This window comes from Apaloderma vittatum, unplaced genomic scaffold, assembly GCF_000703405.1.
Source record: "Apaloderma vittatum isolate BGI_N311 unplaced genomic scaffold, ASM70340v1 scaffold17503, whole genome shotgun sequence".
Classification (NCBI taxonomy): domain Eukaryota; kingdom Metazoa; phylum Chordata; class Aves; order Trogoniformes; family Trogonidae; genus Apaloderma; species Apaloderma vittatum.
Window position 1 is genome coordinate 1 of NW_009709999.1, and position 65,901 is coordinate 65,901.

The following is a 65,901-nucleotide window of genomic DNA, read 5'->3' on the forward strand; positions in this document are numbered from 1 at the left end:
GGAGCAGAGACAGACCTACTGCGTCTTCTGACTTTCGCGGGGCGGAGCGTTCATCTTTTGTTTGTTTTTTCCAGTCTGTATTTTGCTTCTTGTCCGCCGCAGACGCTGGTGAGGGAGATGGTAGTGGAGGAAGCGGGCTCAGGCCCCTCAAAACGCGTAGGTGACAGGTGCCCCCAGCTGCAGGAGCCACTGGGACACGTGAAGAAATCCAAGCAGCAGGTCTCGGATGGATTCACTGTTAAAGCCATGATGAAAAACGCAGTGGTATGTTTGCTGCTACTAGAGAGATGTTGTTAATTAATTTACTTTGACGTACCCAGGCAGCATAGCGAGGTCGAGCTGGGGAAAAAGCATGTAGGGAAGGTGTGTGAGTTGCTAAAACTTTATCTGGAGTTTCCTGGTTGCTGAAATTGCCTTCAAGTTTCACAGAAGTATTATCATAAGGTAACCATCTGTGCCTGCGGAAATTGTGATGCATTGCCTCGAAGCTACTTGCTTTGGTGCTACAATTTTTCTGTATTATTTTGTATTGGCAAGTAGATTCTGTTAAACTATTAGCCTATAGAATTGTGTGTGAAGCCAACTCCCTCACATTTAGCAAAATGCTGTCAAATTAGTACTGCAGTATTATTTGGAAGCATTTTCCTATACTGGCACAATGTGGTATAAATTTGATGTGAATATCAGATAGGGTTGCAAAGATCTGGAAAATACATTATTCTTTAAAAAAAGCTTGAAATATCATAAAAAGTATAGGAGAATACTAAAGTGGAAACAAACACTAGTTCTCCAAATCATTGTTCAAAGAGGAGTTGATCCAGCAAGCTTCACTTTGAGTAAAAGTCCCAATTTCTAAAAAATTTGAAGTTGAGTGAAAATACTAGGATGAACATCTGTCAAACCATTTTACATTGTTTTATTTGTCTACTTTTGTCAGATTTTAGGAATAAAAATAAAGCTTCAGCTAGCACAGAATGCAGGTGTTGAACGTATAAGTGGATGGGCTGATATGAACACCTAACTGTGTTTAAACTCCTGAATTGTGTTTTTATTTATTTAGACACAATTCAAAGTCTTAACAAAGTCTTGTGTTCTCAAGAGTTTTTTTAATTCTGTATATTCTTCTAACAACAGTTATGAAATACATAATTTGTCTTGTTTTCCTGAAACAGTCTTCCGAGAGCAGTCTTTCTGGACTTATCTGTAAAAGCACCCTCCTAAAATCCAACCAATGTACATCTTGCCTATATTAAAAACTTTCTCCTTATTAGTAAAACTAAAACATGGATCGCCTTAGTGGGAAGCATATATGGTGAAAAAAAACGAAAAACCCCTTTGGTTTGGTTGGTTTTCATTCTAGGTATGTGTGGAATAGACTACAACAATTCAGTGACTTTAAGGATTAATTTTTAAAAGACTTTTCCTTTTTTCTGGACAAAATTCTAATCATGGGTATTTGCACATATTTGTTTACACCTCAATATATAAAAAAGGCTCTATTTTGTCTAGAAGAATCACCAGTTTCCTTAGAGTTTAAGAAATATCTGTTTAATATTAAAAAGGAGCTTTGACTTTTGAACATAACTGGCTATGAGTTTATCAGAAGTTGAGTTCTCTTGTAAATATTTACGGAGTTTTACCTTTTATGGCAGCAATTCTAACTTCCTAAACATTAACAGAGTGTTAAATCATGTGATACTCTCATTAAGCAGCAGCAAACAGGTACATCTGCTGCCTTTGAAGCTACTCATTGAATCACAGGAATGTTTTTTTGGTGTGGGCCTCTGGAGACCATTTAACCCAACTTCCCTTTTGAAGGGGGCCTTCAGTTGCTAGCATTCGATCAGGTCAGTCCTGAGTTTCCTTAGCTAAGCTGTGAAATCCTCCAACATCAGAGATTCCCTAATTTCTCTGGGCAACCTGTTTTGTTGCTGCCTTGCCTGCCTCTCTGCCTGCCCCCCTCAGTGCCCTGTCAGAGGTAGGATTCATAGTTTTCTGACCAGTTCCACAGGTTCTGCTCATAACTGGAAAGAAAACAGTGAAACTCTTAGAGGTCCTAGAAAATTCATAGTGCCAGGGCTGTGCTTTGCAAAACTTCTGAGTGAAGACAGGCAGCCACTGGAATAATTTCCTAGGCATCAGCGTGCAAACACCAGGATGGAAGAAGGAGTATCTTGCTGCCCATCTGTGCAGAAGCAGGTGTCCCTTTTTTCTTTTCCAATAACAAGTTAAATGGAGCTCCAGATTTCTTAAGTACTCACTTGTGTGAGTTTGACACCATTGATGAAGTTCTCATGGAAGGCTGAGGAGTTGACTGGAGGGTTGAAAGCACAGCAGGCAAATATAGTTGAGACATGGTAATTCTTTTTGTTAACAACATGACAAGGCATGGGGTTGTGAGCAGGCATGTTTGGCGTCCCCAGGTCAAATAACCAGGTACAGATTAATAGCCTTTGATGCAAGCATGCAGTCTTAAACTCTTAGCATAGAATAGAGTCTAACAGATTACCTTTATGCATATATGACTAAATATTGTAGTAAAAGTTCCAGAATTCTTTGATATTGCTTGTGCAAAAAACATTTTACTAAGCCATTTTTCATGAAAGTTGCTGGATAAGGTTTTCTTCCCAAGTCTACTGTCATAGCTAGTAGTAAGTACAGAAGTACTTACAGTATTCAAGACTTTCCTCAGCTCTGGCTAAATCTTAATTTTACTTATTGAAATACATTACTTGATAAATATTCACCAAAACAACTGTTCCTAAACTAAAGAAAGTGTTTTGGTTTGTGTTACTCCAAAACTGTAAAGTCATATAGCAGTTCAGATTAAGAGCAAGACCCAATAAAGATCTTCTGCATTAACAAGGTGGAAACTGTGACATTTACATTTTAATTGTTTTGTCCTTCAAGTGGTATCAAGAATGCCGTGTTATGTGCTCATACTTCATATGTACTGCATGGGTTATTAAAAATTAATATACAGACTAGCAAGTAGAAAAATGTCAGTACATGAATGTGGAGAGCAAGAAGATACCTCTGTTCACTTCTGAGACTCTCCAAATGGTTATTTTTCCTGTTTTCTGCAACTGCATATGAGAAAATAAAGCGTTAGTGCCCCCCTTTCCTGTAATAAACTAGTGGTAAAAGCACTTTTCCAAGAAGATCATTCATTTTATTACTTAAAGGGATCCGTAGAAAGGGAAGTCCAGTCTATCTCCCAACATTTAAAAGATTTGTAACCAACAAATTGCATGATTACTAAGGTGAAGAAAATTGCTGAGGGAAAAATCTCCACATGTCCTTTCAAAGTGCTGTCACTGTGCTGCACAAAGTTAGGATTCATGGGGCTAGAAAGTGGCAAACTCACTAGACAATGTATTTTAGTGCATACATCTTTCATGCAGGAGTTTTGGAAGCTTTAGTTTATAGAATTTCGTGACCATCATTGCTGAGTAGAATGGATTTGATGTTTTTGTGGTGGAATTGGAACTTAAGACATCCTCTCCCGAGTGGTAAGCCAATAAAGCTGTGAAAGGTTGTTTTGTTTTGTTTTTTTCTCTCTGTTTTTCCTGAACCTTGAATTCGTTCTGCAAAATGGCAGAGCTTCAGCAGTAAAGTTTCTCTCTTCTCTACAGGTCCTCCTTTAAAAATACTATTACCATGTAAGTGTCTGCAGCATGTGAATTTGAACTCTTCTGGCCAGAGTACTGAATTCAGATTTTCTTCCTATCTTGGTGTGTAAAATAGTAGGTTTTGCATAGCGAAAATCACTATAGCATCTATCTGTGTTCTGTGAAATCGTTCAGAAACTGCTGCTAGCAATGGGCTACATCCAGCCCATGTGTTAGGAATAAAGTGAGAATGTCTACTAGATGGCCTTAGAAGGGGAGTGATGCTAAAAACTGGTTTCTTCCTGGATTTCAAAATCCAAAGCAGAGGTTTGCAGCCTGGGAGAGTCTTAGCTATGTGCAGAAGCACAGCTCCATTTGGTAAAAGAGTAATTTGCTTATAAGCAGAGAAAGTCATTTAGATTGCAGTTCTGGATTTCCATCCCTCTGTTCCTCAATGAGATGTCTACAGTCTGTAGGTATTGGAATGAGTTCTCAATCTTTGTTCTTTAGACTTCTCTTTCAAGCTGTTATCAGTAACGCATGTTCTCAAGGGCTTTCTTACCCTTTGATGCTAACTCATAGCAAGAGCTTCTTTTTAAACATAGAGAGGTGTTTTATTTACATTATGGAACTTGTGATTTGACATTCTATTTATATTCATCCACACTGTGTAACTAAAACTACTTTTGTTATTTACCTTGTAGCAGTGACAGTTTCTGATCTGGTTTTAAGGCTATAGGAAAGTATTGCTTACAAGAAAAAAGTTTTACTCTTTATTATAATAATTGAAAAAGACAGTACATTTGGGGACAAGTAGATGACAAATTAAAGGAATGTTCTGATATGTGTTTATTGGGCTGTACTATGTCCATCTTGGAGCAGCTGCTCCAGTTTAACAACAGCAATTTGTACAATCCACTAGTATACTTTAGTGAACACTGTGAGACAGTTAAACTGCCAGTGCTCTGGAAGGCAATCCTATCTTCATCCTGTTTATTACTGCTGTCTCTTATTGTGCCGACAATTGTACAATGTTGGCTGATCAGGAAATTGATCTTGCTGAAAAATGCTCTGGCCCATTTAAGCTAACAGAGTCAAACTACAGCCTTTGGGATTGAGGCAAGCAAGGCTCCTGCTACCACAAGGCTCCTCTGTCCTGCCCTGCTCCCTGTCCTGACTGCTTGCTTTCATCTCCCCTTTTGCACTGACGTTGGTGTTTCTTGTAACTACAGAGGAGACTGGTTCGGCTCTAACTGCTGTTAACATATGCGAGGAGAGGGGGAAGCAGGAATATGTTGTCAGCACAAGCTGTGTGGGTGAGAATGTCCCTCTCAGCAACATCACGGTCTTAATTCATTTAAAAGCAGTTGTGAAACCAAGTTCTGGCAGAGTAATTCCACGAGCATTTAAAGCAGCATAAATTTGCACCACAATTGAAAGGTGCGATGTTCTTCCCTGGACATTTATTTTTTGCGCAATTTAAACTTCTGCATGGCTGTGCAGTGAACTAAACTGAGGTCCTAATTAAACTTCTATTAAAAGCAGTTCAGCATTTTATTTCTCAGCAGTGTGGACTTGTCATAAACAGTTTGGTAACAGTGTAAAGTAACAAAAGATGTGGCTGCTACAGCCCTGCATGCTTCCATGGCGCATTTGTAGCTCCTCCTTTCTGCCAGTACACGTAGTCATACAACTGAACTGATAAGGCACTTCAGTTGCATTAAATCCAAACATGAAAAGCTTCAGCTCAAGGACGTTTTTATTTCCCCTCATAAACTTATGTTCCTTTGCAATTCCATGCCTATTTTTACTGTAATGACTGCATTGATAGTATAATGTAAAAACAGAATACTCAAGAAAAATACTAATGCTTAAGACCATCATGTCTTCTGAAAGCCTGTATTTCATATTATTATGTTTTCCAGCTATAACTTACATGGCTTAATAATACTGCTCTTATTATTTTAAATACTCTAAAATCAGCTCTTAATTTTTTCAAATATGAGGAAAGGTTGGTATTGTTCATAGTTGCAGTGCTAAGATAGTAAGATTTGTTTAATATTCTCAAGCATGAGGAAAATGTGCTGCCTTATTTGTGAAAATCTGTTACACACTTGAATCGACAGTGAATCTTTTTATTTTATAATTCACTCATATGGCTTAAAATAGGTAATAAGTAAATTATCAGTTAGGCTCTATTTAATGTTTTTGATTGACATTTCTTGTTGTCTTAAATCACATCATTTCATTTAAGATATTTTATGTAGAAAAATACTTTGGAAGGTTTTAAATTGCATGCCTAAAGGAGGTAAATGTAAATTGATTTAAAAACATTATGACAGTGATCTTTCAAGACTGTTCTACTAATTAGGTTTTATGAACTAATGAGTGAAATGATCTAACTGGAGACAATTACAGAGGTAGTTGTCAAATTCTGTCAATTCTTGCATTAGAATTAAGCTTTTAAACTTTGCAAACTGAAACTAATATAAAAGAGCAAATGTCAGACTAGACTTTTTAAAGTATATGAGAGAAAAGATCTTACATGTTTACAGAATACATACAAGTTAAAATCCTGTAGTGACCTATGTGGGTATCTTCGTCTGATGTTTTACAGAATAAGGTGAGCTTTTGTCAATTTTCAGATGTTTGACTGCAGTTGTAGAAATTCAGAACAAAGTACTAGAAAATAGTTGCTACCAGTCTCAGAACAAGATTTTAAGCCATCAACTTGCTGAGTAAGGTATTATCTCAAGTCAACATTTCCTACCTGCAGCTGGTGATACTTCTGGAGCTAGCCACTAGAAAATGTGAAAGAGGTTATTTAGAAAAGCATCTGCCATGCACCTTTCTCAGCACTCAGACTCCAGAACAGTTTCCAAAGAATATATGGACATATTCTTTCTGTCAAGTTGATATCATTCATTCCAGCTAAGAAAAATCCTGGCCTCTGTGTAGGCTTCAGCCGTTATCTTAGTCTTCTCCCTGTTAGTTGGCTGGGCAGGTTATAGGATACCTAGAGTGAGTTCAGTGAAGAGCCACCAAGACAGAGTTTTGGAGCACATGTTCTATGAGGAGAGGGTGAGGGAGGTGTATTTTTTTCAGCCTGGAGAAAAGAAAGCTACCAGGGTATTTTCTGATATTAGGTCCTAACAGACCTACCTGATGGCCAAAGAGCTATGGGAAAGTTGTCAGGAACACAGAGCCAGTCTGTTCACTCTAGTGAATGGTGTGAGTTGAAATGAGGTGCTCAGGATGATGAAAAGTTTTTTTTACCATGAGGACAGTCAAGCAGGACATCAGGTTTCCCAGAGCTGTGTAGTCTTTGTGAAGGTTTTCAAGATGCAAACGGAAAAAGCCTTTTCTGAAGATGTGATGTGAAAGGGGTAATAAATACTACAGCTGAGAAGATCCTGTATTTTTCTCATATTTTGATCTCCCTTCTAACCCTCAGAAAAACTGTATAACACTATATTGTTCCAGTTATAATAGTGAAATACATCATAAATGTAAGGTTGACTTTATAAATACAATTGAGTAAGACTGCATCAAATGCTTGGGTAGCAGCAACACCTGCTTATCAGCTGAGATCCCTGCTGCAGCTAATTCTTCTTATATGGTCTGCTCCAACAAGTATGCAATGAGTACTGCTGCCAAGTATGCAACGAATGCTGCGAGGAATTGAAGCTGCAGGCTGTGTCTGTTGCTGTCAACCTTTGGATGCTGTCAGTTGCCTCACAGTCTTCTCTTGTCACTGCTATAACTTAAATAACAATGAAAGCTTTAAGTGGATGAAGGAGATAGGAGAGGAACTAAATGTCACTCTCCAGAGTGGGGACCTGGGTGACCACTAACACAATAGGATTTTTGCTAGGCTGTGCTCCCCAAACTTATACACTGTTACGCTGAAGCCAGTTGTTGCCTTGTTGCAGGCAGAAAAGGTTGGAGTCCGTATCAGGAATGGAAATAATTTATTCTAAAGTATGTGTAATCATTTGCATGCTTGTGTTTGAAAGCAAGATTTTTCTTTTTAAAAAATATTACTCTTCAGCCATGTTTCTGTAAAGGGTAATGTCAAGATCTTGATAATCAGAGTGAACACAGACCTGTTTCCAGTTTGATAATAGAAGTATTTGTATAGTGTGTTGTGCCTTAACTGGAAGCTAATATCATTAGCATGTTTAGGATCCAGACTAGTTTTGTTTGGCTTTTTTGGGGGGGAGGTGGGAGGGGATGTGGAAGTCTTTTTATCACTTGTCTGGAGTAAACAATTGTATACTGCAGTAAGTACAAAAGTTATGGGCAATGTGTGACAAAGTTAAAGCATGTTATAAAGTGCACCTTAGAAATGAATGTGCAATGAAAACTCTTGAATGCCTTGAAGCAAGTGTGGCATATTGTTAAGTTCCTGTGTAACAACCATTTGGAGGATAAATAGGCCTTTAAACTTATGTTTCAATGTCTATTTCATTAGTCATAAGCATATTACTGAGATATTTTGTGTGGTTGATAGCCTGTACATATTCTGCACAAAACCTGATGTAAATCCAAATCAAAGGGTACAGTATCTTCTTGCCTGTCTTGTGTGCTTAAGACATCCATTGTTTTTGCCTTTATCGCATGTCTCGCTCGGCATGTCATTATAATGTGAAAGAAAGTTGTCTTATTGACAACTGTATTGTTAAGCCTGTGTTTTGTGTAATGAAAAATATTATTTCCTAAATATTTTTTTGAAAGTTTAAGGGAGCGAGTAGACAAGGCCCCATGCAAAGGAGCGTTCCTGCAAGGAGTGAGTGTGCAAGGGCTTGCGCAAGGAGCATCCCTGCAAGAGAGTTAGGGGCAGGGACCTGTGCAAGATTGGGAGCGTGTAAGGACTCCTGCTAGGCCATGTGTGTGAGACTGGTGCATGCCCCCATGCACATCCCCACTCCCTTGTGAGCCCCCAAGTGTGGCCAGCACAGCCTCCTTTGTATAATATTTTAGAGGTGTTCTAACTAATCCAAAAGCTTTGAATTAGTTTCCTTTCATTGCAAGTGTCACTGCATGATCCAACTTTTTTGTTTAAAGACTCATCATATATACTGCAGTATACTTATTTAGAAAAGACTGGTGGTCTACATTTACATCTTTAGGAAAAACATAAATTATGCCCTGTCTTTTTTACTATCTATTGCTGATAATTTAATGTGACATTAGTGTTTTGTGTCAGATAACTTCTCAGCTAAAACTATTTAGGCAAAGGTAAGTGCATACTTTATTGACACTGGCAGCCAGACTTTGATAAACCTTGTTTTTTCACAGAAGTTGAAAGCATACATTCATTCTTCCCAAAGCAGATCTATTTATCTCTCTCTTTCTGCACCCCTACCTATGGCTCCATGCTCACTTTTTTTCTGACTTTCTTTACTTATTCTCCAGATACATCTTTTTTTGTATCAGTGGATTTCTCTTCCAAGATGTTCAACAGGTGTCTTTTTGGGAGAGAGGGCAATTCCACATGGCTAGGAACCTCTCTGAGAATGCACTTATAAAGCTTCTACCCAGACTTTATTAGAATACCTATTGGATAATAATTTTTACTGTAAAAAATCTCTAAGGAAGGAGCTTATTATACTTTTAAATTGCAGTTTTGTAAGACATGACTGAAACAATATTTTTCACAGGAAATGTTTGTTTATTGGCTGGGTTTTTTACATCTACAGTGTTTTACTAACTCTTCTCATGACCTTCTAGTTTGTGTGCCCTTCATTTATTGTGTCAGATTTTAGATTAATAGTTTAAGGTCAAAGGAACAATTAATACAACTGGATTTGTTCTCCTGCATAATATGATCCATCAAATTCAGAAAACGATTTCTGCATGAAATGTGTAACTTCTAGTTGAACTCTAAGATACTGTTTTCTAGAAAGTAATTCAACCTGAAGGTAATGGTTGTGTCAGAAAGTCCATTATATCTGTAAATTCTTTCAATAATTAACTAATACAATATTGTTAGAAATTTGCAGTCTGAACCTATACATGATTACCACAAAACAGTCAGATTTCACTGTGTAAATATTTCAGAGTTAGACAACCACTTACAGAGAGATACTATCTTTAAAAATCCACAAAAGTAAAGTTTTAGTGTGCTTCAGACTTCTACTTAAAACCTATTTAAGTCATGATTATTTTATAAGCTTCTAGTATGCCTTTGGACATATTTAACATGCATTACTATATTATTATTCAGGACAACAATCACATTTTAATATTTTATTTGATACTGTCTGAAGGCTTTTGGTCATCCAGTTGTTCATCCAATATGAAAGATTCAGGCAGTGCTCTAAAATTGTATAACATCCAGCACTTTAATTTAAAAAAAACCAAAACAGGTTCATTTTTATCACCAAAACCCAGGAAGTTACACATTTATTCTTCCATGAGATTTCACAAACTCTTCTGTCCTCTGTTACCTGACAAAGAGGTCTTTATATCAAAAATATAAACTGTGTGTCAGCCATTGTTAATAGTATGATTGCCAGTAGTGTACAACATTCAGACCTTAGGATATACATTTTGTTGAGGAAATTACTGGATTTTAATAGGATTGCTTCTGTTTGGATTGTCATTTTTTCTTTTCCCTATCACTGGATAGAAATGAAATTCTTTTCGGCTCAATTCAGAAAACAAATGGACCTTAAGCAGGTGTAGAACAATTCTTCCTCTATTGTACAATCTTCCATTAGACAGTAAAAGCAAACTGTTATTAAAATACATTTGTAGAGATAGTCATTAAATTGCCACTAATAAATCAGTTAAGTTGTTCTTTATCAGGTCATCCTCAAGCAGTATTTAGGTGATTATTTCCCTTATTTTACCCTATTTGTTGTTTTGCTTCTGGCAAGTGGAACACTGAGCTCTTATTCTTTTATAATATTAAATATTCTTCATTTTTAGTAGTTTTAGGTTAATACTCTTCTAATATTGATAACAAAAAACTTGCCTGATGGCTTGTTCAGCCCCAATGTTTAACCAACTGCATGGCTAAGCATTTCTCAACTTGTAAAATACAAGCAAAATGCTTGTTCTGATGGCAAAACAGTACCTCTAAAAGCAGCTCTAGCTGAGGTGTGTGTATGACCCTTCCTGCTTGAAGCATTTGCACTTAAGAGAGGTTGAATACACGAGCTGACTTGTGACTGAATGCACTTCCTGGCAGACCAGCGGCAGACTCAGTTTCTATTAGAAGTTCTAACTCTTAACTCCTGTATGGCCTACTGGGTAAAGATGTTTTTGCCATTGGGTTATTGGGATATACTGCTGGGAAGTGAAAGTTGTAGACTTAAAAGAGAAGTGAACAAAGTCACCACCTCCTGAGCTTGTATTCTAACTCGTAAATAAATATGCAAAAGATGGAAATATTATTTAAGGGGACCTTCCTGAAAGCAGGTTTATAGTCTTCAGAAAAGAATTTAGTGGTCTGCATTTTCACTAGGCAGGTATATCACTTTTATAGTCCTGATTCAAGTGACTGAACTCCAAAGAGGAATGGAAGTCCACATATATCCCTGTCTTCCGCATCCTGTAGATATTCAGCATGTCTCCTAGCACTTCCTCTTTTTGAATTGTTGAAGTGTCTCATTCTCTTCACCAGCAGTTGAAGGAGTCTGGCTTGAGAGCCACATGTAGACTCTTTGAATTGCCCTGATGTTTGGGGCTGCTGTTCAACTATTAGACTGTATTTTTCACTTTGGATTTTTATCATGTGTGGCTCATTTGGATGACAGTCTTGGCTTAGGTATCTAGAAATATTGGTTATTAACTAGTGGAAGATTAAAAAAGTTCCACTTAGTGTAATGTATTTGTTATATGGGTGGGATTCTACAATCCTCTGTAGTATCTAGTACTGTCGCCTTTAGCCTGTATTTTCAGGTTTCTTTATTCTTTCTTTCTCCAATCTGTTTCATGATTTTCTCCATCCCTGTCTAACTGACTGCTTTAGATGCAAGCTGACTTTACTTTAGGGTCCCATAGACCCACTGTGAGACAGAGTAATTTGCAAGGTATCCATTGAAGGAGATATTATAGCATCTTCTTTTCTTGCAAGTTACAAACTAGATAATTAAAATCATCATTTTATATCACGTTTTTCCAAAGAAGGGAAATAAGATGTGCTTTTAAGGGAGAACTTTATAAATACTGTTATGATTCCTGTGTTTTCAAAAGAACTCTCTAAAGCTGTGTAACTTAGCAGCCTAACCACTGGAAGATTATGTTATTTCATGAAGGAATATGAAGAGGAAATTATTGCACCAAATATTTCAATAAGCTTCCAACTAAACCTGCAGGGTTTTTTGTTTTCTGGTAGTATCAAAAGTAAGCTTTTCCTGTTGATATTTAATAAGGTACTTGGTGTCTAATAACATGAGAGACAAACCTCAACTGGAGCACTCTTCTCTGTTCGCTGGTACTTCCATAAAATGTCAAGGCAACTGTTTATATTTGAGATCTGCCTTTTTCGCAAATTCAGTTGAAAACGACCAACAGATAAAAAGGCAGACGCTTGTACACATAGCATGGATGTATAAGCCTTGTCTCCTCATGAAGCTGTCTTAGACAGGGTACCCATGTGAATTCATTCCATATGCCAGGAAAAATATGAGATAACGAACTAAATAAATTTGAACTGTTACAATATCACAAGTGACTCATAAGAGTAAGAAGACTGAGTTTCTTTCAGTCAAAAGCCGATTGTTTCAAGATGAACCAAAATTTTCTGAATACTTAATAACTGAGTTGCCTAATTTTACTGCAAAAATAAACAATCTCTCAGAACCTAGACTTCAGTTTTGACACTAAGAGAACATCTGTCACATCAGTGGTTTTCCAGTGAAGTGACTGCTAATATCACCAAAGTTGACAGCAGAGTGCATCAGCAGGACAATACAGAACTTCTTGTAGAATCAGACTGTCTAAAGCAGATCGTTTTTGTCACTTCATTAGAAAGTAGAAGTTCTTTTCCTGTAGTGACAGAGGAGAAACCTCTGACTACCTTTCTGGTGTCTTCATTTAGCCTGTAGGTGTTATTTCACATGACCAAAAGTTAAAGAATCTGTTACTAAGTTTTGTAATTAACTAGTAAGTATATTGTTGTTTATTGGGTCCTATTGTTTAACCTCCTGTTTTTAATATACTATAAACTAGAATTTAATGAAAAGGTATGACTTATTTAAGAAGCATTCCTGAAACTTTACTAAGTATCTTCTGATATCATCCATTGGTAAACACAGTAATCTAGTAATCATGGTAACACTTTTAGTTTGCAAAGAAAACATTTGTGTAGTATTAACGAAAACTAGCCTTGCAACAATAAATTTTTATAAATAAAACAGAGTTAACTGGTAGACAGAAATAAAAGACATAGAAGAAACAATTGCTTTGTGTATAAGCGAAATATCTGTGTTCACATATGACTGAGAATAAGACAAAATGAGTTTTATCAATGTTCATTAATATAAAACATGATTTTGTAATTTATATATTCTATTTGCAGAAACCTGTGAGATTAAAGTGTTTTTTTCTATTTATGTAAGTGAGGGGCAATTTATAACATGGAAGTGCCACTTAATTTCCTGGCTCTTACATACAGTATTATATCTTGGGAACAGTAATAAAAGGAATTCTTCCAAGAAGAGGCATTTTGTGGAAAATTACCATTAGAAAACTTACTTTTTTTAGAGATAAAAAAGTATGAATGATAGAGGTAAGATGGTATCATGGGATAATGAATTCTTACTATGCTGATAAAAATCCATTTTGCATTTTTTTAAAAAAGCATTTATTCACTGATCTGTGAGTTCAGTTAATAGACTTATGGAACATAAATATTTACTGACGACTTTAATTTGTCGCAAGGTAGTAGATGAAATGTGGTGAAAGCTATGGTAATTTTTATAGTTTTTGAGAAGGCAGAGTTTTAGTTCTGGCATAGGAATTGGTATTGGATACTTAATTTTCTCAGAGTATGTAATTATTTTTATTTAGTGTTCTAAGTAGATTCACATCTTACAGTAAAACATTACTTTTTAATGATGAGATACCCTTTCTGTGATCTACTAAAAATTGAAAAGAAACTGATAGATGAGGACTTTGAATATGAAGAGTGCAGAATATGGAACAAGTGTCAAAAACCATTGTGTTTGGGGTTTTTTTTTGCTGCTATGAGTCCTGTATTTCTGCAGTTTATTTTCTCAAGACAGTATGATTTACTGTCTCTGCTTTGCAACCAGAATTGAGGTATCAAAATACAACTCCTTAACCTGAAGAAAAAAATCATACTTTTACTAAAGACTTGAGTAGAAGTTCAATATTTTTGGAATTTGCATACAAAAACCTTAATAGAATGTAAAAAAAGAGAAACTCTTCCCATTTTCACTTAAGTGAGGGGGGTTTTTTTAAGATTTAAATGAACCTGTGAAGCAGAACTTGTATTTAGTAGTCTAAAATATACATACTTATTCTTTAAACTCCTTGTTTTTCAAAGTATAAAGAACTTAAGAATGATAGAATAAACTGAATTTTTGAGTCATTCATGTGATCCTCAGCTACAGTATTTGCAATACTCTGGATTGAAAGTGAACATGTAAATAATAACTTCGGTGTACCACTGGAGAATACAAAAGCAAAGATGGTGAGGGCATTTGTGTATGTGTGGCTGGAGGCACTGTTTGTGGATTGATGTTCAGTGAAAAATCAGGAGGGCCTAAGTAACTTAGTTTTGGCCAGCTCTTCAGTCTGACTTGTGGCATTCAGAGCATACTAATGCTCCTGATAAATGGTCTCTTCCAGCACAACCACAAGGAAGATATACCTGTATCAAGCCTCTCAGCAGTGTTTGGCCCTGAGTGTCTTCTAAATTGTTTTTTTTCTCAGTACCACACCTTTTTTTGTCTCATTCCAGACATTTTTTTAGCAATACATCCAAATTTCTCACAAGGGCTTTAGGTCTGCCGTCCTTCTGTGTTTGCAGGAATGAAGTAAAATAAGAAATCTGCTAGTTTCTGTTGCCATTGGAGAAATGTGTTGTCTCAAGAATTCTCATGAAGTTTTGTGTTAAACAAAACATGAGATGGTACCAGTCCTTGCAGCATCACACAAATAAAGGCTTTCGAGCTGGAAAGAAACCACCCATCAGTATTGTCTTGAATCTGACTGATAGGAATTGACCCATCCAGTTCAGGGTGACTGATTCATTTCTGTCAGTCTCCCAGGCAAGTCAGCAGCACATGCTGATCTTCAGTGTCAAACACTGCTGATAGGTTTAATGAAGTAAGCATGGATATCTTCCTCTAAGCTATGCCAGAGAGGAAATAGTTTGCAAGCAAGACTAATGCGCTGTGGAGGCTGTTACCAAGTCTTAAAGCCCAGCTACCCACATTTAGGTCACTGGTAGAGAATTCAAATTCTGTGGAAGAGTATGTTGGTTTGTGGTTTGGAGTTTTTTTTTAAATATTTCTATGATGTTTTCCAAAGAATAAAAAGCTATATTATATAGTAGTTGTGGACAGAACATTTGGACTAAAAAGAGGTTTTTCAACCTGGGCATTAACACTTCATTTTCCATGTCTGTTTAAAAAATGTGGTCTAGATTCAGATTGTATTCAGATTGTATTAGGCTGCTCAGGGCTTTGTCCAACTGGGCTTTGATTGTCTTCAAGGATGGAGAATCTATATCAACATTAGATAACCTGTTCCAATGACTGCCTTCACTGTGTGTTCACGTTTAGTTGCTGGCCCAGCCCTAACCCACGGTTTTTGTACTGTCTAGTCAGAATTTCCTTTACTGCAATTTGTGATCATTGCCTCTTTTTTTGTACATCTCTAGGAAAAGCCTGCCTCATCTCTACAGTGCCCTTATGCTGGGTAATTGAAAACAGCACTGAGATCGTCCTGTTAAGGCTGAACACACTGTTTCTCTCAGCCTCTCCTCACATGTCGTGTACTTCAGCCCTCTCTGCATATTGGTGGCCTTCCATCATCCTTGCTCCAATGTATCAATGTCTTTCTTTTACTGGGGAGCCTGAAGTGTGACCTTGTGTACAGTCTCATAAATATCAAATCAAGGGGGATGCTTAATACTCTCAGCACTCTTGGTGTAGCCCAGAACGCACCATGCCTCATCTCTGCCACATGGAGTCCATGCCTCATCTCTGCCACAGTGTTACACAGTTGTTCAACTTCTGAGTCACTGGGATCCCCAGGATCTTTCCTTATAAGCTGCCTTCTATACAATCAGTACCTGCCCTGAACTGTCAAAGTGCAGAACTTTGCATTTACAATTGCTGAACTTTGTGAAATTCCTGTTAACCCGTTTTGCCATCCTGTTGAGATATTTCTGAATGTCTTACTCCAAATTTGATGTCATTCACAAAGTCTCTCAGGTACATTCTGTTCCGTGGTCCAGCTTCTTAATGAGATGTTAAATAGCTTAGTATTGAGCCCTGAAGAGTGCTTCATGTGATCATGTGATGGTTGGCTAACTGCTATCCTTTCAGCCTAACGGCGCACCGATTTCCACCCTACTTAGGGTCAGTTCCTCGTGGAACTCACTTCAAGTGAATGCCATGTAGACTGCCAAATGGACTTAGGTGCCATACTACACATTTACGAATGTCTCCACCTTGTTAAGATCATGGATCCATGCATGAACTCATTTTTACATCAGCTCTCTGCTCCTTGAGAATAAGAATCAGCTGACATACATCTTTCGTACTCAATAATTTTAAAATTTCATTCTCCACTATTTAAGAGATGAATTGCATGTATTATCTCAGTGTGTTAAATATCAAGACTATGAATCTAATTTTTTTATATCACTATTGTTGCTGTATAATCAGCACATCTTATAGCTGTTATTCCTCCTGAAAGTGCAGGCCTTTCTATATTTACTATACAAAGTTTCAGTTGAATTATGTAATTACATTTCCATTATGCAAGAAGAAATTATATAATTAGTGTTTAATAGGGGCACACAGATTTTACTATACATTTCTAGTTTTTAGAGATTTCTGATTATGTAATACAAGTAAAATTTCAACATACTAAAAACTTGGAAATCTTAGCTAAGTGATATAAAGGATTGAATGTGCATATATAATCCTTCACACATAAACTGATGATGAAATCTGGGACTAGGGTTGGATCCAGCTGCACCTGGACTCCTCCTGAGGATGAGTTTAGAAAGCCAGGGGGTCCTTTCGTGACTTGTGACTCAACAGGAGGGACTCCGACAGTTCTGTCTGACCCTGTCCTCAGTGCAGTAACCAAGTGTACCCTGCCACCAAATCTTATTAAGTCACTGTTGCATTTACTATCAAACTTTGTTAAATCACTGTTTCATGTTACTAAACATATTGCTAGTTCTCTCTTATGAATGGAGTGCATCACTATCTGCAATAGATAGTGCGCCTTGATGTATAAAGAAGGGGTAGGAGTTGTCCTCTGTGTAGCACTTCAGCACTGTATGATCATATTAGCCATTTTTCATTGCTATTTCAGTGGCTACACCAAGATGATGACAGCATATAGGTGTCAAAACTAAATTCTCTGTCGTCTGTAGCTTAGTTTGCAGTCAGTCTGTAATGTCAGTAGACATTTGGCTTGCTTTTGACCAAGGACTGCAGTTACAAATAAGCAGGGGTATAACAGGGCAACAAATTACAGTAAATATGAATTAAATAAAGCATCTCTACAGCTACACGACAGAAGTCAAGTGTTACTAATTCTTTAAGTTATTATCTCATAATAACCAGCATCCTGAAGATGTTTTTCTATTATTAAGTTCTTGCAAAGTGTATTCTATGAAATACTGAATAACATTTTTCACAGTGTGTGATTCACATTGAGTACTTTATCTCTGTTAATCAGATCACATTGCATAGAGGAAATCTGTATGTGGTGAATCAGGCAGAATCTGGAGGAAAATCGTATTTTAATTTCGTTTGAAATAATATTTAGTAGAAAAATTGAATCATCAAGTAACTTTTCTTCATGTGTTTAATGGATCATGTTTTATAGACTTCTGGAGTTGTATGCTTGTCAGAAGGTTATATGGTAAAGGGAAAGGCCAATGATGAATCACTTTTGATTTTACTATCTCTCCAGAACACTCTTTTTTATAAAAAATGTATTGTTGTGCTCAAATTTCTAATGCAGTTTGAAACTTATCTCCAAATCAGTAAACTAATAATGATTAAAAACTATAGTTTGTAGTTTCTGTTATAAAATACTGTTGCATTTAACCAAAGGTATAGCTAGTTATCCATTTTTGTAATGCACCATTTGTAACAGTTGCTTGATCAGTTACTATGCTTTTACATAGTAACTCCATCAAAATTTGCATTTATAAGGCTTTCGCATGAGTATTTTATGAAAAAACTAATTAGGCTGTATAGGTGTGCAGAAATCATTATTAACTATTTTTAAAGAGCTTAACATTTTAGCATAGAATTAGCATAAGAAAATGTAGCCCAAAGATTGCTTTTCCTTGTTACAGATTTTTGAAAGTAAGAGTTCATAATGGCATTACTTCTTGTGCTCCTTCCTCTTATAGGCTTCATAGCCCAGCTTAGTAGCTAATAGGGGCGTTGCCAGCAACCCTAATACTTAGGCGGCATAACCTTTTCCATTTTAATAGGTTCTTACAGTCTTTTCTTTGATAAGCTGTCATTTACAGTGTTTGCAGCAGATCTTTAATTTGGTGTAAATAAACCCTTCAGGTTATGGTGTGTTTTTTTGAACATAACATTCTCTTCAGCTATTGCTGCTACGTCACAGAATCACAGAATGGTTTGGGTTGGAAGGGACGTTAATGATCACCTAGTTCCAAGTCCCTGCCGTGGCGGGGACAATTCCCACTGGACCGGGTTGCTTAAAGCCCCATCCAGCCTGGCCTTGGACACTTCCAGGGATGAGGCAGCCACAGCTGCTCTGGGCAACCTGTTCCAGTCTCACTACCCTCATCATAAAGAACTTCTTTCTAATGTCTAATCTAGATCTATCCTCTTTCGGTTTGAAACTCTTACCCCTCATCCTATCACTACACTTACTGATAGTCCCCCCACATCTTTTCTGAACATTGAGCTTTCCTTTCTTACTTGTAGAAGAACTATGGCCAACTACCAGCATAACATTGCATCAAAATTTAGAGACAGACAAGACTTCTGCCAAAGGGAATGCTTGAGAGCTCTCTGAGCTGTTGTGTATTTAAAGGGGTGGGACAGGAGCCAAAACAAGGCAAGTTTTCAGTTTTATCCTACTCCTGACAAAACTGTCTGCCGAAGAAATACAGCTCGGTTCTGACTCCCAGGAAACATTTCCGAAAGTCCGGGGCATATTGTTTCTCTGTTTAGTTTTCCTTCTTCTCTGTCTCTGACACAAAAATGATATGATCATGAAAGTATCTTAATGTTCCAATAAAAGCAGTGTGATGCGGAAGTGAAAAAGAGAGTGAGGTGAGTTGCTTAATTTACAAAGGTGGAACTCTTTGCTTGTTTGCTTTTTCCTTTAAAAGAGAACATAGGAGGGATTATATAGGAACAAATATTATATTACTTCTAAAACTCACCAATATTAGGAAATTCTCGATTCCAGATTGCCTGTGGTATCTTAATTGCTGCTTTTTTGTGCAGTTACAGTATGCTATAGTTTTTAATATTGTTGTGGTATACTAATTTTTATTAATCAATCTTCAGGATAAACTCAGAATGGTCAGAAATGAAATTGCACGTACAGCATTAAATCTGCTGGGTTTAGATTACCCCTTTCTTTTACAACGTTAGTCTTTTGCTCAATCACTGTATATACAAATGTAACAAAATCCAATAAGCAAGTATCTGGGAAATTAATATTTTAGAAATATGTGCGTGTCAGATGCATTTTATTTCAGTTATTTTGGGGAATTATTATTCAGAAATGCTAAAGTTTATCTGACCATAAAATACTGATGATAATCAATAACGATTAATATAGTATATAACTTTATTTACTATTGATGTGCCCATGTATGCAATGCAGACAAGAATTTCTAGTTGTAAAATTCTAATCTGCTAAGCATTATGAACAAAAGAAATTATAGAAAATGTGGTAAGTTCCCTTTATATAAAAATGATGCAACTCAAACTCATTGTGGTGATAACTACTCTTATATTTGTATCCTTTACTGTGTGCAGCTTAGTTGTATTTATTTGATTATAATAGTTACGAATTTTGCTCATTCATTCCATTGAAGCTTGCAGACTTCATAGCATAGAGATTTTTTCATTTTGTTCAGTTATCTTTGTGATTGTACACTGTAAATTCTCCTGGATAATGCTATTCATAGTTCATAGTTTTTGTTCCATTTTTGTTCAATGGTACTAGAGAGGCAAATCGAGAAGAGAGAAAAACTTATGTGGCTTACTTGTTTTGTCTTATGACTCAAGCCCTTCTGACAGTTTTTAATATTGTAGCATTTTCCTTCTGCCCATTCAACTTGCTGGGTGTTCAACTTCCATCTTACTCTTCATCTGTTTGCAGAAGGGGCTACCTTCAGCACATATTTAAAGAATATGACACTCTTCCTCCCATATGCTTTCTAAAGTACATTTCCAAATGTTGTTGATCCACTCTTCTTTCAAAAAAAGTGTTTTCCATGGTTTTAACCTAGTTTCCAAAGGGGGAGAGGTAAAGCTAGAGACACTGTGAGCAAGGCAAGGTCAAAAAACATGTTAAAGCAGCTGAGGTCTTTGTGTTGTTGCATATTGCAGAGAAGTGTACCTGCCGGTAGGAAACTCCAGCTTGGAAGTCTTCTTACTCTTAGAACAATTTGTTTTTCTGTATTGTCACTTTAGAAGTGTTTAAACTTGCCCTTAAAGGACTATTTAACGTTGCAAAGGGTTAACTAAACAGGAAAACTGGGGTACCAATGCTTTCTGTGGAGCCCAGGAGTTAAACTGCAGAGTTATACAACTTTTCACCAAGTTTATTAATTGTTTTAATTTTTTTAAGATATACACATAAATATACAAATAAATAATTAATGCAAGATGCTGTATGGATATTTTTTGTTTTTCTAGCTGTCAAGACCCAGTAATTAATTATTGTTAAGATCAACATTTATTCTTTCTTCTGTTGTTACTCTGTAAACGGAAAACTATTTGATACATATTTACACTACAGATCGAGTGAGAAAAAAGCATTTGTTGAAATCTTTACCTAAAAAATTAAATTATACCTTTTTTTAAATCTTGATTTTTTAAAAAATCTGATATGCAGTTTAAGGAGTAAGAATATATGGGTTCTTATGTTGTGAATAATTCTTATAAACTTTTGATTGACTGGATTGCTAACTAAATGGTTATATAAGCTTTCTCTAAAAATATTACTTCTAAACAGAGGCAACTGAAATAGAGCATAAGCAATAACACTTCTTCTTAGAAAAGATACTTTACTTTTCGAAAAAATGAACCTTGACCAATCTTTCATTAGTTATATCTTTGTCCTCCACAGTAAATTATTTCAATCTTGGATCAGCTAATTTTGAAAATTCCCACATCCAAATGTTTTACTAGAAAAAACATTTTGATGTCTTGAGCCAGCGTTCTAAGATTAGTTAATAGCTCTGAATAGTTCATCTTATTAATTTAAATATATATATGAATTTAGAAAGGATTATTTTTATGATAATGAGAAAAATCTCACTAGAACGGCAATGTTAGATTGATTTCCACTGTTTAGAATTGGTTGGAATTGAAAGGTTTCAAAACCAGCTTTCATGTGAAAAAATCAATAAACTCATTCAAATGTACCTGGAAATAAGATGAAGGGGGTTTGTATCTGAACAATGTCCTTTTAATCTCTGTCCTGATTTCTTAATTCTATATTCTACTTCTGCACCTATACATATTTTTGAGTAATTTCTTAAAGTAGGATGTTACCACAAAAATTACTGTCATAAAGGCATATAACTCAGATGAACATATATTTATATTTCTCTACTTTTCAAAGTCTATAGTAAAACTATCAATTAAGTATCTATGCCTGATTTTCCCAGGAGCTGGAAAACATGCACAGCTCTTCATTTGAACACATGCTATTGCCTTAATTTAAACAGTATGTACAGCAACAACTGTGCATACTCAAGAATTGAGACATATGACTGGCTCTAATTTTGAATCACTGGCTTGTTTATACTACTGCTTTCTTAAAATAAGAATAATAATTGTTTTAAAAAATGAAATTTTTTTCCTGACATTCCACTGTCTCTAAACCATTCAGAATAAATCTGCTTGCAAACATCATTAAATGAATATTTTTCACATTTATGAACTCTTAGTATTTTTAGGATGCTGAACAATTGACTGTCTGAAAAGCTTTTTCCCTTTGATATCGCATTCTTAGGTGGTCAGTCAGAAAAAAAAAGATTATTCCATTCATTGTGAATTCTGCTATTTCTAGTATCTCGATGTAGTGATCTCAAAAAGCTCTTCACTTAAACTGTCTATGAGAAAGAATGATCTTCAGTTTGTAGATCTAATTTCGACTTGCTGTTTTATAGCATTTCTCCATATAGTAGTCATCCAGACAAATCTACTCTTGAAAGCTTCTTGAAGGCTAATTACGTATCCCACACTGAGATGCATGTTACATCAATGAAAAAATCATAAATCAGGACATAATTACAAAGTTTAGTAGAGCTAGAAAAGCAAAAAAGGAAAATGGAGAAGGATTTTTTTCTTGCTGCAGTTACCATTCTACTTAAAGGTCTATGATTAGCATAACTGGAATAACCTTGGTAGAGATTTACGCAAACCTTTAAAAGATTGATGTTGATTTCTGTAGATTTTTGTGTTTGGGAAGCTGCCACAAAATACACACTTCACTAAGACATTTCCTGTTAATTTGGTGTGGCATAACACGACTTACTCTCAAATACAAAATATCATTGTAATCATATATTATTGAGATTTATTTTTCTTTGTCTAGTTACGAGAGAAATATAATTGATGGGCACTTCACCAACAATGAAGTCCTTGTCTTGAGTCTGATTTACCCTGTGGTGAGGATTGTACAACCTTTCTTTTTCAAAACCCCTGTGGTTTTACATTGCATCTCGAACCAGGTAACAGCTGTTTGATTAGGCATTGCCATCATCACAAGGCTTTGCAAATCCTAGTAGTGGATGTAAAATGCAATCCTAAATTTTAGGCTCTTGATCTCCAAGGAAGAATATGGAATCTGCAGCTTAGTCACTAGGCCCCCTGTCTTGAGGATAAGTACCGTAAAAAGGTAGTCCATGAAACTTGGGTGTTAAAGAGGTGCCTCTTGTGTCTATACAATGGGAAACATAGGGTGTCATATGGAATCACATCAAATTAGATTCATCATCTCTGTCTTAGAAGTGCACAGAAGTACCCTCATTCACTTGAAGTAAAAAGATTGAAGAGTTTTTCTAAGAATAGTTAACTACAACTATTATTTAAACAAATGAAGTCAGGACTTGCTCCTGTGCCACTGCTACAATTGCTATTCTTTATATAATAAACTAGTGTTTAGAGATTTTGGCTGATGAGTGGAAGGTCTAGATTTGATTCTCTTAGGCTGAAGAGATTTAGATCCACTTCTTAGAAGTGTGCTCATAGATACATTTATATCCTTAACTGTTCCTATTGCTTTTTGATATTCAGGTTAAACAAGAAAGTGGCCTGAATGAAAAAAGAATCACCTTTTATGTTTGAGAGGAGCTGTTTTAACATGTTAAATTGGCAGAAGAGTAACCTCTCTTTTTCCTAAAATGTATGTAGTTTTCTGAGTACTTAGTGCTTGGGAGTAGCTTAGCATAGCCAGATCTAAGGCAAGAGAGGAAAAGAAAGTATTGCACCAAGGATAAGAATGTTGTGGCATGGCAGCTTTGAACATTGTAAAAGGCATTTTAGTTAGAAGAGTAGATATAAGTCTTTGCACTATTCCGTATCCTTTTATAACAGTGTTGATATCTAAGTTTTCATAAATAGCTGGTATCTTTTTAAAGGTTAAGTAAAGTATCATTATAAATTACTGTGATTACATTTTGAGAAAAGCAGGTCAAAATACTGGACATAAATAAAAGATGATTCTGGAAACATGAATATCTTGAAAATAACTATAGAAAAAGTGACTCGAGAAGTTTGATTCCCAGCATCTGCACATCTTACTCCTTTTAATTTTAGACACTTCCTGGAGTGGACACTACTGAATTTACTTAGTATGTTACTTGAGCTGATTTCAAAGTAAGTTTCTTTTATCTCATTTCAAAGCAGTGCTGGCTATTCATTTACCATTCAGTGAAATGCAAACTTAATATAGCTGGACAAGAAGGCCAAATTGGTATAACAGTTTTACTATGGTATTTTCAGCACCAAAGAACAGTATTTTGTCATGGTTACTTGTTAGATGCTTAACAGTGCAAGACAAAATATTGAAATGCAGTTTAAGTACAGTAACCATTTTTCTTGTTTTCAACCTGAAAATATACCAATAATTTTCACAGTGCAATTGCTTGTGAATACTTACATTATCAGTTATTAAACTATGATAGCATTTTCTATTAATTGCCATCAGAAATGTAATTGAGAATATAGGCCTTCCAAGAGCTTTGTTGTAGGACGTATGAGAAGAGTCAGCAGTGGCTTCTGTACTGCATTTGCTATGTCATTTATTTTTATGAATTTCAAGTACATGTTTGAGACCACTTCTAAAAAGTTATTGCAGTAGAAATATGCAGATATGATGGTAAAAGAATAATAATTCTTTTTAAAAAATAAAGTGATACTCATTTACACTGAGTGCTTTTTCAGCTGTGCTTTTTGGTCAGGTTCCTGTGTTCTAAATTTTGAATTCTAGTATATATAAGTTTCATTCCTATAAATGCAAATTTGGTAAGTAGAGCACTAAGAAACAGTCATATGGTCATAACTAAGAGCTCGTTTCCAGTGTGCGCCTTGGAAGTGATGAATTAATCCAGTAAGCTCTCAAAATTTGATTTTAGATGCTTACATCTGTTCTTTTTAGATATTTACAAAGAAAGCTTTCATGGAAAATTTCCATGAAATTCCATGAATAACATACTCCCTACCAGGTAGATTTTAATTATTACCACAGCTATATAAACCAGACCGGGAGGTCTGCAAAGTAGAACAGAAAGCAGATTCTGTAATAGTTAACTCTTAATTTTCTGAGTATTTTTTTCTCTTTCATCCATGCTGTCTTATAGAGCACTGCTGATAACAGTAGTCTTCAAGGATATAATCCATAATATTATATTTAATAATACCTACAAAACAGTCTTTCTACAATGTGAGTAGATTTAAAAAACATTATAATTTTGTTTAAAAAACATTGTAATTAGGATTCAAGTAATCAGTATAGCAAATTATTTAATTAATATGTATGGTAAGGTACTTGTGTAAATCAGTGCATGTTAATAAAAAAATGGGAGTTCAGGGTGTTCCGGTACTTTGTCGCAACTGATATTGCCCTTAACCATTTATGTTCTGAACTTTGATTTTTAGTGAAATTTCATATCTGAAGCAAAAGTCTTAAACTTTATTTTTCTTCTAAGATGCTGTCTTAATGCATTAATTCAAAAATGGCTGAAATCTAAGAAGTCATTCACTAAAAACAAGTGTGGTTTAATTTTTTGTGTTGCAGTTAACCTGTAACACTGAAAGATAACTAATTTCTCTTGAATTTTTATGTTTGTCCTAGAGGCAGTAGAAAAATCAGATGTATTTTGGCTTACATGATCTACGCAAATCTTAAATGCTCTTGATAAATAAAAATATGTGACAGCAGGGGATAGGTCTGCTTTTAATCTGTTACAAACATCATAAAAGCAGTGAATGTTATGATGCGGAGATGTTTCCTGAGGGATCAAGAAATCTGCACTTTTCTTAAGATTGACCTATCACCTTGAAAAGCTGTCATGAAGGAGAGCTGCAAATGCAAGACCACTGTCAGGTCAACCTGCCGTGGTGCTGACATGTCTCTGATATAAAACCCAATTTACTATTTAAGAAGCACATCCATTATCCTTCTGATTTTAAAATAGAACATACATCAGCAAAATTATAAAAGAAAGTGCTTAAGAATTAGGAAAGTCAAGGACTATTTCATTGTGGAAAGTCACAACCTTTTTTGCATACTGCTGATTAAAATTACCGTGAATGTTAGTATTCATCTGTATCTTTTCTTCTACCAGAAATTTAAGTATTTACATCAGTTGAACTTTAATCACTGTGATTCTTCTTGTATTATATTGTTATTTGGATTACTCAGACTTTATATTACATTATTTTTCATAGGAGTGGAGGATTTTGGAAGTGTGGATCATTTTAGGAAAACTTACTTGTCAGGTTTGGGGAAGAACATCTATGTTTTTGATCCTGATGAAAAAAACCCACCACCACCAAGACATGTTTTTCCTGTCATTAGGTTTAAGCTTCATCTTCATTTCCAGTTTGGAATAGAATATAAAGAGGGTCTGTAGACTTTTCTACTTCTAAGCCGTGGTGATACATTAGATTAGCTCATCCCATCATGTATAAATGTGATAGCAAAGCTGCTATTGAAGTTTGTGCTTGACAAGTGTTCCTCAAAGAAATGCTGGCAGACGTGATTTCCTACTTCAAGCAATGCAGTTAGGCTTTAATATAATCACATGTAAAAACAACAACAAAAAAAAGTCAATTATATTAAACCCATTACATTTTTTATTAATTGTTCCTTTATCCTCTAGATAATTAGTGATTCTTTATTCTTCTTTGCAATGCATTCATTTTCTACTAGGTGTTCTGTTTAGGTGTGTTTGACAAAAATGTTCAAGCCATGTGTAAAAAGTCTCCTCACACACACACACTCAAAATTCGACATTTATCACATTTCTTTGCTGATATAATTTACAGTATAACACATGATGTATAAAATATATCTATGCTCTACTATTTACTCTCCATAGTTTTTATTACCTAGTTAAATACCTTTTCATTTTTCCATTTCTAATGCTCTAGGGTTGTTAGACACCATGCAATATTTTCCATGTCATTAACTAGAAGAAGGAAAAATTATTACACTGAGGTGGATTTTATTTATTTTGTACCTCTGCCATGTTTACTTTTTTTTGGTGGAGAAGTTATTAAAACTTGTTTTAGGGTGTGGGTTTTTTATTAGCAAACAATCTTTTTCTCAATAGGTTAACCTTCTCCGTACTTTCTCTAATATTGCTATGATTTTAAGACTCTTCTATTTTCTCTAAAAATGGCTTTATCAGGAGATTTTTAATATGTTTATTTTATTAGTTTTTACTTTTCTCTCCCAGTATTGGTTGGATTTTTAGGAATAACTTCAGGTTAGCTATTCTTTTCTAGCAGAATAGTACTCTTATCCTTTTCTGAGCTATTTTCAAAATATCACCCTGAATAGTTCTGCTGCTTTTGTATAGGGGCAAAGATTTGTGGTCAGCTAATTAATTTCCACAGTAGTTCCTTTCTTGCCATCAAATATTCTTTATTATCATGTTCCTGAGTTTGTTCCTTAGCATTCAGAAACACTAAGCTGTTATACAGTGTAAAACTCTACTGATATTTCCCTTCTGGATCAGTTTCTTCCTATAAGTAAAAAAAAAAAAAAAAAAAAAAAAAAAAGCCAGAGAAAGGATTACTTCTTTGTCTTCTGAGATTGCCTTGTCTGTATAGCTTCTAAATCTTTGATAAATATCCATTACTTTACTATTCTTAATGGTGCTATTGCAAATTCAAATCACATTACCAGTAGAAGCCACAGTAAAAGATCAGGATCTGCTGATGGCACTGTACAAAGCAATTCTAAAGAAGAAGCTCAAGGTTATTGTATCTCTTCCCTTAAAAATCTTAAATGTATCTTATGCATGTCTTAAAAATATTCAAAGGTAATTCTTTCACTGAAACAGAAGACTAGGGAGTATGGAAGAATATACTGGAAGAATATTCTCAGAATACTACAGAAAAGCTATGGAAATATATGTATCAGTGATAATTAGTAACATATTTCCATTTTTATGAAATGGTTTAAGTTTATAAGAAAAGATAATGAACAAGAAAGGATAAAATAAGAAATGTGAAGCAGTACTTCAAATAGTTTTGAAAACTAGGTTCTATATTATCAGTCAAAATAAGATCATGCATGGAAGATTTTCTAGTTCATCAGCTAGTGTGTTGAGATTCATGCATACAGTCAAATGTAAATGACATCGGTGAAAATGGCATTTAGTTTTGTCCTTATGCAAAATTATCTTGCTCTCATTCCATTTGTCCACAGTTTTACTATGTTTAATCCAGTTTATAGACATGCTGAATAATAAACTTTCCAGGTTTACAAAAGGAGACAAGTGGGGAAAATATGAAAATATATTATAAAAATTATGAGGAATAATTTCTTCATGCATCACTTTCAGAATACTGCTCTTTATTATAAATATACATGTTTCTGTTTATTTTTGAGATATTAAGACTTTATATTTCTAAAGAAGACACATCTAAAGGTTATACAATATGGTCTCTGATATCTGACTTGTGCCAATATCAGTTGTGATTAGTCTGATAATCTCTTTTATGTACTTTCATCCTCTGTAAGTCCCTTTATTATTGTGAACTCCAGTTTCTGACATCAGTGTTTTTATTATGCCAGTTACAATCTGGATTAATTTAGAAAATTAGTTTCTCTAACTGCCAGTGCATCTTCGCAATTTCTTTTTGTGGCAACATTGTATAATCCTCTGAAGCATCTTTTGCTGAGATTTTTAAAAGTTGTGATCTCAACAGTAACCATATGATTAGTTTCTTCCCTGTGTTATTTTATGTATATATATGTATAAAAAATGTATTTTGGCTGGACCTCAAGAACAAAAGGAGAGTCTATGACCTTCAGAAGAGGGAGCAGGTCTCTCATGAAGACTATAAAAATGTAATGAAGCTATGTAGGTAGAAAATTAGGAGAGCCAAAGTGCAGTTAGAGCTCAACCTAGCTACAGCTGTTAAGGATAGTAAAAAATGTTTCTATAAATTCATTAACAACAAAAGGAGGATTAGAGAAAATCTCCATCCTTTATTGGATGCAGAGGGAAACAGTGACAAAGGATGAGGAAAAAGCTGAGGTGCTCAATGCCTACTTTGCCTCAGTCTTTAGCAGGGGAACTAGCTGTTACTCAGACACCCACCCTCGTGAGCTCGGAGACAGGGAGGGGAAGCAGAATGAGGTCATCACAGTTAAAGAGGAGGTGATCAGTGACCTGCTATGCCACTTGGATGCACACAAGTCTATGGGGCCAGATGGATTACACCCAAGTGTGCTGAAGGAGTTGGCAGACATGCTTGCCAAGTCACTTTCCATTGTTTACCTGAAGTCCTGGCTAACCAGGGAGGTCCCCGTGGACTGGAAAGGAGCAAATGTAACACCCATCTACAAGAAAGGCAGAAAAGGTGATCCAGAAAACTATAGACCTGTCAGTCTGACCTCAGTATCAGGGAAGCAGATCATCTCAAGTGCCATCACATGCCAGTTAGAGGACAACCAGGGGATCAGGCCCTGTCAGCATGCATTTTTGAAAGGCAAATCCTGCCTGATGGCACTGTTCTCCTTTTATGACGAGATAACCCAACTATTGGACGAGGGAAAGGCTGTGGATATTGTCTACCTAGACTTTTGAAAACCCTTTGACACTGTTTCCCACAGAATTCTCTCGGAAAAACTGGCTGCTCACGGCTTGGATGAGCATATGATCTCCTGGATAAAGCACTGGCTGGATGGACAGGCCCAAGGGGGCCAATGGATTTAAAATCCTCTTGGCAGCCAGTCACAAGTGGTATTCCACAGGGCTCAGTCTTGGGACCATTCCTGTTCAACATCTTTATTGATGACCTTGATAAGGACATTGAAGGTATCAGTAAGTTCACAGATGACACCAGGTTGGGTGGGAGTGTTGATCTGCACAAGGATAGGGAGGCTCTACGGAGAGACTTGGATAGATTGGATGGATGGGCCAATGTTAACAGTATGAGCTTCAACAAGGCCAAGTGCTAGGTCCTACATCTGGGCCACAACAAGCCCACGCAACGCTACAGGCTTGGGGAAGCGTGGCTGGAAAGCTGTCTGGCAGAAAGGGACCTGGGGTTTCAAACCAACAAGCAGCGGAATATGAGTCAGCAGTGTGCCCAGGTGGCCAAGGCAGCCAATGACATCCTGGGCAGGAGTAGGGAGGTGATTGTCCCCCTGCACTCAGCACTGGTGAGGCCACACCTTGAGGATTGTGTCCAGTTTTGGGCACCTCAATACAAGAAAGATATTGAGGTGCTGGAGCAAGTGCAGAGAAGGGCAACGAAGCTGGTGAAGGGTCTGGAGAATAAATCTTACAAAGAGTGACTGAAGGAGCTGGGTCTGTTTAGTTTGAAGAAGAGGAGGCTGAGGGGAGACCTCATGACTCTCTACAATTACCTGAAAGGACGCTGTAGAGAGGCTGGTGCTGGTCTCTTCTAACAGGTAATTAGTGATAGAACAAGAGGGAATGGCTTCAAACTGTAACAGGATAAGCTTAGACTGGACATTAGGAAAAAAATTTTCACAGAAAGAGTAGTCAGACATTGGAATAGGCTGCCCAGGGAGTTGATTGAGTTACCATCCCTGGATGTGTTTAAAGATTGTTCAGATGGGGTGATGGGGGATATGGTTTAGGGGTGAGCTTTGTAGAGTAGGGTTAGTGGTTGGACCCAAAGAGTCTTTTCCAACCTGAATGATTCTGTGATTCTATAAATCTGCGATGACTAGCTGGAAGTATTTTGGTTGATGAATACAAGTCAAAGATGACTAATTACATAAACTTGAGATTTTAGAGCTTCATTTTTTTCATGAATAAAGGAAATAATTCATACCAAGTAAATAACTGGATGAATTTAAATGAGTTTAGCTTCTATTGTTCCAAAACTGGTTTTGACAATATCTGAATTAGCTCAATTTTATTTATTGTACTGATTTGCTGCATAAATATTTTCAGCAGCTTGGCAAAGTTTTTTTAATGTGATTATTTGGTTTTATGTTAAAACACAGTTTCAATTAGGTGAGCTTTCTAAATAGTCTCTTCAGTATCTCTTAGTAGATCTTTAAACAGTTCTTTATTGCTCTATATTTGAAAAGTTTTTTACATAATCACAGAGGCTTGCTTTTTTTTTTTTTTTTTTTTTTTTTTTTTTGCATTGTAGGTGGGAAAATGATAGAGTGAGATTGAAGAAAAATCATTTCAGAAACTTCCATGACTCAGACCCATAGTTCTTGTTCATTTGTGTTCATGGGAAAACTGCCTTCTGAAAAGCTTATATTTTTTGTCGTTCATCTTCTGTATGCTGTAATGCTCTTTCTGTGTTTCTGTAGCACTTGTACTTCCATTACAAACTAAGCAGATAACCAAAAGGAATCTTTCAAGTTTATCTCATTTATTTTCATGGTACAGCATACCATCTTTTCAGTTTGTTACTAATGGAAAACTTAAACATGCAAAGTCTCGATTTTCTGACACGTTATTATTCTATCATTTATTTCTATTTCTTTGCTTTGGCTAAAAAGTTTTTTTAAACCTTGAAAATATCAGAATTATGTTTTAGTAACATGCATGTCATTCCATAAGCATATGGAATTGCTGTTATTTGAGTGGAAGTATATGTGAACTCTCTAATTTACAAATCAATGTACTCCTTAATCAATGACATAGATTGTGAAGTGTTTCTGTTTAATGAATATTACAATTTTTTTACGTTTTTCATTAGTTATTGTGAGGTATTGTACATCTTATTTTGCATATGGGCATATGCTAATGACAAATTACCGTAAGTAGATGTTAGCATTAGCTGATGTGTAGAGATGCCTACACTATTATAGCAATTGAATTGTATAACTTCTGTGTCTACATCAAAATTCAGATAAATAGTTTTAAATTGTAATGAGCTAACAGATAAAAACCTTTCATTAATACTCTTGGTACCAATGATGTTTGTGTTCTTGGTCACCACTGTGTTACACTCTTTTGTCCTCTTCAGTGTGCCTGTGCTGCGCGTTCTTGAGATTATAGTTCTCAAGTTGTAGAAAAGTAGAGGAAATAATAAAGAAGTTAATACAGTCTCAAAAATCTTTTGTTATGATTTAACTTCTGACTCTATGAAGGATATTTACCTGTGTCGATATAATACATCCTGAAAACCAAACAGTTAGACGCTGTAATTTTCAGTATTAAAATCTTCACTGAGTTAAAGTACATTGAACTGTAGCTGCCTCCTGAGAAAAGGGAGGGAAAAACTCATACAAATGTTTCTGATGATAGAGCTTAGTGGGAAAGATCATCATTGGACAGAAAACATCATATTATTGCTTGGGATTGCCCTGACCCACATGCAGGACCTCACACTTGGTCTTGTTGATCTTCATGAGTTTTGGATGGGCCCACCTCTCAAGCCTCTCAAGGTCCCTCTGGATGCTATCCCTACAATTTTGATACAATTTTCCATTTGTGAATGTTATGAACAGTTTTATTATTAACACTAAAAAAAATCCTAGATACTATGTGGAGCAGTTTCTTCATAGTTCCACCTTTATATTCCATTGTTAGTTAATTTATAAATTTTAGGAATACATTTTTCAATAAGTATAGTTTTATGGTGGTATTCTGGAGGTCAAGACACTCATCTGTGATATGAAAACCTTAGATTTTTACAGAATTACAGCCCTGTAATTCTGCATTTGGGGTACGACTTAATCTTCATTCAAATAAATCAATTAAAACAATACTTTTAAGGGTTCTATAACCACAGTGTTTTGTAGTAAATGTTGGAACTGTCAAAGTTCATAGGAAGTACTTGTATGCAAAATACACAAGAAGGAAGATAAAATAACCTGATTAGGACAGTCCGTGTTGAAACTAGAAACATTCATTCCAGTCCCTGCTCAGAATTTCATATGTGTCATATAAAACTACATCAGAAGATGGTAGGAAAAAAGCATCCCAAAACCACATAGTCCCATGGCTAGAGCATTCTCTCTTCTGCCAGAACTAGCCCTTTGGTTGTGTAAGGAGTCCATACACAGTAAATTGGAGATGTCAGTTTAAACTGAATTGTGAATGTGGATGTTACAACACAAGAAAAGTAGAATTAATTAGTCATAATTTGATGAAAAAACAGCATAACATCTGAAACAACCACTTTTGTTGTGGAAAAGGTTTGCGCATTGTGCATACCTTTCGGTCTTCCCTAAATAAAAAAGTCCTTGTTCATTTCTGAGATTCTTCAAATCACCAAGGAAAGAAAACTATCATTAAATTTTATGCAATCACTGTGTAGGTAGCTGTGGCTAGTTTGCTAATAAAATATACTGAAGATACTTGGCTTCTGTCTTTTGACTTTGACCTGTGAGTATCTTCACCCTTCCTGCTAAGCTCAAAACTTGAGGAGGGTGAGATTCTGCTCCCATCAGCACGCTAGTTTGTTAAAAACCCTTTCAACTGCATACAGTTGGAATTAAAAAACTATTCTTTTCCAAATAGAGTTCCTCTTGTGAGGAAGTAGTTTCAATTTAACATCAAAGAAAGCCATTGATCCATTGTCCTTGCAAAAAAAGATGGATGTCTCAGCAGGTTAATATGTGCCTTCATCAGCAATATTAGCACTGAGACAAAGGAAGAAAACCTACCATACAGATGTTGCATCATGTCCTATTTCTAATTTTTGCTTCTGTTTTGTCCAAATAATATCTTACATGATCATTTGTTCTAGACTTGAATCTGGAAGAACTAAGGCAATTAGATAAGTAGAAAAAATTTTTACATAAATGAAATTTTACACCCCAAACCAGATCTTGACAAGTTGGATGTATATACCTAGAAGAAAGGAATAGAAATTAAAAATTCATGTGTGTAGGATTTCTGCATTTGTTTGTAATGATAACAAAGAAATAAATAAATTGAACTGCTAGACTGGCTTTCAATTATCTGAAGATAAAGAAAGAAGCATGAAGATAACTCAGGTATCATATGAAGATAAATTTTAACAGATAGAGGCAGAACCCCTCCTACATAGATAGTGTATGTGTGGCTTTAATAATGCTGATTCTCCTAAGATTTTAAGATTTTCCTAGAAGCCTTAGAACAACTCACTAAGTCAACTGAAAACCTCACTCAGATGTACAAAAAGGCTTTTCAGGTGTGCTTTGTGGTGCACCATTTTTTGAAAGGTGGTTAAACAACCAGTAAATGTGATGACACTGACGCATCAGCTACACTAAGCCTGTTCTCTGTGTTGTCATTGGTAGTTTAATATTTGAGTAAGGTGTGCTTTGCAACAGGCACAGGTGATCAAGTTGCAAACAGATGACTAAGAACTTACTGAAAGGCTCTGACAGTGGTATCATTTCATGTGACAGAGCTTTCTGTTATTGACAGTAATGTTCATAATAGTATAAGAAGCTGCTTTCATTCATAAACAAGTGAAAAAAAGTTACATCATGTTAATCTTACTGTGAATTGTGGCTAGAAGGATATATTGATTTCAGTGGAAATCATCAGATGCTTATAGTCAGGCGTGTTCTTTTGAATTACGGTAAAGCAAAAGCGTTTTCTTTCCAACATCGTATATTATTCATAAACTAATTTGAGGAAAGGAAAATATGTAACATATGTAAAGATTAGTTGTGGGGGAATCTTAAAAATTCATGCTCTTATTGATAAATAATGTTTTTTTCAAGTCTTATTTATTACAAAATTGCAAGCTTTCACTACTGCTGCAGTCAGCACAAACATGTATCCCATACTCCCTCATAATAAGTTAAAGGACTTCCCTTCCATGGCTTAAGATCTCAAATAGTAAAGTATAAATCTTTTTCTGAGTTTTGCCTGTCAAGAAAAGCTTGCAATTCGCTTAGGAAGCGCAGCCCGCTGACACCTGCATGCAGAGTAATCTGAGACCTACAATCTGCTTCATGGTCACAGTTATAACAGAAATGTAGTGGCTTGAACCTGAACCCTCAGAACATTGAAAAAAAAATAAAATACTATTTGGGGAAATTGGATTCATTTATTTATTCATATACTTATATTGGTTGAAATAATATATTTTATTTTTCCTTTAAAAATCATCAAGTTTCATAAAACTTTTCCTATTTCTGTGAATAGTATTTAATGTATTAGTATATGTGAATTTCATGCTTACAGTGCACCAGGAATTATTTCTTACAAGTGAGATTTTCTATCTGTTTTAAGACAGACAAGGAAGGGTTCCTAAATAAGCAATTACTAGATGCTTTATAAATATTTCAGGAGCAATTCTCAAACTGAACAACAGTGGGTAAACTTTTATCAAGTGATGCAAAAGAAGTTGTCAGTTAAAACCAGTTCATTTCCTTTATGTTTATAAAAAGATGAAGTTGAGGGGGATAACTACATCTAGCTATTAGTGTCATCTCACTTTCAGATCCATCATTGGAAGTTTTTTTTGTTTTTGGAAGTATGTTATGCATGTAGTTGAAAAGTAAGTACAACTGTTTTGGCTGTTTAGATACAAAGTGGTGTTCTTTATAAGCTCAGGTTATCTTTGTTGTATTCAATAAATAATTACTTGATAAAGTGAATAAAATATATAGTAGCTTTTTAAGCAGGTTTTTAATCTATTTCAGGGGCATCTATTTTCACAGCTTTTTAAAAGAAATAACGGCTTCTCCAGTGGTTCAGTATTCAGTTCTACCACTCTATTTCAGGCTGTTTACTCAACATGGGGCAAATAAGGATAGGTAACAGGTATAATGAGGAATCCACCATTCCTCTCCTTCCCCAATTAGCTGTTGCTTTTAGTGCTCCTATTCCATCTGTTCAGATGCAGTTAAGTAATCTTCTATTGAATATATCCGTGGGATGGGATTTTGTCCATATACGTAATTGTGGGAGGATGCTGAGGTCCCTGTAATAACTGTTCTGCTAGCTGAAGCCTGTAGCCCAGGGAAGTTTCCAGGTGCATTCTATGGTGAGCTGAAGCATGACTTTATGAAATGAGATGGCTAACTCATCACAACTCCCTTTGACTTTCTGGATTCTTGTAAGGTTGACAGGTGACTCTAATCTAGTTTTAAAATCAGAAATTAGTGCTAAAATATGTTTTCTCCAAAATCATGATGCAGTCTGTCACGGAATTAGAATGCAGTGATTTTACCTTTCAGGGTCTATGTCTTCAGATAAGTGATTCATCTGGATTGTTTTAGTACTAATAAGCAAATGATTCAAAAGCTGACTTATGCAATGAGGCCAAATTAGAAAGATTTTTTCATTATGCTTCTGGAATTAAGCTTTCCAATGGAACACATTATAAGTACACAAGACATCAGCATTAGGAAATATCCTTACCAAAATACATCATGAAGCTTATACACCACCTTCTAGCTGTGGAATAACTGCCAGGGGAAAAAAAAAATTAACCTCATATCAGATGTGGTTCTATGACAGTTTCATTTAATTCTAGCTACCATGGGCATGCCATTCCCTTTCCTTCACTTTCAGTGACTGTGGTGACATTCCAACTCTGTTGAACTCTTTCAGTACATTCTCCAGCAAAAAAAAATATTTTAACAAAAAAACATGAATAGTTTCCTGGCAGATGAAAGGATTTAAATGGCTCATTGCAGAATCAGGCAAACACCAAAATTATTGTGAGAGGAGATAATATATATCCAAGTGGAAAGAAGGGCATGACTTTGGCAATTTAGAGTAACAAGAAGCAGGGTCTCTATGTTATGGCCTTGTTTTTATTTTCTTCCCTAGATAGCTTCTGTCAGGGTCACAATAATAAGTTAGGACAAGAGGTGTATTCCAGGATGGACTTTCATACGCTTGTGTGTGATGGAAATGGAAAATAGGCTGAGAATAACTCTCCTAATATTTTACAATTTTGCCGACTATTCTTTACTTTGAAGTACACACAGAAGTTCCATGTTATCTATAGGAGCATTAAAAAAAAAATTGTAATTGAATTATATATATTACTGAAAAAAAATAGAAGCCACATGTTTAATTTTGTTTTCTAGCTAATAACATTCTTCTAACTTGCAGTGTGTAGATTTGCATCCAAAAATGTATACACAGCCATAAAGAATTTTATGGTTACTTCTACATCAGGGAGCAGTGCAAGGTGATAGAAGAGGATGACCAAAGGAAAAGAGCTGATGCTGAGGATATGATGTTTTACATGTTTCAGACTGTTGTCTGAAAGGACTCTAGCTCATTCACTTAGAAACTGCTTCATGATGTGAACTGTAATTGGATGCTGCTTCAGAAGCATACTTGTGATCCCAGCTGAAAAATGAATGCAAATGCACTCACAGTGAATTTATATTTTTCTAAACATTAGACCACAGATGGAAAAGTTTTCACAGTCAGGAAAAATTTAGAAGGCTCCTAGATTTAGTGGAATGGATGTACCAGAAAGCCTTGTGAAACTAATACAGCAAGGAAAAAAAGATGAGTGTAAAAAGGAGAGAAATATATTAGCAGTTGTCACTCTTCTCCCTTTGCATTAAAGGAAATTGCTTGACAAGCATCAGGAGAGAAATCTAAATGATATGAAATAGTTAACATTCTCCAGCAGAGAAGAAGAGATGGAGGGCCTTCTGAGAACAAAGTACCGCAGAGCAGTTTGTAACATAGCCACATCTGGCTTATCGAAACAGCTTATCTTTTCCCCAATCAAAAGTAACATTTCTGAGGTGATGAAATAGAGGAATTCTACATGCAGTGTATTACTTATTTTCAGTAGTGTCTCAAGGCAATAATGAGATACAATATCTTTGTACAATATCATATGTCTGATTTTCCTTTCAAGTTCGGGTGCTTTAGAAGCATTTGTAGTGTTTGCTGAACTTCGTCAGTAGATTCATTTTGAGGTCTTAAAATTGATTTCTCTCATTAGGACTTTTGAAGCTATGAGATGGGCTTTGATCTGTTGTCTGGATTTGTGCAGTAGCCCCAGAAGCAGTTTTTAAGCATTAGATAGAGGTGTTACCATTTAGAGCATATCAAGAGCGATATGTGTGAAGGAAGATCTCCCTGTTTCTTTTTGGATATAAAATACTTGTCTGATACATGTTAATGGATCGTGTTCTTTTGATACTGAATGCTTGTGATACTGATATTAAATAAAAGGAATTAATGTGAAACTCAAGAGTACCTACTGGGACATCATACTCATTTCACTTCTCATTTGAAGTTCCTTGTTCAGTTTTCAATATGTCTGCATTGCAAAATCAAAACATGATTGTAGAATGTATTAACCACCTATGATAGTTTAACCAAATTAGGATCAGTAAATGCTACAGAGCAGTACAGGCTTTGTTGCTTATTGCCCATCAGAGTAGACAATCTTGAGGATGCCCAGTGCAGATTCTGATCATTAACACTTGCTAACATTTGTGTTTCCAAGTCTTTCCTACTATTGTTAGTTACTTTTATTAGAAAATCTGTAGATATGTCACCAAATACTATTATGCTATTGTTCTCTAACATTGGTAAGTAACTGCCAAAATCTTGATGTTTACTCGTGCATGATTGCTGGTCTTGTCTTCATGTTGGGCTTGTCTGTGTTAAAAGTATATCCCTTCAATTTCATATGTCATCACATCTTTTATTTTCCATATAGCACTTGAACAATTATTGACTTCTGATCTGAATAAAGCAATTACATCTACATAGACAGATTAGAAACTATCAAATTAATTCTTGTTGTTCAATATAAACTCAGCACTGCTCCTTGAAGAATCAGTCATCTGTTTTCTCCTGTGCCACTCTATGCTGCTCCCTCTCTTGTGCCGATGTAAGTGTTCACTCACGTTTGCAGTAAACCACCTTAAGGATCTTATACTTCGCAAGTCAACAAATAAAAAATCCTGCCACCAACATCAAAAATATCCCTTTTTTCCTGATCTGGACCTCTGAATGGTATCTTCTGTCATTAGTGGAATGTGAAACACTGTGGTAGCATGCAGACACATGAGGTGGGAAAGATGACTTATCTCCATGTCTGTGTCAATTTATGTCTAGCTGAAACTGCGCATGAAACTAGTGTTAGTTTTCACGGAAGTCACCAGCTCTCCTGTACAGGTATGTGTTTAGGTCCCTGAGTATTCATACAATTTGATACTCAGGAAATTTGGAAAATTCAGTCTTCAAATAATTAATCATTGTTTAAACCTATCTTCAAATAATTTTTCTTAGTCATTTTTCTAATGTGCTATCACTGAAAAGTCTAAGAATGCAACCGGATACAATGATTTTAAATGCTCCCGAGTCAATGAAAGAAATATGATCTTTCTCCTTTTTATTTTTTTCTTGCTTAATGGCTTGTATCTTTTATCATGTCACATAGTTCAATGGCACAGAATTACAATAAATTAGTTTTGTAATTATCAAACTCTTCAACTTCTCTTTGGCATTTAACGAACCTCAGAAGCTGTTTATTGCTTCATATACTTTGCCATCATGAATATTAGCCTTTAATTAACTGGAACTCTATTTTTCTAGCTATGTTGCAATTAAATATTTTTGTTAGGTTGAAGAATATACTATTTGTTACCAATTTTCCAGTAACTGGAATACTTTCAGAATTGCCTATAAAATATAAGAAGACAAAATTCATTATCACAAGGAAAAGCATGATGTGATTTCTTTTTGTCTATTGTACTTAGCAACATAAAATCACAGAGAAACCTCAACTGAGAGGGACCTCTGGAGATCATATGATCCAGCCTTCTATTGAAAGATGGATTTTTTTTTTTTTTTTCATATCCCTGCTGAGCCAAATCTGGAATACTTTCAGAAATTCCACTACTTCTCTGAGCAACCTATTCAAGTGTTTGATTTTTTCTCACAATAAAGAACTCTTCTTGTGTATCCAGACACAATTTCCCTTGAAGCAATTTGCACCTGTTGCCTTTTGTCCTGTACATCCTTCTGAAGAGAATACCTATAACTACCTGTTAGGGATTGGAAGACTGTTATTAGATCCTCTCCTGAGCCTTCTGTTCTCTTCTCTGCACTGAACACATCCAGTTTCTTGAACCTTCTGTCAGGATCTCCAGACCGCTGTTGATCTTCATGATTCTCTGCTGGACCTCTCCCTCTTTTTTCAGCTTTTGTCATGAACTGAGAGGACCAGAGCTGGACCCAGTGTTTCCTAACAAAGATCAATAAAGTGAATCTCCTTGTTCTACTGACTTATGCAACCCTGCAACCCAGGGTTGTTCTGCCTTCGTTGCTGCAAAAGCGCTGTTCACTCAAGTTTAGTGCTGTCCACAGGAATCCCCAGGTCCTTTCTGAGCTAGACCCCAACTAGTCAGATTCCACCCAGCTTGTAATGATGTTTGGGGTTATTCTGTCTCATGTGCCAGACATTACATTTATGCAATTCTTATTGGCCCGATCTTCTAGTTTGTGAAGGCCTCTCTGCATGATGGCTATTCCTTCTGTAGTACCTCTCTTCCCAGTTTAGTATGATCCACAAACTTAGAATCATAGAATTATAAAATCATAAAATCATAGAATGTCAGGGGTTGCAAGGGACCTTGAAAGATCATCTAGTCCGATCCCCCTGCAAGAACAGCATCCCCTAGGGCAGCCACACAGGAACACGTCCAGGTGGGTCTCGAAAGTCTCCAGAGAAGGAGACTCCACAACCTCTCTGGGCAGCCTGTGCCAGTGCTCTGTCATCCTCAGAGTAAAGAAGTTTCTCCTCATGTTGTGATGGAACTTCCTGTGTTCTAACGTAAACCCATTATTTCTTGTTCTATTACTGGGCACCACTGAAAAGAGATTGTCCCCTTCCTCTTGACACCTACCGCTCAGATATTTATATATACTAATAAGGTGCCCTCTCAGCCATCTCTTCTCAAGGCTAAACAGCCCCAGTTCTCTCAGTCTCTCTTCACAGGAGAGATGTTCAAGTCCCTTCATCATCCTCGTAGCTCTCCCTTGGCCTCTCTCCAGTAGGTCCCTGTCTCTCTTGAATTGGGGAGCCCAAAACTAGACATAGTATTCCAGGTGTGGTCTCACCAGGGCAGAGTAGAGGGGAAGGACAACCTCCCCAGACCTGCTGCACACACTTTTCTTAATGCACCCCAGGATCCCATTGGCCCTCTTGGCCACAAGGGCACATTGCTGTCCCGTGGACAACTTACTGTCCACTAGGACTCCAAGGTCTTTCTCCATGGCGCTTCTTTCCAGCAGAACATGCCCTAATCTGTACTAATGCCTGGTGTTATTCCTCCCTAGATGCAGAACTCTACACTTTTCCTTATTGAATTTCATGAGGTTCCCCTTTGCCCAGCTCTCCAGCCTGTCCAAATCTTGTTGGATGGCAGCACAGCCTTCCTGTGTGTCAGCCACCTCTGCCAGTTTTGTATCATCAGCAAACTTGCTGAGAGTTCATTCTGTCTCCTCATCCAGGTCATCTTGGTAAGCAAGCATTTACTTCCGTCATCTACATCCTTCATAAGGATATTGGACAGTGTCAGACCCAAAGCCAACCTCTAGGAACTCCCTTTGTGACAGGCTACCCCTGAGTAAAAGCATATTAGTCAAAAAGTTCAAGCCATAACATTTCTGTAAGATTTCAGAAAACATAGTTTATGTAAGCAGCTTCATAAATCGGCAGCTGTCACCAGGATCACTGGGTATTATCACTCGGATTTCTACATTCTGAAATTAGGGAAGAGATGTGTCTTCAGAAACTGTCACATTATAGATGGGAAGGTACCAATGAGTTTTACATGGAGAAATGCTAAATCTGCATGTGGAAAAGAGCTATTAAGAGTGGTCATTCAGCTGTTGGGAAAGACTGTTCAACAGCTTTCTATTGTGAGAAACCTATTGTGAGCAACAGTACTCTTCAGTAATGCAAGGTTCTATTTCTTCATTGCAAGGGACAGTTCCACTCTCTTCCTGATCATCAATAGTTCTTTATTCTTAGGCTCCTTTCTGTGTAGATTGTTTCATTGCTTTGGAGTCAGTTGCTCATCTTGGTATTTCAAAGGTCTCTGTGTCTATTACAGACCAAACTGAGAAGGAAAATATCTTTAAGACAAAGGGAAAAATAACAGCTCTCTCCCTAGATTATTTTCAAGAGTTTGGTATGCTGCTCCTTCTATAGCTATACACATTACTTTGCTAGTCATACAGTGCAAGAATTATGAGATCCATAAAGTAAGAAACTCCTTATTGAAGTGTAGACAATATCAACATGTAATATTGAAATGAGTGATATGATAATAGTTAAAATTTATTAATGGAACTTCATAAGAAGTGGTTTTAGGACTAAACTTACTTGATATTTTCATTAGTGACCTTAGAAAAAAAATCAGGACTGTAGAATATAATTTATAGTTGGTCTAAGGTTTGGAGTTGTTATTAAACCAGATGAAGATCATGATGTCACACAGGTGGAAGTGGAAGCCCTTGAGAACTGGTGTAATAGAGGTGGAATTAAATATAATAGTACAAAGTACAAGATAATGTACTTAAAACTAATGACAAGAAATTCTGTTATTAACATAGAGCTCATCAACTGGAAAAGATAGTTGCTGTGATAGTTAATCAAAAGGATAACTATGAAATGTCTGTGTAATGTGGCCATGAGAGACTAAAAGTAATGCTAGGAGATCTACCAAACAAGCTATATCACATGAAAAAGGATAATATTTGGAGTATTTCTGATCACTGATAATATGGATTACGTAAACTTTCATCACTTTCATCAACTTTTCCAGTCACAGCCTGAATGTACAGAAACTATTAGGATTTCCAGCACTGACTTTTGGCAAGGAGTGCCATAAATCCATTACTTGCTGCATGAATATAGAACTACTTTTGTTTGTTCCAAACTTGTCACTTACTAGATTTTTTTGATGTTATGCCCTGTACTGTGACTGAAGGAGACAGTGGAAAATCTGTCCCTTTCATCCTGTCCATGAAGTAATGATTTTATAGATCTTTATTTTATTCCTCATTAATCATCATTTTCCTGGTTTATTCTTTTCTTCTGAAAGCATTCCATATCCTCATTATCCTCTGAGACTTTTGTAATTGTACTGCATCTTTTTTTGAGATAGCAAATCAGAGTAGGCATATTATTTAGGGTGTGATTTCTAGACATTAAAGTCAGGATAATGCACAACAGAATGAATTTGATAACCAAGTTCCTTTTAGTCCCTGTAATTTCTTTGATTGTGAGTAAAGAATGGGAAGAACTCTAGTTAACACAAACATATTTTCTAGAAAATTTGTAAAGGTGCGGTAGAAAAAAGTTCGTAGCAAGTTTACTGACATAAATTGCGAAGAAGAAAATGTTTGATGTAGTTCAGGATTACGTTAGCTACCTTTAATGATGATAATCTTTAAGAAATAATTAAAATAGTGTCTTATATAAACAAGACAAAATATGCTTTATCAATAATTTAAGATTTAATAGAACAGGAACTCCCAGAAAATAATGTTTCAGAGAATATCTGAACAGTCCTATCTGAAAAATACACAAAAAGAACACAGATGCTTTCCTACTGGCCACAAATGAGAAGTAACTGCAAAAAAAAATTAAAGACAAATGAAAGTACTTATACTAGTGGCACAGAACAATTTGTTTGTCTGCAGAACAGTAAGTATAGATTTATTTACATTGGTTAGAAATGTTTTTCTTGAAGTGTTACTCACAAATGCTGCAGATATGTTTACTAAGCAGAGTTACATGGCCTATCAGTGACAGCAATATGCAACTATAGGTCTCAGTTTAGTAGCTCTAGTAAAGTACAGTGTAGCCATATCAGTAGGGGACCCCTCTACCTCACTCAGTTCAAAATAATGTCAAAATGCTTTGGAGAAAAAAAGTGCCAAATCGAATTTAGATCTGTAGTTAGCACAGTTAAATTACAGAATAGCACAAATGAAACAATGGATGGTGTATGTTTGCGATATGTTCACTGGAAAGCTTAATGTCTGTGCTGCTAGAAGTTAGCATAAGCGTTGCTGAAAAGAGAGAGACAAATAGAACAATGTAAAATACTGAGAATGATTTATGATCCTTGAATCCCTCACTCTTTTTTGACAATCACACTTTCTATGGTACAAAAAGCAGGAAGTCATAAAGGTGTTTTTGACAGGAGAGATACACAGAGAATTGTAGGTAGTTCTTATCTCAGATGTATGGCTATAAAAACAAAAGAAAGGCAAGAGTTCTCTGGGAAGAATCAGTTGTCAAGGATGCTTGAGACTAGTTTAGCTCTCTTAGTGTCTTTTAACATTTGAGATTAGCTTTGTTAATTAGCTTAAACAATGGATTTCTTATAAGTACTTAAATTCTATTATCTTAGTGCCAGTTGTTAGTTACTGTGTTTCACTGAGAAAAAAGTGCCAGTGTGAGCATTCTGGAATTGGACTGTCATTCAGGCACTCAGGCAATATGCTAACCAGTGATAACTCAGATAATGAACTAAGTGGAGCTAAATCAAATTTTTTCACAGGCAGAGAAGAGACATCTGAGAGAAGATTTTTTTTTTCATTTCTTCCAGTGCTTCAGCCATCAGTACTGAAGGGCTGGACGTGATGTGAAAGCCAGTTCCATAGCATTTGGGGAAGGGATAGCGTGAAATATATTAGGTAGTGGCCTGGAAAAAATAATGGAAGGTGAAGGCAGCTGTATTAGATGGAAGGCAAGTCAAAAAACTCCTAGAAAGAAACAAACACAAAAAGGAGATAAGCTTACTTTCCAAACAACTTCTACTACATAATGTCAATATGTTCTTGGTGTTCTATTCTTGCTTAAAAATGCTGCAGTAATGCAGATAGCTACTTGGATATATAAATAGTTTTATGGGACAATCTGAAAGTGGTAACAAAAAGAGCAGTTTAAAAAACCTGTAAATCATTGCCAAAGTGTACTTTCACAGTAGTGGAGTATAGCATTTAAAGAAAAAAGCACAATATGATTTGGGTGATCGGTGTTCTTCTTTCATAGTCGTTTCTATTTTTGAGCCATATAAATTAGACTTTTGCTGAAAATATATTACCACTGAACTATTTTTTGTTTGGTTTGGGTTTGTTTTTTTAAGGTAAGAGGGCCCCCACTTGCAGGAGCATTTAAAGAAAGACCAACAAAGCCCACAGTGTTTCGCATGTTTTATGACCGAGGAGACTTGCCAATTGCCCTTGAGCATGATGCTAAAGGAAACCGAATTGCCTGGAAGGTAAGTTGTGGAACAGCTGTGACAACCAGCTGAGCTTATTGAAGTGACATCTCTCATTGTCAAACAAAGTTAGCTCGTAAGTAAGTAAAGTGAAATAATTTCTTAGTAAATGGAAAATGGTGGGCGAGCCATTAGAGAAAGGCCCCTGAGTCAGCTGTCTACCTTGGCTAACAATTAAATTATATGCTGGAAAAAGGAAGATGACAGAGTTGCTTTGCCTTAGAGAATTATCTCCTGCCCAATTCATCTCTATTTTTATGAGGACCTGGCAATGCAGGCTGTTTCAGGCAGTCCATCAAATGATGGAAGTGGCTGGATATAGTGAGCAGCAGCCATTTATCTCCCCCAAATTTCACCTTCCTGCAGGACACTTCCAAATAGAAGCTTTAATTACCTAAATGGATAGGTCAAGATTGCCTGCTCCCTGAAAATGCAGAGCAGAATACAAACGAAGGCAGATTCTCATTCCACAGCTGTACTCTCAGTCTACAGCATATGTCAGACAGCGTAATCGCTGTCATACGTGCCTCTGTTACAGGCTGACCTCCACTGCTGAAACCATTACAGCTCCGACATTTCACTGACAAAAGGTTAATTGGCTTCAAAATAAATGTATTGCCTAATGACTCCATTCTAATGCAACTGTGTTTCTCTCTAAAAGGCTTGGTGATGTTATTTGTAAAACTTGCCAATCTTCTAAGTAACTACTGCAGACTTTTAAATTTAATTTGGAAAATGAATGCTGATCTTTAACCTGCTTCTACTATTTAATTATTTTGGTTATCATAAATTGCTTTATTTTTTTTGTGTTATTTATTGGAGTAGAATAAGATTTTGCTGGAAGCAGTAATATTTACAGAAAATGAACATGATATGCATGAGCAAAATATGTCAGATTGGTAGAAGGTTTTAAATTGTTCATGTCAAGGACATAATACCAATTTTAAATGTGTAGCTATGTTTATTCAACACAAAAAGGAGGGATTTTGCCATCTTGTAACCATTTCTACTCCTAATAAAGCCAATAGGATTAGACCTACAGTATGGTGATACTATATAATTTTTTGGTAACTAGAATTTAAGGTAGCTTTTTTGTTTACTGAAGTCTTGAAGAGAAATTTGTGCTATCGATTTGTTGCTCTTAGCAATGTTGAATCAGCACAAGGATACTATTAATAGTTCTTGCAGCCGAGAGAAGGTCTATCCAACAAAACCTGACCCATGATCAGAATGGGATTTCAGTGCAACTGGTCTTCAGGTGGCCCTAGAAATGTCCTTTCTGGACTAAAACTCACAGACTTACAATGTAAGTCTGCACTCTAATCTTTCATCACAAGGTAAGCCGCAAGTGAGTTGCAAGCCACTGCAAAAAATCTGCAGAATTTAGTTTTTATTTGCGGCATTGTAACTTCTAATTTCTTGAAATTGGAGTAAGAGGTACAGATAGTTTACCTCATTTTTATTCCTATTTCATGCATATACTTCCATCATAAGGACTAACATTCTGCTAGATGATGCTAGTAACTACTTAGTTGACTTAGAAATGAGGAAATGGAATGAGGCTGCATCAGGCAAATTTCAGATGGGACATTAGGAAAAGGTTCTTCACTGAGGGGGTAGTTGGTCACTGGAACAGTGCTCCCAGGGAGATAGTCACAGCAGCAAGCCTGTCAGAGTTCAAAGAGCTTCTCAATGACACTGTTATAATATTTAGTTTTAGCTAGTCCTGCAAGGAGCAAGGAGTTGGACTTGATCCTCATGGGTCTCTTCCAACTTGAGATTTTCTATGATTCTATGACATCTTACTAATTTGTTATCTAGAAACCTTCCAACCGCAGCTGAATACCTGGAGTGTTTGCTCCCTGTACCTGACGATTTGAATTGTTTGAAAACATACTGCCTCAAGACAGTCCCAATAGCAGTCTCTAGTCAAAGATCCAGCACGTATTCTTTTTGTAATACAGTTTGCAATGTTACAGACCTAATGACTCCCTAGTGTCCACCTACCACAGTAAAATCTTGTCATGTACCTAGTGCTGTGTAGGACTGAGATGTCGTGCAATGGTTGCTTTTGCTATTGCTGTTAATCCTTCCTTTCAAAAAAAAAATTAGTACTTCAGCACGCATGAAAGAGGGCAGCATAGTAACAGACTGTTCCGTTCTTACATTACCATGTGGCTGGGTCCAGCCTTACTTCCCTTATTCCTTGACACTTGATTTAGTCACAAATCAATCCAGACTAAGTTCTGTGGCAGGCACTCAAGAAAACAATACTGAAGTAGTAGAATTACTTGAGGCTGTTGTTTAATTTGGCATGCAACCATCATTGATTATTGTGCAGCTTAAGCAGATGAAGCAGGCAAATAGGAATTTTCTAGTTCAAACTTCACATTAGATATTTTCTAAAGTCTTAGAGGCTACCCATCAAAAGGGTGAGAATGTTGTTCATCATTAGATAATATTTAAAGGTGCAGATAAAGTAAGGTCTATATTTTTCACTTGTTTTAAGGACATGCTAGTAGTTAAAATACCCACCATACATCTAATGGCTAATTTTCATCAGTTCATTATATTTATTTGTAAGTCTGATTAAATGCATCATTTTTTAGAAATATATTTTACTCAGTAGTGCCTAACATGAAAATGTAAAAAATATTTTAATAATGAAATGTGTCTAGACAAAATGTTCTATAAAATCTTGGCTAAACTGTATTTGTTTGCGTGAATCATGATTGTAGTGGAACAGTGTCTTTTCTTAAAAAAAGAACCAAAGCAAATTAGATCTCAGTACAAGGTCATTGTAGCAAGGTGTGTCTTCTGTATGAATTCTCAGACTAAGTCTTTAAGTTTCAGAAGGCATCACCTTTGAATACTCCTGTAATATTGGCGTTCTGGTTGGTAAGTTTTACTTTTATTGCAAATTGTTTCAACTTAATGGAACAAAGCACATGAACAGGTAAAATACATTTACCACATATAAATCATTATACAACAGGAATTTGAACCAGGTTTGTTGTATACCATCCAGAGGGGAAAAACAAAGAGTTGAAAAAGCTCTGGTAATTCAAAACTAAAATTATCTGATATTAGAGGCTATAATCATGGTTATTTCTAAAAGATCTACCTGCATTGATGTTTCTAATCTTTGTTTTCAAAATTGGAGAAAAATTATCCCTTTGTCACTTTAAAAGCTGAGAGAATGACTTGTCTGTGAAAAGAAACTTAACACCTTTGTAATTCTCTACAGAAATTTCTGGGTTTGATTACAATTAAAGTGAAAGAATCCAAACAAAATGAATTAAAAATTTTTCATCCCCACTCAGGGAATCTCCTAGCAGTTAGTGAGTTCTTTGCTAAATCGCATGCATTCAGTATAACTTTTTAATATTTAATTTAAATCCTTTGTTTGTTTTCATGCTCACTGGTCATTAAATAGAACTTTATATATATTAGTGACTTAATATTGCTCTAAATATATAATACTTATGGTTTTTTAGTAAAGCAATACCTTCTGAAATCTAAAGATAAACATCTTCTTTGACTGAATTATTCAACAAATGTTCAAGGATCTTTCCAAATTTGAAGCATTTGTTTTCATCCACTAACAGAGAATGAATAATAATGTTATGTTTTGAAAATATATTTCTAATATGTATCTCATATAAAAGTTTGGAAGATAAATTGTAATTAATTCAGAGTCAGATAATAGAAGATGATCTTTTTAGAAAAAGAACATGTTAAAATATTTATAAGCCCTTTGACTTCTTATGTGGGATCCTGCAGTTCTCTTTTAGCCAATGTATATCATAGTTTTATTTCAAAATGTAGTAATATATTCTTTTGCACAATCTCATACCAAGCTACGAATAATAAAAGCTCGTAGTTCAGATCTGAAAAGGACTTCCAATTTTAAATATACGTTACTGAATTAAAAAAGGTCAGAATGCAATTAAACCTTTGACTAAGAAGGTTGATAAAACCAAGAAAGTATTTCTGAATTACTAAGAGTGTGTTTGAAATGACGCCTCTTTGTATTGTAGAGAAAGTCATCAGAATGTTTGAAAATTTATTTTTTAAGGCAGTGGGGTTAATTATGAAAGTTATTATTCTTGAAAAGAATTTCAGACATTTCAAAGAAATGAAAACTAAATTCAAAACTGCAAACTTCTCAAGCAAAATGCCAAAATAAGCATGATTTCCATCTTTTGGGTTTTGGTTTTTTTTCAGAATAGCAGTGTTCACTAAGTATGTGACTTTTACCATTTATATTTCTCTTCACCTTCTCTTTCCTACATAGCTTATTTTTTCAGGGGCTAGTATTATCTAGGGTAGCAAAATTACTTCCTGGTGATAGAAACTAGACGCAGTGGTAAAAGAAAGCATTCTGCACTTAACATCATAAATTTGGATTGTGCTTACACTTTTTCCCTGTGCAGACTATTGAAGATGGCTTTCGTTAATAGCAACTAAAAAAATTTGAACGTGACATAGAGTTACATTTTTTATTAGTATCTTCCATTCTTCATTTGGTTTAATTGGCATATTGTATATTAGTTTTTAAAAAACTCTGACCTGCTATTATTAAGCTGATACCTATAACTAGCATCTAGAAAAATCTTTTTTGTATTTTGGTTTGGTTTTGGTGTTGGGCTTTGGGATTTTCTCCATAAAATAGCTGGAGTTAAAATTTTATATTCTTTTCCTGGAAGTGTAACCTCTTCTGCTTGTTTTAGAGATGAGTTTTAAGCCAGAGAAAATGCATTTTTTATATCAGCTGATGTAGTTGTGGGGGACACAAGTTTTCAGATGTAGGGCTCTCAAGTAACATCTCAGCATATTTCACTCTTTTTGGCATTGTCTTGCTGTTAAGCCACATAAATAAACACTGTGTTATACCCTGTGGAGTAATAAGGAAATTTAGGTGACACTTCCCAAAGTTCAAAACCCAAACCAAATTAAAAATAGTTGGAGAGAGCTCATTTACCCTACTGAATCACCCTATTATTATACTAATATCTTGCAATTTACAGAAGTGAGATGTAATTCTAGAATTTGAGGTTTTAATAGCTTATTGCCTTCTGAAAGGGAAGGGGCAACTTTGCCTCTTCTGCTCTTTAATTCTAAGGCGTACTTGGCACCGGTACTGATGCTTGTCAGAGCCCTCTGGGAGTAAATTTATCTCACAAACTCAGGGAAAAACATGAATATGGTTTGGGTTTTTTTTCAATTAGCAATGTGTTCACAGCCCTGGGAACTTCGGTGACAAAAGGGTCCGTGAGTGCTAAGGCTGTGTATTGATAAAGGAGAGAGAAGCAGTAATGAAGTACCCTGAAGAATAAGAGAGAGTTGAAGGGTCTCAAAACTTTTTTCTTTCAACAACAGTAAACTACTAGATTAGTAGAGCTGCTCATGGAATGGCAGCCTCAGATATCTGAAAGCAAAGAGAACAAACTGCCCATGAAAAGTAATAGTTTTATTTTGGATTTATTTTCCAAAATAGAGGTCTTTTTTTCTACTTCCATTCTTTGTTAAGCTATGTTTAGTATCTTCTTAATAAAAGGTTTTGAGAGGACGCCTTCATCTTAAAGAAAACTTGTAAATCCCCCGAAAGTGTTGTCATGCAGAATGAAAGCTTTTTGCACGATTATATGCAAAGAGGAGCAGCCACATGTCATGATTAGGCACAGTGGTTACAGAATGGAGTGGTGTTAGTTTCTAGTTTATGTTCTATCTTCATTAATGTTTTGTGGAATAGTTCAGAATTTTATTCTGTAATAGATTTCTGTTTATCTTCCCCAGAGGGCTTCTTTTTTTAATAATTTCGGTGATGCTTTTTAAGCCAGTCTCCAACACAATTGTATTGGTATAACAGAAAATTGCAGTGTGTATTCAAGAGAAGGCAATTCAAAGCAAGAATTTCTTAAGCCAGAAATAAGACATAATAATTTACAGAGACTAGAAATATGAGTTAAGGTAAAGAAATAAAGTCTTGGAGAAACTAATTTTTGATGGTACCTCTGGGGAAAAAAACACACACAATTATGTTAACAGATTTAGTATAAAGGAATAGTTTGGAAAATAATAATTTTAGGGTTTTTTAAAGGACAGTAAAGACCTCTTTTCTGAGGAGACAATAATACAGCAAACTCGAGATGTGGCATGGTAGCAGGAAAGAATTATTCTGTTTTAAAATGCAGCAATAGTTCTGTTGCATCAATATAAATCAGAAATTATCATCATAAATCATCATCATAAATCAGAATTTATTAGTCTGTATACTGTGATACTGGTGCCCAACCAATTACTATCAAAACTGCTGTATACACTGGTGTGCCTGTGACTATTTCTTAGAGATCACTAAGAATTGCAATCACAAGTCTGTTCTAACTTTCTTTTCTAAATGCATAATACTAAAAAAAGTAGGCGCTTATTAATGACTATTTAAGATTTTCACTTAAACAAAAACTCTAAAACTCTAAAACTCTTAAACAATATTGTGTATGTACTACACTTACGCCTACTCTATGACCTGAAATAATACAAAAGAGCTACAGAATAAATGCAATGTCTTTTCTAGCAAACCAACAAAATTTCTATTGGCTGCATTAGAATGGGATCCTTATTGCCATAGACAAATATTAGCCATTATCTTGTACATTTTTCTGCCTATGATATTATATATTTTCCTACTATTCCATTAGATTTTTAGTCCTTGATAATTCTCACAGGAATCCATTTCTGATCAGTTATAATGTCCTGAGTTATCAAATTTAGAGAAGTTGTCATCATCCTTTTGATAACAGCAAGTTTAAATCCCTCTTAGATCTAAGAAATGTTAGTTTGTATTCAATTACATTTATATTTAATAATATGATATTTTGTATTTATATTCAGTAGGTATGTAGTTGAGTTTTTTCTTCAAAAGTCACTGTTTGTATTGACTCTAGTGTTTTATGTGAGTTAGCTAAGATTAACCATCTTTGTTTACAGATTAAAACAGGGTACCGAGGGTCCTTCAATTAAGGCAATTTTTTTAAGTTGTTGAGTAACTCTTGGTGCTTCCAGATGTATTCCATGATATATACAGTCACAGAAAGTGTTGGAATGATAGATTTCTCAAGTGTGAAATTTCTACATTGGTTTGATCCCAGCACTAAGTAGCATTAATTCCAAATAAATTTAATCTGTTCAAATCTTGCTTTTCAAAAGAACTGTACCAGAATTAATTTTCAATTCAAAAACATTTCTTAATAATAGTGTCTTAATTAACTGCATGCTTAAAGCAGTCATTAAAACTTTAGATAGCCAATAGTTCTGTAATATGCATTTTTCTGTTGGTTCACTACTTCTTAATACTAATCTACAAATCATTAATGACTTTACTCTTTACTGTTAAGGTCTTTTTCACATCTGAAAACAAGATGTCTTTGCTTGTCTTAAAAGTAATGTGTGATGTTAGAGATTAAAAAAGAATCTTTTCAAAATACTCTTTCAAAACACTGTAGCAAAACATGTTTTTTGAAATCCCATAAAATTCAGAGTAACTATTTCAATACTTATCAACATTATCATCAGTTGGTTTTAGTTTGTATATTTAAACTAATACTTCTGGTGAAACACTGAATTATGTCATATTATGTATTAGAGGTTACTCAATGCAATCTCTTATCTTTTAACACTTGTGGCTCACAGAAATGTAATTCTTTCTAGATTTTGGTTTTTTACAGTTCTTTGGGCTTTTCCATTTCTTTCATATTTATAATTTAAGAATCTAATGAAATGTCTCTTTTCTCCATGCTTAGACAAAGTACCATATTTATTAAAAATATGACATGTACGTTTGCTTAACAGCTGAATAATATGTTTCCCTTAAAAAGTAAATAATGTGTTCCTGGAAATGACTGAGGTCTTTCTTTTAACATCAGTGCTGATGAATGTAGGGACTAGCATTCAGCTGCAGTCTAAAACAGGCCTTGCAAAGAGTAGTGACAGTTTACCTGATTCTGTAGTTCTACAGAGCTGCTATATTTCAATCATTAATTCCTCTGTGGCTAATTAATAATCACAACTTACTCCAGGAATGGAGAAAACAGTAACATTGTGGCAGTTAATTTACTGTTCCTTTTTCCCTGCATACACAATTAAAGCCATTTCTTTATTTGATGTAAATTGCCATCTCTTGAAAGCGTACAGAATGCAAACCCAGCCATGTATCAGAAATAACTTTAATTTAAATTTGCTAAATGACCTCTGAAAGCTAGATGAAAGATTTTCTGCTGAATGGGCTGGTGCTCCCTGCCTGTATAATTTATGTGAGAAATTAGTGCGAATGGTTCACTTTTATGGAGTAGTGCTGCTTGTAGCAAGCCTGCAGAAACAATTTTCCCCCAAGCCTCCATCTGTTCTTCAAACCAGGGCATATGCCATCTCATCGAGCTTGAAAGTCAACTGATTTATAACTCCTGAAAGGTGCATAGATTGAAGAGAAAGGTCGACTACTGCTATGTGCAAATGATTTGCTAAGCACTTGGATAAAGATAATTCATGTTACTATGGACTCTAGGGAACATAAGTGTAAGTTGTAAGCTTCAGAAATTGGTAGAGTGACATATAAGACAAAACCAAATTGTTCCTCCTCCTTCGCTTAAACAGCTACCTCTGTACTTAGAGATGGAAACTTTTTAGAAGGTAAGTAGGTAATACAGCCCAGACATCTCGTTACACTGTGTTTCAGGCAGAATAAGCTTTTCCTAGCTACGAAGGTTGCCATCTACAAGTGCCAGGATTTGTTCCACTTTAATCTTTAAGCTGCAAGCAACAACACCTGTCCTTGGAAGTGCTTCTTGTTGTTTGTCAAAAAGTTTTGTTCACTGCCACAAACACAGCACTGATGAATTTACTGTATCTGCTCTGAAGGTGATTTCTAAGCCTTATCCCAATTAATGGATAGCTTGTTCTCTGATCATTGTCAGCCTTCCTCCTTTTACCCAAATATTGCAGAGTTGTCTGGCAAGTGACAAAACAAATGGAATTGACAACATAAAAATCAATGTGTGTTTGATGTTTTCATTTCTGGTAGTGAGATACTGTGACCATTCTACTCTGAGGCTCAGAGACTGAATAATTTCCTCAACTAGTTTGTCTTTTCAATTCTGTTGTTTGTTATATTGGAGTTTTTTAAATAATTTCAGGTGAAAAAATGCCACATAGTTGAGTGTATTTTTAATTTAATAAAGATAATGCAGAAATGATGCAAATTGTCTTTTAATGTGACAATTGTCCTCTACAAGTATAAGCTTATTGTTTGTTGAGAGATCTGTAGCATCTATAAGAAGGAAAAATAAAAAGGCTTTTTAACTGTCCACAGTCATCTGATGTTATGCAGTCATGGATATCCTGACCTAATTCACGTGGATGAGTATACTTTCTGAATATCGTATAACATGATAAAAAAAGAGCAGAGCAGTGCAGATTAACTTAGATCACTGTTATGAATTATTTCTGTTGTATAAATGGAATCTCAAACACTTTAGTCAGTACCCAGCATCTGTACTGGGTATTTGTATATTGTTTATGCTATTGACTGACTAGAGATGATGAAAATGTAAAGCCAATAAATTGTGGCAATTAAATACAAATTGTTAACATCTCATTTCACTTTTTTGAATAGATGTGTTAAACAGTTATACTACAGCTTTGTAAGATTGTAAATTGTGTGAGGGAGAATGTGAGATGTTTAAGAAAATTTGACACTGTCTAACACAAATTGGTAGAGAAAAGTTTGCTACCACTGAAAACATTCTAAAAACACATTCAACTTATGTCTCTAATTTAGAAATGTACTATAGTGGATGTCTATTTTCATCAGTTTTGTGATAAACACTATATATTTTGTTACCCTTTCATTGTTTCGTTTTTATTGTCCACTATATGTTAGGCATATGCGTGGTGCAAATTTATCTCTCTCAGTTCCTTTTAATTTCCTAAACTATTTCCAAAGCATAAATTAATTCATCATCATTTCAGTGTGATTTTCTTTTCATCAGCCTCTATGAATCTTTCACATCAAATTCATGTTCACATGAATTCACATGTTCACATGTTCACATGTTGCAGACTTCTGATCTGGGCTCAGCACTGCTCTTATTACTCACATTGTTACTCTGCTAATCAGTTGTGTCTGTTTGCTTATTACATAGTTTTACTGTCCTTTTACTTTCTTCCCTATTGGTTCTTTCATCTGGATCTGCTCTCCGTGGACAAGGGAAGAGAAATGGATGTCATCTATCTGGACTTCTGCAAGGCTTTTGACATAGTCCCCCAAAACATCCTTCTCTCTAAGTTGGAGACATATGAATTTGATGGGTAGGCTGTTTGGTGGATAAGAAGTTGACTGGATGGTCATACCCAGAGGGCAGTGGTCAATGGCTCGATGTCCAGATGGAGATGGGTGACAAGAGGTGTTCCACTGGGACCAGTGCTGTTTTATATCTTCATCGATGATATAGAGAGTGAGATTGAGCGCACCTTCAGCAAGTTTGCAGGTAATACCAAGCTGAGTGGTGAGGTCGATATGTCAGAGTGATAGGATTTCATCCAGAGGGACCTGGATGAGCTGGAGAAGTGGGCCCATGCAAACCTCATAAGGTTCAAAAAGACCAAATACAAGGTCCTGTACTTGGATCGGGGCAATCCGCGTTATCAATACAGGCTGGAGGATGATAAGCCAGAGAGCAGTCTGGCAGAAAAGGGCTTGGAGACACTGGTGGATGAAAAGGTGCAATGTGCACTCGCAGCCCAAAAGGCCAATCACATCCTGGGCTGCATCAAAAGTAGTGTGGCCAGCAGATTGAAAGAGGTGATTCTGCCCCTCTGCTCTTACCTGCTCTGGTGAGACCTCACCTGGAGTACTGCATCCAGCTCTGGAGTCCTCAACATAAGCAGGATGTGGGCTTGTTGGAGTGGGTCCGAAAGAGGGTCACAAAGATGATTAAAGGAACTCTCCTACGAGGAGAGGCTGAAAGAGCTGAGGTTGTTCAGCCTAACACATTCTATGATTCTATGATTGATTCTATGATTCTATGAAGAGTTTATCATCATATGAAGTTATTCATGAGGACAGCACAGCAGGAGCTGGTTTGAGTAAGGAATGCTTTTTACATGTTTTGTTATGGTATGAGTATATCCTTGACTAGAATTCATTCAGATTAAGATTCATGGAAACTTCCTAAAATTCCCTCTTCTTTTGAAACTTGTTGAAAACTCAGTTTGATAAAATAGCTATCAATATGGAAGGAAAGAGCTCTATTCCTGCAGAGATTTAAGCATTTACCTAATATCTCGTGATCAAATCCACTGAAGTAATACTTTTGTTTACACAAACAGAGGTATTAGTAAAATGTATCTGCCTCTAAAATGAGAAAATTATATTTACATTCATTTGGTTTTGATTGTAATGATGTAACTTTCCTAATAAGTGCTAATTTCAAATTAATGTTACTGCATCTTTAAGGCATTAATGTCCAAGACTATTACAAATTCACCTCATTTAAATTTGTCCGATAAAAACTCTATTGAGGTGGTTGAATTGTGGGGTTTTTCAATGAAAAATTTGAAGACTGAATCTATATTTACATTTCAAATAGTGGTGTGGATTTTTGGCAGTAGTAGTAGCATGTGGTAGGTTATCAGGTCTAAAATAAATAATCTTAAATATTTAAATGAGATAGGTCCCCTTGGCTCTCAGCTTTTGCACAGCAATGCTAAGGCAGTTGTGAGGAGTTATAAATACTGCAATTTTTGTACTAAGTGACAGAATCTGTGGGTTGCTAGTTTTCTTTCCCGTAACCTCCTTCAATATCATGCCAGAAAATGTGTCTTACCTTCACTTTAAGGGAATGCCAGTGAAATCGTCTCTGTATAATGAAAATGTATATTTATAATATCGGAGTTAAAACCCCAGAAAACCCAACTTAAAAATACATTTTAAAATAATTAATTTAAATCTTATGCATTGGAATCAATTTTCTATGTTTTAAAATTAATACTATGTTCATATGTGCCAGTAAATCCATGCCTTGTTTAAAGAATTGTTACAAAAATGTTGGCAAATAATACCTCAGAAGATAACAAATAATGATCTTTAAAGAGATATGAATACTCAGATGGAAGCTTCCTCAGACTACAAAGAGGCTAAAAAATGGCGTTTCCTCCAGTGTAGTGTAAACATTAATCTAAATATGTATTTCTTTAGGAGCATGAGTTGAATTATAATATAGTGAATATCATAAGGAAGACTAAGTGCAGTGAAGTGCGGTTCTGCTGAAAAGGTAACACCATCAATGTTGGTGTGTTCTGTTCATTTCCAAAGAAATTTTGCTAGGGTCAGAAGCCAGTGGTTATACACTTAAGAAATAATATATCTTTATAAGCCTGTACAGTAAGTGATGTTCCCACTCCGTGGTTTTTATCTTATCCTTTCAGACCTGTAAAAGGCCAGTTCAGATGGCAGACCCCTGCTTTGCCTTGCCATTTAATATCAGCACTGGAACCTTGCTGCTTTTATTATTCCTATGTTGGGAGACTGGGGGCCCGAATAAAGCCTCTGTGTGAGGCAGGAACATTCCTTTTAGCAAAGCATGAGCTGAAGTGTTGATTTCACACTTGAACTCAGGTGAATTTCAGTTTTCTTTGAGCTGTTGCTTACCTTATTCTTCCACAATATGCATTATTAGCTGATCTTAACATGAATTTTTTGCTTAATTTATTCACAGATCAGTTCATATGCTTTCTGAAGTAAAAAAAAAAAAAAAAAGACAACCACAAACCACAAAGCATATATTAACCAGGTGAAAACAGTGAAAACTGCAGTCTTTTTTACGTCTGTGCCAAACTCTAACCTTCTGTTCCTGTGCAGCAGTTTGGGTGGAAACATTAGCAGCTATAAGCTGATACAAAAGGGCATAGTATACATGAATTTGAGTGTCACAGTTATTAAGATTACTTCACTCCTTTCAGACTTAAAGTAAACTTGCCTGTTTAAAATTCTCACTGTCATACAGTTCTCAGGGGTTGATTCAATCTGAACTCAATTTTATGATTTTGCTGGAAATTTCTAGTTTAAGCTAAAGATGAGGAAAGTCACATTTACTTTTTTTTTTCCTGTAGAGTTAAACCTGTATTTTTTCTTGTTTCTGCTGTACTATTTTTTATTCCTTATATGTTTTTCATGCTTTTCTGAAGAAATCTGAAAAATAGCTGTCTAAACCTCTTCAGTAACATTACTAAACTTGCCCTATTCTTACCTCACAAACTTTAAGCAGCATGTAGCCACAGTCATACTACAAACTCTTCCCAAAATTAGAAAATAATTTTTTAAAAATATTATCTGATAAGGAAATACCTTGCTTTTTATTGAATTTATGCATGGATTTTTGTTCATTTTTAAACATGAACTTATTCAAATTGTTCATTCACAAATTAAATCAGAAATGCATAGTGAAATATTTGCAATATGTTCATTATCAGCTGTGATAAATTTGATATATTATTTCTGTGAGATAATAAAGGGCCATACAATTCGTTCCAGCTACAGTAGAAGTCATGCAGTGTATAACAAGTATGAAATGATGAAGTGAATACAACTTCCTGTTCACATAGCTCTTGCCATCAGTCTCTCAGGGATCTCTTGCCTCCAGACATTTCTGATTACAGACAACAAGGTAATACTTACACTTTCTTGTCTACAGGCTTGTAGATAATTAGGACAGTAAATCTATTTGCTCTGAAGGGCGTGGAACAACAAACTTTTATGGATTTGCCACCTCAGAATGTGATTTAAACTATCTGACTGGCTGCATGAACTTGATTTCGAATGCTCATGAGGTTAGAACTGAATAGAATATTTCAATTGGAAGAAACCTACAATGATCATCTAGCCCAACTGCCTGAGTATTTCCTCATGCATTAGTTAGACACAGCTAGTAGCCATCGGTAATAGCAATCACAGAAAGTAGGAACTTCCGCAACATACCTTTTCCCCAGGTATTGTCTATTTATGCATTTAGAATACCAGATTATTAATCTAGGTTTTTGAAACATTATATTCTAATGTGGTAATATCACCTAATATGATGACTATCAGTTTAGAATAATCCTCCAAAGAGTGGCTTAATTTTTGGATACACACCAGTTGTCATCCAGAATTAGCATTGGGCTGTCTGATGAAGATGTAAAGGTAGCATACACGTGTTGAGACTGCTAGAATTGTGCTGTTCCTCTTAATCTTTTGTCAAAAATGTTTTCTGGTAAACCTTAGAATGTAAAAGTGAGTTCTATGTAAGAGTGTAGCATGTTTTCTCTGCTTTAATAATTAATTTCGTACCCATGTGTATTTCATTATAAAGTGTCAGCCTTTTACATGGTTGTTACTTCTGCAAGGAAGTAAAAACTAAAACTCTATTATTATGCAGGATAGGTGGTAAGGTACACAAGCACATTAGAATGTTTTTTCTAATTTTTTATTTTTAAAACTAATATTTTCATATCAGCTGCGAAATCTCTTTGCTTATATGCACATTCTCACCTGCAGATAAGGAAAATGGTGGCATAACATGATAAGTCTCTGAAATACTCTCTAGATAAAACCTACTGCCTTTTATTTCCAGAGGGATTTTTGCAGTAGTTATATCTGATCTGATAGGACCGTATAGGAAAGGTACTCGATTCACGTCTTCCATGTCCTGCCATATACCAAATTTCACTTAAACCAGTAGAAGCTACCATGGCCTGCCTAGAACCTACCAAGAAACACTGTGCATATGTTTGGAATTATTTAGTCATTCAACAAAACATAGTGTCTGAGTCCTGTTGTTTGGTCAGTATTTGTTGCAGAATACTTTGAAATACTTGGTAAAGTTGTTGAATAGTCAGGTTCTCTATTCATAAATTCCCATTAAAGTCAATCTATCTAAACATTGATGTAGTGGGCCAGGTATTTTCTACTAACTGTACCAACTTTTTACTCCTATTTATTTCTGACTTTAAACCTGTGTGGGTTTGTTTTCTCATAGCAATGTTTAACCTGTACTCCAAAAAACGCTACTTTTTTATTAAGAACCATGACAAAGCCATTTTAATGACCTTCTACAGAAAGACCTTCTAATTAAAGGGAAACTATAATATGAATTGTTTTTAAGTTCAAATCATTATTGAAAAGTGTTATATCTGCATGCTATAAAATGTAATATTTTGATTTTATTTTTGTTCTTAAATTCCAACATTTTTACCAACTAAGGGTGTAATAACTATTATTCTATAATTTCTGGATGGTTATTACATTTCCTGGTCATCAGATCTTTGGCCCAGTCACTGCTCTTAATCACAGTGTGAATGTTTTCTAGCACATTAACTGCTCTATACTCCTTGCAAATTCCCACCATCTGTTTTAGCTTGTGAGTTTATTCCAAAATCTTAGCTTTTATTTTTTTGGCCACATCTTCTACTGCTGTTAATACTTAATTTTTATTGCTATAAAACAGAAAGTCTTTCGGTTTGCATCTTGCTTTTACATTATTTGTTCAAAACTATAACAAAAAAAGTCCTTGCCTTTCTAAATTATGATCTGAGATCCTGGATCATTTTGGGTTTCCGCAAATATTTGGTCCTGGCATTTCATCATGTTCCTCACTCTCTGTCTTTATACATTTATGTGGTATTTCTTTAGTTTGTTTTTAGGGGGACTGGGGTGGGGAGGATGTTACATGTGTCTTAGTATAGTTTATGGTTATTGACTCCAAGAGAGTTTGATTTTTGAAGTTCAAAATTTGATGGATTTCCTTTTTGCCTAAATTAAATGAAATGAGATGTTGAAGAACGACCGACTGGGTAGTATGCACTTATACAGAAAAGGACCTGTGGATCCTGGTGGACAGCAAGGTCATCAAGACTCAGCTGTGCATCCTTGCAGAATGAAGGCTAACCATGTATCAGATGACATTAACAATATAAAGCCAAGGACCTCAAGGAAGGGATTATTCCTTTTTACTTAGTAGTTGTAAGGCTGCATCTGGAATTCTCTGTCTCATTTTGGGCCCACGGAAATAGAAGACAGATATCAACATAGTGGAGAGGGTCCAGCTGGGAGGCCACCAAGATGGCCAAGAGGCTGCTGCACAAGGCATATGAAGAGACACTGAGGGTGCTAGGTTGGGTTACCCTGGGCAAGAGAAGGCTAAGGGAGATCTAACTGCGATCTTCCAGTGCCTAAAGGGGCATTTACGGAGGAGACAGAGCCAGGCACTTTTCGGCAGCGCACAACAAAAGGATAAGATGCAGCAGTCCCAATTTGTGACAAGGGAAATTCCAGCTGTATAGCAGAAAACTAGTTATCTTTGTTTGGGGCGGAGGGTTGGGCTAGATGAGCTCTGTGTGTCTCTTCCAAATGAAATTAGATGAATGAGCCTATTATTTTATATTTCTGCATTACCTTTCTTTTGAAAATGTCAAAACATAGTACTGCTTAATGAGTAAGGTTTCGCAGTGCTTCTGAAACATAGACATTTTGCAGGTAAAGAAACTGAGGCACAGAAATAATGGTACAATTTTAGATATTCTTAATGGACTTAATATGTTTCTTTATATTCTTAACATTTCTTAACTTAAAAGCACATTTTTTCCATGAGCAGTATTTGTACATAGGTAAGTATTTATTTAGTACATAATTGTTATCACTTTCTAGCCAAATCAGGTAAATTTACAATTGCATTCATAAGATGTCTGAGATTTTTATTCATGTTAAGTTTACCGTAACTAAATGCTACATGTAAAAACACCTCCAGCTTTAGATCCTGCAGTCAACACACTGATCCAGCTCTCTAAACTTGTGTCAATCTGATTCCTCCTGAAGACTTTGAAATTGATGTAGCTTACTGAGGAAAATCCCTTCTTGATGCACCAAAGCCAGAAACGTTTACAATTACTATGATTAGTCTATTGACATTGTACAAAGTGCTTTGGGCCTCTAGATTTCATGTGATTTAAATGAAAGTAGAAGAATTTTAACAGTACCTGTCACGTAGTATTGGCTTCTAAAAGTGACTCAAGTAGAGAGGCCTATCTGTTTTCAAGTTTAAAAAAAAATTAGGAAAAAAATATAAAATACCTAACAGATCTCCCTCAGAGAGAGGGACTGAATACCATAATCTAGAGGCACTGCATGGAATAATAATTAATCTAGTAACCGTCTTGGTAAGCATAAACTCAGACATGTTACCCGTTCTTCAACATCTTTCTTAAGGTGTGGTGAGGAAATGGGACATAGTATTCTACATGTAGCCTCACTATTGCCTGTTAAAGGAGAATATAAACTTTCCTTTACCTGCTGATCACACTCTTTTTTTAATGCAGCTCAGGATCTGATTTGCTTTCTTTGTTATAGGAGCACCCCTGGCTGCTATTCAATATGGCAATTACCATAACCTTCAAGGGAGCAGGGCTGTTCCTCAGCCAGTCAGTTCCCAAACTACTGATGTCAGGCGTTATGCTATCTCAGCTGCAGGGCTTTGTACTTCTTGTTGACTGTCACAATGTTTCTGTTTGTCTAGTCTTCATGTTTCTAAACATCCCTCTAAATTTAAGCTCTGTCATACAGTTACTCATCATTCTTAATAACGGGCTTTGTCGTTTGTATGGGGGGGATGTAAAATGGAAATAGAAAATCCACATATTATAGGCAAGTCAATAGTCACTTTAGGTGTTGCTACAAAAATATATTTTCCAAGGTTTGAGGATGTGCACACAAGTGTATATATATATGCGCATATATGTGTACATGTATGTTTTGGCTTAAGACCACCAGGATAAAAGTTCTCTGGAGCTGTCTGGTATAGGTGGCAATCACAGTGGTGGAAGAGGGGCAGCTGTGCCTATGGGGAGGAGAGGATGGGTCAGGTGACCCAAATGGACCAATCATGGTGTTCCTTCCTATAGTGCTCAGTCTATAAGGGCCCCTAAGAAAAGCTCTGGGGTTTTTTTTAGTGTTTATTGTGTTGGAAGGCTTGGTATTGACTTGTTGTCATCTCTTCCTGTGCTGCTGGTCTTCCAATTGTCCTGTTCCCATGCTGCGGAGGAGCAACATTTGACAGAGCAAGTTGTCTTCCTCTGTCCCCTACTCCAGGTGGGAGCAGCACAGCTCATTTTCTGTTTCTTTTGGGCTCTCATCGGGACTCTGTGCTCAAGTGCTTCTGTCTGCTGCTGAGTCTAGTCGGGCAATTTTTATTTTTTTTTCTACTTGGGACCTTGTCATCTGGATGGCATGCGTCCCATGTTAAAGTATTCTCTTATATCTTTGAGCACATTTGTGTTCTTATATATATATAGTTTGACATCCTTACTTTTACTGTTAGTACTGTTGGGTTTTTTTATTAAACTGCTTCAAGGTTTTTTTCAACCCTGAAAACTTTCTCCCTGTTCCTCCTGTTATCATCCTCTGGGGAGGGTGGGGGATCATTGAGAGCATCTGCCAAAGCGTAGTCGCCAGCCCAGCCTTATATTTTGGCATTGTACGTGCACAAATCAACTTTATCCTGCAATTGGTTGCTGCCATTGCAGTAATGAGTATTTAGGTTAAAAGTTTTTTCAGATAGTATGCATCAGAAGGCAAAATACGCTAAATATCTTTTTGTATTGAAAGTTCACTCTTAATAAAGTAAAAAAAAAAAAAAGGAAGAAATATTCCAACCAAGTACATAAACTACTGAACTAGGGTTGAAAAATATTTCAAATTAATGGGAAGAACTTGAGACAAACAGAAATAAGCATTTTTTTAATAAATGTGAATATAGAAAACTGAATTATATAAAAGTGTGGGAAATAGAAGGGTGGCTAATGGGGGATCTGTTCCAAAGAAGTCTTGTATGCATGGATAATTTTGTTCCTATGAAGATTCCAATAGTGTCAGAAAGGCAATATGGCTTTTTTGTAGTCAAAGAAACAGAAGTTTGATTCTGTGAACTTCCCATTTCTCCACTTGTTTGTATTTACTGTTTTACTGTCTTCAAGTGCTTGAATATCTGTATGTACCTTCCTCCAATTAACATTTGGTTCATTTTTGTAATTTAGAATGATCAATGTAAAGATGAGCTTTCAAGCATGAGCTGTAGAAATTACGCAAGTATAGAAATGTCTGGAAAACTTCAAAGATGTGGTACTGGTCAAGCAGTTAATATCTAACTCATGGGATCATAGAATGGCCTGGGCTGGAAGAGACCTTAGAGATCATTTAATCCAACCTCCCTGTCCTTCCAGGCGCTTAGATCTGGTTGCACTCCTTTGGCTGCAGTTTGTTCCTATACTAAGGCTAGACCAAAGTAAGCAATACAAATCCAACTGCCCTTTAAGAATGGTACCTGAGGCTGGTAGTGTTTTGGCCCCTTTTACTTGTCTGTGATGTTATTTGCAAGAATAACTTTGGGCTTAAAATCAGATTTCTTCAAATGATGATACTGGTCTAGAAAGTTATGGTGGCAGTCAGGATTTTTTGAGTGTCTTTGTACTGGTGATACCACTGGATTTCTGGGATAATTTCCATTCTGTTCTTCCATACCTAAGGATGATATGGAAATGGTCGCATTTTTTGATTACATGCTCTGTCCCGGCTGATAAATGTTCTTAGTATGATGCCACATAAATCTCCCAGAATCCCAGAATGTTAGAACAAACTAGGAAACGCCATACATGACAATCCATAAAAGCTATATCTTGCTTCATTATGATGCTGGTTTTAGCTACAGAATCATATAGCTTTCCCTTACGATTTCACTTCATCTGATATGGAGGATAGATAGGTCACTTTGATTAGAGCTCCATGAACACTTGCTGTTGCATCAAAAGGAGATTAACAAGTTCCATCTCTTTTTCTCATGTCCTGTGCTATGGTTCAGTGCTCCCTCAGTTGCAGTTAGGTTTCATGCTATTAATCAGGTCACTGAAATGGTAGACCTTAAGACCAGTAAAATGTTTGTGGGGTTTTTTATTTATTTTTTGAGGTTTTTTCCTCTTATTTCTATTCAGGTAGTTAGAGTAATCTGAATGCAGCCACACAGACATTTGCACTGGTGCAACTGAAATGAGCGTGAGCTGTGGCAGCAGAAGAAGCAGACTGAGGGAGGGAAAGCATCTTAAATCCATTTTACATATGCATAAGATTTTAAAATAGGAAATATCAAATCGGTGGTCCCTAGGAACATTGCATGAAGAATATATTGGGATTTATTTTTTTAATCTGCATTTTTTATAGTGCTTTCACTGTGATATCAGATCACCTCATTAATGTTCATCGGTTTATTTTACACAGTTTACACTATTAAATCTGTCTTGCAGATAAAGTGAAAGGTCACAGAGGGAGACTTCATATTAGATTTCCAACTCTAACCTAAACCTGATACTTATTTTAATAATTTAGTGATTAATTAGGAGCTGGTAATTTTTATTCTCAGACTTGTCTGTTCAGATTACTTTTATTTTTTCTGTTCAAAATGCAACTCCTGCTGATTTATACAGGTTTTTATGAAGGCTCTAATAGAAAGACTTTGGAAATTATTCTTTTCAAGTACAGGGTACAGAGGCGAGCTATCAAGCTGGCGGGCTAGAGGGTACAGAGGAGGGCTAACAAGCTGGTAAAGGGCTTAGAACATAAGTCGTTTGAGGAAAGGCTGAGGGATCTGGGGCTGTTTAGCCTGAAGAAGAGGAGATTGAGGGGAGACCTCATCGCTCTCTACAACTGCCTGAAGGGAGAGGTGGAAGTTGGTCTGTTCTCCTTACTGGAGAGCGATAGGATGAGGGAACATGAATTTAAATTGTGCCGGGGAGTTCAGGTTAGATATTAGGAAGAATTTCTTTACTGAGAGGGTTGTCGGCCATTGGAACAGGCTGGCCAGGGAGGTGGGTGGGTCCACATCCCCCG

At 35.8% G+C, this 65,901-nt stretch overlaps 1 protein-coding gene across 1 annotated transcript; it reads left to right on the forward strand.

The window, feature by feature from the left end:
* Window positions 1–117: 117 nt before the first annotated feature.
* LOC104272218 (parkin coregulated gene protein-like) lies at window positions 118–49,399 on the forward strand. The gene is made up of 3 exons (XM_009867156.1): window positions 118–264; window positions 44,805–44,939; window positions 49,376–49,399. Exons 1-3 carry the CDS (start codon window positions 118–120, stop codon window positions 49,397–49,399), a joined length of 306 nt encoding a protein of 101 aa, XP_009865458.1.
* Window positions 49,400–65,901: the final 16,502 nt, after the last annotated feature.

Bases quoted from the DNA above. Each gene is read 5' to 3' on its own strand.
- LOC104272218 (XM_009867156.1), top strand. From the start codon at position 118: ATGGTAGTGGAGGAAGCGGGCTCAGGCCCCTCAAAACGCGTAGGTGAC. The intron at 265-44,804 runs GTATGTTTGCTG...TGTTTTTTTAAG, and splicing joins CCATGATGAAAAACGCAGTG to GTAAGAGGGCCCCCACTTGC. The intron at 44,940-49,375 runs GTAAGTTGTGGA...TTCCCTGTGCAG, and splicing joins GAAACCGAATTGCCTGGAAG to ACTATTGAAGATGGCTTTCG.